At 47.1% G+C, this 72,089-nt stretch overlaps 1 pseudogene; it reads left to right on the plus strand.

Annotated features, from left to right (window-relative positions):
* Positions 1 to 30,053: 30,053 nt before the first annotated feature.
* Positions 30,054 to 50,160, plus strand: LOC109749754 (alcohol dehydrogenase-like 2; annotated as a pseudogene).
* The last annotated feature ends 21,929 nt before the right edge of the window (positions 50,161 to 72,089 follow it).

Raw genomic sequence — 72,089 nt, forward strand, 5'->3', positions numbered from 1 at the left:
TCTTTCACCAACCCATAATCAAGCCTCTCCCAGTATTGAGTTGAAGAGCTCGGTAGCATAGCCGTTGGTCTTTCATTGATGCTTTCCCACTCCTTGATCGGCCTCATAACCCTTTTCGCTGTGCTTCCCGGATCCTCAATTTCCTTGTCACCTCGAGTATTGTTTCTAGCTAGCCACAACTCAAAGCCCCGTGAGCTTCATGACTTTCTCATCCGCATGCGCCCGCGCGAGCCACTGGAGGAACCATCCTCGCAACATGCAGTGGGATTCCACATCAGCCAGAAGCTCTAATAGTGGTGCCGAAACCTTCTACAACATCTCTTTCCAGAAAGTTGGGAGTGAGGGCAACCCCAAAGCCTGTGAATGATTGACTCCCCCAGTCCACAAGCTGAACAAAAAACTCCCGCTTTGATTCTCCTGTGCGGCAACTCCATTCCGATGGTCGACCCATTCTATTTTTCTAAACTGAGGCAAAAGTCTTGCCTCATCTCTGTATTAAAGAAGAATATAATTGCCTAGTTAATTACACAAAACCGGCTGAAAACTGGTACAACCCACGAAGGGGCACCATCAGCCAGCCTGGCTGTCCACACAAGACTCACACATGACGCCGAGAGAGGAGCACCGTCGAGGCGGACTACAAGTGTCGTCGTCGTCACTCCTCTGCGAGCCAGCGACTCCGACTTCTGCAAACCCCCATCGACGTGGCACACACCGCAACAACCCGCACAAAGTCTGTATCAAGCTATGCCAAACAGTTGGCCACCGGGAGAAGCGACGAGATAACTCTGACTTTGAAGAGGGTCAAATGCAGAAGATATATGCAAGACTCGCGCCGACGAAGACCTCCTCCAAGACCACCAAACACCCGTCATCGTGGCTGCCTAGGCCCTTCAAAGGCAGCAGCTCCAACTCCTGTGTGACACCACAACGAGACCAAGGCAAAACTGGTCGGACACGCCGGAGAGAGCCGACTATCAAAGTCTTACCGTGACTCGCCACCAGCATTGTTGCCAATTCCCCTCTGCTCGCCTCCCTCCCTCGGTGCGAACGCGGCTCAAGATCGATATCGAATTTCTTAGTAGGAGAGAAAAAACAACACATACACGCATACATAGGTGGATCCCCTCTCTAGTAGTGCCCAACCTATATGCTATAGCTAGCGCAGCTCTGCTGCATCCGCAGTGTTTATTCTCGAGCACCAGGCCAAGCTGCTGGTCTCGGCAGAAGCCAGCAAGAAGGATCCAGGATTGCTGCTTTCTCGCTCCGATCCGAACAACCACTGGGCGGCACGGCAGCGAAGGAAGCTCTTTTGTAGTTGCTTGCTTCTTCTCAAGATCTGGTCATCCTCCTCTCCTCTAGTTGGCGTTGGCGAATCGGGATGCCGCAGTAATCCGCGGGAAGAGAAGTATACAAGTATACATACATGGAGTTTACTGCGACAAGCAGCAGGTTCACCCGGACAAGCAGTAGGCCGACGGCGGCTGCCGGCTCAGGCGGGTCGGTCAAGATTCAAGGCCCGAACGGAGCCAGTGGCGAGTGGAGTGGATGAAGCACCCGAGCGAGGAGAGGAGAGGGAGCGGGAGGGGGAGGAGGGAGGAAGGTGAGGGAGGGGAGGGGAGTGCGCTGCGGTGTGGAAGGGCCGGCTGGGGCTCCTTTTGACGAGGCCGGGTGGGTCGGGTCGCAGTGCGTGGGGAGAGGAGAGAGACGTACCCATGTAGCCATACCGTCCGTCGTGGGTCGACGGCTACGCTACGAAGTGGTCGCCGGCTCGCCTCGGCTTGCTCGATGGCGATATAATTTGCAGAATTCGGAACACTTCTCCCGGAATTCCCGTTTCAGCGGCTCGTGCGGCATTTTCTTCCTCCTTACAAGTGCGCCCTGTTATTATTTTTTTGCGAAAATATGGTAGGTTGATGGTAAATTTCAGTATCCCATAATCTTTTTCCAAATAATGGGTTCGTACATGTAGATGTTATTGGAGTATAATGTCCGGCCTTCTCTTATAGTTCGGACTTTTGGATGAGTTGGTTAGAGCATGAATTTAATATGGTATCTGAACCAAGAGGTTTTGAATTCAAGACCCTCTCCTCAACGAAGTGTTAGAGCATCTCTAGCAAACCCCTTAAAATTGCGACCCGTATAAGTGTTTTACAGGCCGAGAAAAACACATTATAAGGACCGATTTTAGCTGTGGCCGAACAGAGCCTGCGTAATCAACCTGTAAAAAAGAATATTCTGCGAACCAACCTGTGGTTGGATGGTTAGAGGGACTGAGGTATTCCAGCCCACCAGGGTTCAAGTCCTGATGCTCGCATTATTTCTGGATTTATTTCAGGATTTCCGCGCGATGTGCTTTCAATGGGAGGAGACGTTCCCGTCGACGACGAGGCGCCTACGGTGACTTCGTAAATTTCAAGATGACATGCCGGCTCAGTCTCTCGGAGGTGCTCATAGGGGTAGGGTGTGTGTGTGCGTTCGTAGGGGTGAGTGTATGTGCGTCTGTATGAGCGCTTGCGTCTGTACTGATATTAAAAAAAGAATATTCACTAAATATACTATCTTCTTCCTCACGCCCTTCCCATCTCGACCTCCGTCCCCACAACGTATGCGCGTCCTACCTCCGCGACCGCCTCCTCGTGCTCGCCACTGAGTGCGACCGAGCCGAGGCTAGCAGCAGTGCCGACTGCAGCAGCAGCCGCCGCCGCCGAGGCGTTCGCGGCCGACTCGCATGAAGCTAGCTAGCTAGCAATTCGAGTGGACGGAGAGCTAGCTAGCTAGCTGAATCGAACGGACGGAGAGCTAGCTAGCTAGCTTCATGCGACGGTTGGGCATGGCGACCGGCGTCCGAGGATGGGCGGGATGGCCGGCGGTCGCGGTGGTCGGCAGCCGGGGACGGGCGGACGGGAGCGATTCATGAAGGTTCCGATGGCAGTTGGATTCCCGCCAACGGTCTTTTGCGTATACAGGGCACCCTCGGGTCGTCTTCAAAATCCTTATTTTCATGGGTTTGGCCAGGATGTTTTCGGCACCCTTTAAAAAATTTTACGGGGTGGAGTTGTTTACGGGTTCTATTCCGGTCGCTTTTTTCGCCTAAAACTGTAAACCGACGGTTATATTACCATTTCGTGCGCTTTAAGGGATCTGCTAGAGGTGCTCTTACAAACCCGATTCTACGACCTACATCAAACCCACATCCAAGGACTAAAATAGCATAGACGTGATGGTGGTGTTGAAATATATTGCCCACCTCCCTCCATCAGTTCGGATTGATGGGTGAACTGGTTAGGCCCACGTCATATAGCTCCAAAGAAATATAGACGTGAGGAGGAGTGCCGGCGTATAATGTCCGACCCTCTCTTATAGTTCGGACTTTTGGATGAGTTGGCTGAAGCATGTTCAATAGATGTGAACCCTCTAATTTAAACATGTTTTTTATGTGGAGCGACTTGCTCGGATTATTGTAAATCGGAAGGTTTTCCCACGACTCAACCCACCCGAAGTTGTACCATGCATGTAAGCGATAAATAAAAAGCCTAGCCCCATTGGTGGAGCTACGTGCAAGCCCGACTGCAGGGGGCACAACCCCAACATTGCATAGGTTTGTAAAGAATTGACTGAGACTGAAAAAGAAACAATATTCATGCTAACAATAATCCACTGTTATTTAGCAGGCGCGTCAAATAGCATATGAATTCATTCTAAAAAACCATAAAAGAATGTGTTTGTATTTCCAATCCAATCCCATTATAGTAGCCTTTTCAAATTAAAATAAGTGAGGTAGGTGTTATGGTTTACGGGCATGTATGGTTTGCCGCCAAATTATTGGTTCACCAACATATTTTTTCTTCGAAAAGGAGGTTGAAACTTCTGGCCCCTGCATCATTGTGATGCACATAGGGTATCGAAAAAATGAACCATGGACGAACCATCAAGATACGAAATTCACACTTACGACTAAGTCGACTTGTTCCACAAAAACGCCTTCAATGGGATAAATGTCCTTACACCATTGTCTCTACGTCCGATCGGAGACGATGTGGACAAGGATTTTCGTCGTAATTGACGACTATCATAATAATAACAAAGTAGACAACGCCTCCAACAAAGTTGCAATACAAGTTCTTCGCCGTTGAACCCAATCAATAAAGATTAGGATACGAGTTCTCAACCCGAACATGATCTATTCCAACCAGTGGATCATTCGATAGTCGTATCCGTGAGTACTGCATACCAAGCCAAAAGGACACTAGCAAATTGGTGGAAAGTCTTCGTGCCTTAGAACACCACTATGGTCGTTAGGGGGACACCCATGTCTCGATGCGAATCTAGTCGTTGTCACTCCACACCGGCACGAGTGACACGAGTGCATCCATCATAACATCTAAGTCGCTACCCTGGTGCCAGATGCTGGCGAAAAACCGACAGTGTGCCCCAAATTCATCAGCTTGCGCCGCCAAAACAAAAATCTTGTTTGCGTCGCCGACGAGCACCCATGGTGCTGCAAGCGACCACGACCGCCGTGTCTATGGATACATCATCGCGCCCCTTCATCTCCTTGTGATCATCGATGGTGTCCACCCCTGCCACAATGACCAGCAACGGTGGCGGCCACCCCCGCCGCCATGACCAGCAATGGTGGCCGTCATCATGACTAGCCTTCACGGTCACATAATCGCGCCGCATCGGCCCTCCCGTGGCCACCTCGACGAGGCTCGCGAGGCCCCATCCTGGTGCTGCCGATAAGGTGGTGCCTGCTACCGTCTCTACACTACCAACTTGTCGAAACCACTCATCTTTGTTTGGTTTTGATAAATGATGTACTATCGTGTCTCTGACATGTGGGGTCTTGGGCCATGAAGGGGTCAAATATTCTAAACCTTTTTGCATGGAATCAATCGCACTCTACAAAATTTCCCTGCTACGTTACCGTGCTTTATGACCCACAAAGTCTAACTTCAGATTCAGAAGTCGGTGTCCAGTGAACAGCAGTAGTGCCGCGCTCACAAAAACTTCAGCTCGTGATGTAGAGTCGGCGGCCAATCAAAATCCACGAGGAGGGAAATTAGGTGTCGGTCCCCATGATCTCTCAAGCGTCCGGGCTTTTAATTTGCCATTTTCAATAGTCCTTGATTCGCTAAAGAATTTTCATCATTCTTCGAAGATGTCTTCTGCCTAAAGTTGCACGAAATTAAGGGGCACAAATAGAATCGAATGGTAGTACGAAAAGGCGCCGATGCTATCATCGGAGAAATCCTCGCTCGCGGCCTGAAAATCGCGAAACTCGGCGACGTGTTCAGATCACGCTCACTAGAAAAGCTGTGATTCGTGTGGGTTAAATCGTGTCACGGATGCGCTCGGAATTCCTCAGGCCTAAAGAATTCGGAATATCCATATGGCGTCGCCCTCGCCAGGAGAGGCAAAGATGGGATTGACTTACGTATGAGCTAACCAATGAGCAGGAAAAGATTCGGTCTGCTCAAATGATATGGCTGGATGAGCAGGAAAAGATGCTGCTACAGCTGACGCGTCACAATAGATTAAGGATGTGTGGCTGGATATCGTTTCGAGTTTCAACCCTGCTAAAAAAATGTCAGATCAATTCGAGCATCATATCTGGGTCATACCTTATTCAATCATCAAGCTGATTTAAACCCTTTTTCTTTCTAATTTTCTTTTTTTCTTGAGACATCACAAATAGCAGGAAAAGATGCTACTATAGCTGACGCATCACAAGAAATAGTTTAAGGATGTGTGGCTAGATATCGTTGATAGATGCTCTGGATCGTGTAGGCCAGGATTCCGGCAACAGTGGTGGTAGGCATTACCTTCTCCTTGTGGCTCGAGGAGCCACCGGTGCCGGCCATGGTGACGGTGGCCGGTGATGGCAGAGAGTAGTGGGCGAAGTGGTGGCGGCGCTTCCCATCAGCACTGCACTAACCCTAGATCGGTAGGGGATTAGGTGGGGTGTACGGCGTTGCGACGAACCTCGTGATGCGAGCCGTCGGCCCCCACCTCTTTATATAGTACAGGTGACAGGGGCCCGTCACCCATAGTGGGTTGAGCGCCCCCGATCAGGGCGCAGATCTAAGGGCCCGGTGGGCCGTTGGGCCCACACGGTGGAGATCATCCTAACATTCTCCCCCTTGATCTCAACTTTTACTTTTGACCTTATACTTATACTTTACTCGTTTCATAACAGATCAATACATAGAACATGTTTCATCGTCACAACACAATTGCCGATAGAATCAGACAGCCACAACGTACCTCTCCGTTTTGAAACAAATTCTTTAACCTTGGGCCCTTTTATTGTCCGAAATGTTAGACTATACCATAAAACCCATGTCGACTGTGTGTTCTTCGAACACACTGGGCGGTAAGCCTTTAATAAGCAGATATGCAAACACTTGTCTGTTGCTTTTATGCTTCAAGCATTTCTACATAATTCCGGACTTTCTCCTTTGCAACGCATAACTCTATGTCAATGTGTTTGGCATCAACACTTGACTCGTTGTCATAGGAGCGAAAAACTTAAAATGGTTATCGCTGTTGTCAACCATTATCAACACCGGGTACAGGCCTCCTTAACCATTTTGCCTGTCACTCAGCCTCATATCAAGCTATAAAATATCTTTGCATCATATTGATGATAATTGTTTCATTCTTTGGAGCTTTTCCACACAAAAACCTCCAAGTATGAAAGTTAGCGACAATTGTGGATTTCGCTACACATTTCACAAGTCCTGTCTTTGTACTCACAATCTTTTGAGAGCACTTATTTCTTTCAGCATGAGGCCGATATCTTTGACTCCATCCCAGTGATCTATATATGGACTGGACATTGCCAAAACAACCCGGATACGTGAACTGTGTCAGGGTAATATACTGAGCTTCCAACAGCTGAAGCATATGGTACCATAGCCGTTTTCAATCTTTTCTCATTAACTTTTGAAACACCATAGTTTCCAGTTCCATTACCCTTGACTATAAGAAGAGGCGTAGGTTTTCTCGCATGCATACTTTAGAGACCTTTGTTAGCATGTCCATGCGACATTCCTAATACCCCATTTTATTCTTTTCTTGGTGAATCTCGATATTTATAACGAGATACACTCCGAGAAATGCAATTTTGAACTTTGAGGACAAGAACTTCTTTTCTCCTCCTGAAGTAGATTGACATCACCACTAGCAAGTAGGACGTCATCCACATGCACAGGATTGGGAAATGAATTTCCCATTCTATAACTTTGCATGAATACAATTGTCCTTCCATTTTCTTTAACCCAAAATATCATCTGATTCTTTAAACTTTAAATGCAACTATCTAGAGACTTGCTCTAGTCCTTAAAAAAATTTCTTGAAGCAGTATCCCTTGTGTTCTTTACTTTTATCTGATGTAACTCAGATCATGATGTCGGTCATGATGTGCCACTAACACTCATTGTAATTTCTTCATTCTCTTTGCACAAAATCTTTCGATTGAAGTCGCGCTTTACACCTTTACATATTTCCTTTGGAGTCACATTGACCTTGTAGACCTTTTACAGCCTACTGTTTATGCTCCATTGGAAATTACTTATGAGTCCCAAACATTGTCGGGATTCACCAATTTTATTTCATCTCACATAGTCTCTTATCATTTAAACAAACAGACACTTCTCTAAGCTCGATTGAGCGCTTTAAATGAGGTGGGATCAACCTCGATTTGAATTTCACTAACATAGACTTTATAGTAATCAGAAGTATCTAATTTTCTCATTCCTTGAGACCATCTGTGTCTCAGGTACTGGCGCTTCTTTCATATGGGGTTGTTGTTACTCTGTCATTGCCAAGAGGCAATTAATTCTATAGTCTTTTATTTCCAAGAGGCAATAGGTTTTACAGGGACCTGTGTCACAAGATCCATGTGTACTCATTCATCCTTTATAGAGCTAACATCAGGTGGTGTATAGGTCATACAACATGCTCCCCTAGATTACTCCATCTTCACTAAAAATGGCGTATCTTTAAACTTTATAATTTGGGTTTATTTTGTTAAAACTTTCTTCTTTATGGCACTTTAAGCACCGTCTTAGTATTCCTTAGTCTGCTTTCGGAACTGTAAAAGATCCAGGAATACAACTATTTCTTTTCTTTAGGGGTATTATTGTGACCGTCGTACTCCCCCAGACGATCACATTCTTCATTAATGGATCACTTTAGATGCATAATGTGCATCACATTATTGAAAGTATAGAGGAGTTTCATCATTCTTAATTTATCTCATATTTCTTTCTCCCCCTCGAAATGTGGCAAGAACTTTTCTGCCACAATTTCAAAAATCATTCATAACTTTTGTGAATTGAGGAAACTTCAATTATCTATTTCATTCGTCTGATTACTTGAAGTTATCTGTTAACTGATATGGGAGTACTTTTTCCTCATTCCATTTCAGAAACTCAACAGAGTTCTTTATTATTAGTACTTTTGCAAGTCACACTTGCATATCAATCTTATCTTTAGGTTCGTCTCTCACTTTTATTCTCTTTGGATTTATTGAGTGGTTAATGACCGTTGCACATAAGGTGTACGGTCGATACTAGGAAAGCATAATAGCTACTCCATACTTTTCTCCCAGAGTGGGACACATTAAACGCACATGAGTCATCATATCTTTCTCCTGTCACACAGGATAAGTCTTAGCCAAAATTTCTCCTGACGTATAGGATTTTTGACATAATACTATGTCAACTTTACCCAGTTACGCAGGTATTTTCCCAGACTTTCCCCGCCATGCGGGTTTTATCATAATCCTCTTTTTCCCGCTATGTGAGTAATTCCCTGTAAGGAACATAAATGCCAGAATTGGCTCTTTTGACTGCATATGCAATCATGAAATTCAGAAATAAATTCGAAAGCTCTTTGACACACATGCTTAATCCGACGTTGGTCAAATTAAACACGCATGTTGCTTGTTTCATCTCAAATCGTGTTGACTGAAAAATCTTCTTCATATAGAATACATGAAAGACATTCGTCAACCATGACTCTCAATGATCTATTTGTTTTCTTTTCTTGGATTAATATCCAAGAATTCTTTTCTTTTGAAGCCATTCTTTAGAGAGAACATACTCCCTCACGTTATGACCTTTCTTGGTCATCTTTCGCGTAACAAGTACCCAGCCATTCGCTTTCACGAATGAAAGCATGGAAAACTTTTAGTCTGAGAAAATTTAGCCAATAATTAACAATAATGAGCATAAAAAATAACCCCATGTTGGTCTGGTTAAAAAAATATGCACATCAAAGTTTGAAAAGCTTTCTTTTATATTCTAAATCACCGTTGGGCAGAATTAGAATAAAATATCATCCTTCTACATTAATTCCATATCACCGTTGGGCGGAAATGGAAATAATGCATATAACTCGTAAATAATGTGATGATAAAATTTCTATTAAGCGACTTTGCTAAGAAAATAATCATCATTATCAACTTTATTGCAGCGGAAAACTTTTAATATACATCTCTCAATCTTTATCAAATGCTTTGAAAATTGGTCACTTTGATACAAAAATTATCAGAGATTTGAACTTTTAACTATAAGACTCATTGAATTATAATATTGTCATCATCAACGTTGGTCAGAAAATAACAATACCATAATTAAACTTTAATCAAATATCTTTCTACTGTCATAGCAGAAGCTATATGAATCTGATTTCACCCACAGGGGAAAAACATTGCTAAGAACCGTTCTTCCAATTAAATTTTCCCGTTGGTTCCAATTTAATTGGCGGATAAAATTGTTACTTTGCAGCGGAAACTTTACAATATTCTATTTAGAAACAATTTTGTACTCCTTTTCTCTCTAAGCAATTTTACCCGGTTGGTTCAAAAATGCATTAGAGAAGCAACAATTTAATCTTTTACTTTAATTCTATTCTCTTTTTTAAAAAGCACTTTATTTTTATTTGCAGCGGAAAACATGAATAAAAATTCATGAACTTTTTATTCTTTACATAAACTTTTCTTTGACTTTTCTATTTTCTAGAAAAATCTTCGTTGGATTAATTTGAATAAAAAATCTATATGAAATTTGCCCAAAACTGGAGAAAAAAAGAAAAAAGAAAACTGCAGCGCAGCTACAGCCTCGGCCTGACGCGCGAGGCCCGCAGCGGAAAAAGCCGGTCCACTGCCTGCTCCCCGCGCCGCGCCGTGCGAGCTGGCCTGGCCTCTTCTGCTTTCGGCCTAGAAGGCCCGCCAGGGCCAGCAGCCCAGCTCCTCTCTGGCCCAAGGCCTGCAGCAGGTTAGGGTTTCAATCCGGGCCATCGATCACGATCCGACGGTCACCCGCGATTTTCTCTCGAACAATACTGGGCGAGTTCCCCCGACCCCGATCCAGTTCCTCTCCTCGACCCCGCGTCTCCCCGGACTGCGTCGTGGCGTACCACGCCGGCCGCCGCCCGCCGGAGAGGGCTGATAGCCACCGTTCCCCCGAGCTCTTCTCCCTCCCCCATCATTTTCCTCTGTTCATGCTTCTGTGGCAGAGAGAGAGAGGGTCGCGCTTGCGCCCTCGTCTGCTCCCCTGAAGACGACCACGGGAGCTTTTCTATGCGGCGGGTTAGAGCCACACCGGCCGCCGGCCACGGCGTCAAGCCACGCCGCGCGAGCCCCCTTCCCTTTCTTCATTTCACCCATCCACCATCCTCCTGTACGCGAGACAGAGAGAGAGCAGAGAGGTGCCGCGGCCTTCCGATGCGGCGCCCCCGCTGACCCCTTTGCCGGCGTGCGCGAGCACCTCGAGGGTGAACGTGCCGCCGTCAAACGGCTTGGTGGTGGTGCCCTTTGCCCCGTGTGGGGTTGGTTCTTCGTCCCCGCACCTCGGCTTGCCGATGCGTGTGGGGATCGAGAGGAACAGGCGCGGCCGAGTGGCGGCGCACTTTGCCGGCGGCCCAAGGCCTTCTCCGGTGTACTTTGTGTTCTTTTGTTTGCTTTTCTCTGCCCTGTTAGGGTTCTTTGGGGAGGAGGGGATTTCCTTTTCTTTTCTGTACCAAAAATCCTAAACCAATCTCTGGCTGATACCATTGATAGATGCTCTGGATCGTGTAGGCTAGGATTCCGGCAACAGTGGTGGTAGGCATTACCTTCTCCTTGTGGCTCGACGAGCCACCGGTGCCGGCCATGGTGACGGTGGCCGGTGATGGCAGAGAGTAGTGGGCGAAGTGGTGGCGGCACTTCCCATCAGCACTGCACTAACCCTAAATCGGTAGGGGATTAGGTGGGGTGTACTGCGTTGCAACGAACCTCGTGATGCGAGCCGTCGGCCCCCACCTCTTTATATAGTGCAGGTGACAGGGGCCCGTCACCCATAGTGGGTTGAGCGCCCCCGATCAAGGCGCAGATCTAAGGACCCGGTGGGCCGTTGGGCCCACACGGTGGAGATCATCATAACAATCGTTTCAAGTTAAAACCTTGCTAAATTATAATGTCAGATCAATTCGATTCAGTGGGTATTATTGCGTCCTCGCTGGGTCATACCTTATTCAATCATCATGCAGATTTAAACCCTTTCTTTTTATTTTATTTTAATGCTACGGATCAAGCTGATTTAAACCTAAAAGCATAATAAAATAATTATTCGGTTTTTGCCACTTATAATGCAGAGATGATACCATACTGCAAATGATGCAACCCAGCATTATCGTCCAACCTTTCCTTTCGGAAAATAAAATTACCCTGTTTCGAAAAAAATAAAATAAAATTATCAACAGCAAAGCAGATGTGCATGTGCAGCAAAGCGGCAAATCGTGCCACTGGCAAGCGCTCTCTTCTGTTCTATCTTCTTCGGGCAACATACCGGAGTGCCGGATGGGCACATGACTCCACCCATGCACTTTTCTGAGCCCCATGTGATGCGTCAACTTGCCCCCCTGATCCGATCATCATCATCCGGGCATCCATCTGCCTTTGCCTTGGAAATCTGGTAGGTTCCATGCATGGCTACCTGTCATGTACTACCGCGCACGATGGTGCTAAGCTGGAATTGGAAAATTTGGAACCGCTGGGATGGAACATTCCATTGAAAATATAGCCAGAGAGGAAACTTCTGGAGGAGAATTCTTAAACGGAGGAGATGCTTCGAGACATCTGCTCAGGATATGCTAGTATATACACTGCGGCTGTCAGGCTCAGGCACCGAACTTCCAGCAATAAACAACGGCAGATGTAGATGCCGGCGAAATATTCGGAAGTGGAAGCCGACGCCGCTAGAATGCATGTACTCCACTCTGGTTCTGTCTCAACTGTTGCTTGCAATTGCAAAGAAGCGGCCAAATGCGCCGGCCTGATTGATCTAGGACGAGAATTTCTAAATCGCGTAGAAACAGACGAGCACGCAGCAGCAGCAATCATTGCTCAAGTTCGGTGTCGCGCTAGGTGCTATCTAGAGTAGAACCGTGACGCCGATCGATTCCCTTCGTTTTTACGATGATGATTGTCCTAGCTGACAGCTCTCTCGATCGTCTCTTCTAGAACAGTCTAGCGTTTCTCGTCGTGAACTAAGATGCTCAAATTCAAAAATAGTAGCTGCCATAAGAAAATGATGATGATCAAGCAGCGAATGATCAAGCAGCGAGCCTATCGTTGACCAGTTAGTTGTTAGTTCCGGGTGAAGAACACTTGTGCACCCGTAGTGCGACAGTTTTGTTTCTTCGCGGCGCATTTACAGCGCCGCCGGTGCCGGAGTCCAGAAACGGCAGACAGGGCGCCACATCAAACGGCCACAAAATATCACGTGTTTTCGCGTGTTTGTCCACGACACATGGGGCCGGGCCGGCGTGGTCTTGGTCACAGCACATGGCCTGCTTCTGCTTGCATCGACCAGCAAGGGCACGCCGATGCGCATACGTGTGTGTGTGTCTCTTCATTTCGAGCGGCGCCACGTTTACGGCACTGTTGAGTCGCTGCCGTCCGCGCCTATCGATCGACGAACGAACTAAAGTTAGGGCGTGTTTGGTTGTTTTCCCTGTCGGCCCTGGCTCAGATGAAAAAAACGAGCCAGACTGAGCAGGGCGTGGGTAAGAAAAACATGGTAAAAATATAGATGACCAGTTGATTGGTTGCCTGCATCGGGAGTCTTGTTATCAAGATGCAATTTTCACCAGACGTTTGGTTGCATACACGCATATGATTATCAACGTTAACATCAAAACTTAACAGCCATCAGGTTGGGCTTGACATTTCGTCAAACACTTTGAGCATGCCGGAGTTTCCACTGCCCATCGTGCCCAGCTCCCGGCGACCATGGACGCTTCCAACTCGCTGTCGTGGCCGTGGTCGGGCCCGGCTCGCCGCGGTCGAGGACGAGCTTGAGCTAGCCCCGTCTCCGAGCTGATGGCGCCCATCCGCAGGGCGCGGCTGACCCGGGAGCGGGACGAGGACCGCCGACGCATGGCGGGGCTGCTGGCGCGCCCCGAGGGGACGACCTGCCGGGAGCCGTACCTGCTCCGCTTCAGCCCGTTGTTGGCCTCTCCCTTCTTTACTTCATGATGAACCTGCAGCCGGAGGACCGCTCGCCCATTGCTGTTGCTTCTGTCCGGTGTTCTGCGTGCCACCACCGTTGCTCTCTGTAACATCCCCAGCATCACACTACAGTAATCCCTTATGATCAGTGCCAAGTCATCTTGTTTTACAAAGCTTAATCATGTTCGGATGATATCTCAACTCAAGTCCCTTCTCTAAGTTCTATTCAAATTCAAAGTGAAATTTGAAGTTGCACAAAACTTGCTAGAAAAATGTTCATCATTTAGCCAAAATTCCATAACATTTAATTGTTAAGGAAAACAACATCACCATTGAGCTAAGATGGACAGTAGCAATTATTTCACTTCAACTTCAGCATTTTTGAATGTCATTTTAATTGTAAAAAATGTAAATGACATTCCCTGGCCTCCAAACTTTTTGTGGCACTGGCTAAAAATGCCTTGGATTTTATGGGCCCATTTCCATAATTTATTTAAGATATTTGGATGCCCAATTAACTTCCTTTCTTTCTCTGTTTATTAAACAAAAAAAAGAGAAGGAAAAGTAGAGGGGAGAGAAAGCCCCTGCCCCACTTGGGCTTCGACCCACCCAGCCAACCGACCCAGCCCAGCCAGCCCAACTCCCCTTCCCCGGTCGTCTCCCCTGTTCCAGCGACCGCATCGCTACAGGGGCGAGACCCCGCCGGATCACCTCGCGGGCATCGCCGCGAGAGGATAAGGCCTCCACCTCCCGCGACGCCTCGGGCACCTCCCCTCCACTCCCCTCTCTCGCCTCCCAGATCCACGCACTCCTCCCGCTCTCTGTCTCGCTCGCCCGCCTCACCCGAGCGCCATCGCCGCCGTCCCACCTCGCATCACCGCGGCGACCGCCTCCCTCGTGCTCCTCTCACGTAACCAGCCGCTCCGCCGCGCTCCGCTACGTCGACTACGGCCACGAACGCGAGCTGGCAAGCCCCGCAACACCGGATCCCCGTCTTCTTCCTCCCGGGGTCGCCGGACGCAGCCGTCGTCGATTCGGCCTTCCCCTGCGCTCCTAACCTGTCGAGGGCCTTTCTTGCGCCGCGCGGTGAGCCCCTCTTCTTCTCCCCTCGTTCCCCTGGCCTCTTGCGCTACCATAGCCACCGCGCCGCCATGGCCGAGCTCGGCTCCGCCGAGCAGCTGGCCGCCGTCGTTGCCATGCTCGCCTCAGCACGGGAACGTGCTCAGTGCAGCCCGCCGAGGCCGCCCGTGCCGCTTGCCCACCTCGTCGACCCCCCTAGCGTGATCCCGACGAGGTCCCGAAAGCGACCACCGCCTCCACTTGTCGCCGACGCCGTTTCCGGCAGCTCCAGCTCCGGCCGGCCTCACCACGTGACGCGGCGGGATCTCCTCATTCGAACGCGCCAAGTCCCGGGCCAAAAGACCCCTGTGCGCGATTCCCGGCGAAGTCCGGCGAGCCCCGCCGCTGTTTTGGTCGCCGGCGGCGAAACCCCGACGCCGCCGATGTGGCACACCTGGGGCCCGCCTCTGGGTCACTCCCCGTGGGCCCCCTGGCCCCAGTTGACCACGTTGACCGTGGTCAACTATGCTGACTGGGCACATAGTGTCACTGACACGCGGGCCCCATCGCATATTTTGTTAAATAAACGTTTTTCTAAATAAAAATGATTAGTTAAGCTAAATAGTCACTGACATGTGGGGCCCAGCTGTTAATTAACCTCTTTTTAGTTAGTTTAAAGTTATGTTAATCCACTGTCTATGACAGGTGGGACCCATTGGTTAGTTTGACCAGTCAGCGGGTCTATTGACCTGCTGATGTCATGCTGACACTCTGCTGATGTCATAATTCCTTTTCTGTTAATATTAATAATTTCAGAAAATACTTTAATCTTAAAAAATTCATAGAAATAAACCGTACCTCGGATGAAAATGTTTTCTATATGAAAGTTGCTCAGAAAAATCCAACGAATCCGAATACGCGGTCCGTTCATCTGTCACATGCCCTTAGCATGCTGAACATGGAACATTCCCCCTCCGGTCATCTGTCTGACACAGGTCCAAAACCGGGAACACCTTCCCGGTTGAATTCCCCCTTCACCCATATCGTGTAGCCATACGTTAGGTCACACCCGGCACATCATATTGCCACGTTATGCTTTGTGATGCTATGTTTGCTTTATATTTACTGTTTCTTCCCCCTCTTCTCTCCGGTAGACCCCGAGACCGATGCTGCCCCTATGATCGACTACGTCGACGACGACCCCTCCTTGCCAGAGCAACCAGGCAAGCCCCCCCTTGATCATGCCGATATCGCCCATTCCATTCTCTCATGCTTGCATTAGATTTTGCTACTGTTATTGTTTGCTCCTATTATGATGCATAACCTCTTTTGTAACCTGTTCATTGTTACCTACCTGCTTATCCTAAACTGCTTAGTATAGGTTGGTTAGTGATCCACCAGTGACCCCCACCTTGTCCTTGTTGCCCCTGCTTCATCATCGAAGACCCGATCAACGGGATCGAAGACCAGGCCCCGACACCGCACATCACTTCCCCTTAGTTGCTCGACACTACTGGGATACTATCGTGTGCCGAGGGTGAGGACTCATCAGCACTTCTGATGTTAACCCGCTAGTGTAGTTATTCGGTCGTGGTCATCGAGGGTGATTCCGCCTTAACCACTTCCGATACGACTCTGTCGTGCAACCCCTCAAGCGTGAACCTCGAGGGTGGTCCCTCTTACGTTCACCTTGATGATTACATCGAGTGGAATTCACCGAGGGTGATTCCTCGGGTTTTCCCCTTGATGTTTGGACACACGGTTACTATGGTTACTATGATTTACACTGAACCATGTTACTAAAGACGGGTCGACCCTGAGGGGTACCCGCGCGAGCATAATTGCGAGTGATGTGGAGTCGGGACCTGGAAGGTGCCCGCGAGATAGTTACGAGGCGTGGCCGGGCATTCCTAGCCCTTGCCGCAAGTCCTCGAGACGGGGCGACGGGGTCACATCTTTCGTGAGTCTCTGCTTGTTACCGCGCGTTCCTAATCCACTACGATTTGGATATTTGATCCGAGGGGCCTCTGGCCTGATAGCACTAACCATCACGTGGGCATAGTATGGGCGTTCTGCGTCGTATGCATCAGCCGAAGCTTAATAGACGTCATGTGACTAAGCGGGGCGCGCCGGGTTGGACTGGTAAGCTCCCGCCTTTTTTTAAGGAGGTAGCTAGGTCTGCTCACCGGCCGCCCACGCAGCGTGCAGGAGTTCCCGGGGCGATGGCCCATGACCCCTGGGGGCATAGGTTTAGTCCGGCGTGCTTGACCTCTCTATTAAGCCTAGGTCGGGTTGCGACGTATTGTTTGGTCGAGGCCGGGCATGACCCAGGAAAGTGTGTCCGGCCGGAGTTAATCGAGCGTGGTGGGTAAGTTGGTGCACCCCTGCAGGGAAGAAAACATCTATCGATAGCCTGTCCTACGGTAACGGACACTTGGAGTTGTATCCCGATCGATACAACTAGAACTGGATACTTGAGATGAGACTTGGATATGAGATGATAACTGAATAGTATGGCTCTGGGATTGCTTTCTCGCAGGGAGTCGAGAAAGGATATCTGGCCGAGGTTGATAACACTACTACTACTTTAGTTATGCTACTCTACTCCCTCCTGTTGCTGCAACATGGTGGTTTCCAGAAGATGCTAGTCTTCGATAGGACTAGGCCTTCTCTCTATTCTGGCATTTCTGCAGCCCAGTCCACATATACAACCTTCTTTTGATAATGTTGCATATGTAGTGTAGATCCTTGCTTGCGAGTACTTTGGATGAGTACTCACGGTTGCTTTGCTCCCCCTTTGCCCCTTTCTTCTTCTTTCCGGTTGATGCAACCAGATGTCGGAGCCCAGGAGCCAGATGCCACCGCCGATGCCTACTACTACGTGGAGACTGTCGACGACCAGGAGTAGTTAGGAGGCTCCCAGGCAGGAGGCCGTGCCTCTTCTATCGTGTTGCTTTTGTGCTAGCCTTCTTAAGGCATCCCTGTTCAACTTATGTCTGTACTCAGATATTGTTGCTTCCGCTGACTCTTGTGTAATCGAGCTTATGTATTCGAGCCCTCGAGGCCCCTGGCTTGTAATATAAAGCTTGTATTATTTTATTTGTGTCTAGATTTGTGTTGTGATATCTTCCCGTGAGTCCTTGATCTTGATCGTACACATTTGCGTGTACGATTAGTGTACGATTGAATCGAGGGCGTCACAAGTTGGGCGTCGGCGACGAGTGGAGGCGGTGGTGGCGTTCGGGACCTCGTCGGGATCGCGCTAGGGGGGTCGACGAGGTGGGCAAGCGGCACGGGCGGCCTCGGCGGGCTGCACTGAGCACGTTCCCGTGCTCAGGCGAGCATGGCAACGGCGGCGGCCAGCTGCTCGGCGGAGCCGAGCTCGGACATGGCGGCGCGGTGGCTATGGTAGCGCAAGAGGCCAGGGGAGCGAGGGGAGAAGAAGAGAGGCTCACCGCGCGGCGCAAGAAAGGCCCTCGACAGGTTAGGAGCGCAGGGGAAGGCCGAATCGACGACGGCTGCGTCCGGTGACCCCGGGAGGAAGAAGACGGGGATCCGGTGTTGCGAGGCTTGCCAGCTCGCGTTCGTGGCCATAGTCGACGTAGCGGAGCGCGGCGGAGCGGCTGGTTACGTCGGAGGAGCACGAGGGAGGCGGTCGCCGCGGTGATGCGAGGTGGGACGGCGGCGATGGCGCTCGGGTGAGGCGGGCGAGCGAGACAGAGAGGGGGAGGAGCGCATGGATCTGGGAGGCGAGAGAGGGGAGTGGAGGGGAGGTGCCCGAGGCGTCGCGGGAGGTGGAGGCCTTATCCTCTCGCGGCGATGCCGGTGAGGTGATCCGGCGGGGTCTCGCCCCTATAGCGATGCGGTCGCTGGAACAGGGGAGACGACCGGGGAGGGGGAGTTGGGCTGGCTGGGCTGGGTGGGTTGGCTGGGTGGGTCGAAGCCCAAGTGGGGCAGGGGCTTTCTCTCCCCTCTACTTTTCCTTTTCTCTTTTTTTGTTTAATAAACAGAGAAAGAAAGGAAGTTAATTGGGCATCAAAATATCTTAAATAAATTATGGAACTCGGCCTATAAAATCCAAGGCATTTTTAGCCAGTGCCACAAAAAGTTTGGAGGCCAGGGAATGTCATTTACATTTTTCACAATTAAAATGACATTCAAAAATGGTGAAGTTGAAGTGAAATAATTGCTACTGTCCATCTTAGCTCAATGGTGATGTTGTTTTCCTTAACAATTAAATGTTATGGAATTTTGGCCAAATGATGAACATTTTTCTAGCAAGTTTTGTGCAACTTCAAATTTCACTTTGAATTTGAATAGAACTCAGAGAAGGGACTTGAGTTGAGATATCATCCCAACATGATTAAGCTTTGTAAAACAAGATGACTTGGCACTGATCATAAGGGATTACTGTAGTGTGATGCTGGGGATGTTACACTCTCTGTCGCTGCTGCTGGCTGCCGGCTGCACTAGCTGCTACTGCTGCTTACTACTCCGGCGCGGACAGGTTGCTCCGTGTCAGCTTCAACAGCCTCGGCGACCTGGAGCTCCGCCTCGCGGCCGTGCTCGACCAGGCCACCGCGGGCAACCTGCTCGCCTTCGCGCTCGATGGCGCCGGTGAGCGGCGGCTGCTTGAGCGGGAAGGACGGCGCGGACGAGGCGCCCCGGGAGGAGGAGAAGAGCTGCGAGCGGGAAGGACGGCGCGGCGGAGCGGACGCCTGTTGCTGGCGTGCTTGCTAGCAGCGGGCGGAGCGCGGCCGGCACGACCAACTGACGGGCGGCGCGGGGCCGGCCTGCGGGCGCGCGGGGAGGGGAGCGACGGAGCTGCAGGGGAGTAGAGGGAGAGAGAGAAGGGATTGAGGATTAGGAAGAGAGAGGGATTAACTCAGACACACGTCTCCAGAGAGCCACCCACGTGCGCCTCGCTGCATCGCTCAGGCTTGGCTCTCGGGAAACTGCCGATTCGGCCGTTCCCAACGGGCCAGGCCCAGGGGTGCTTTAAGAACCGTGCTATGCGGGCTCAACAATGTATGCGGTCAACCAAACAACCAAGGTCCAAAAAGATGCTGCATCGCGCGGGCCTGGTTGGATTCGATGCAGGCAACCAAACTCGCCCCTGGAGATGGCATCGCCGCTGAACCGGTCGCCGGTGGATCCATGGTGCACGGGCGGTCCCCTCGTGGGCGAAGCGAACAGAGGTCGGCGTCACGCCGGAATCAAGGGTGTGTTTGGTTCCAGTTTGGAACAGTAGTCGATTTGCATGCCCTTCTCAAGCCAGTCTGGTTGAGGAAAAACAGGCCCTAATACGCCATATGCAACTTGATTGGTTCCCTGCATCCCTAGCCCCTGCATTAGGTAATACGCAAGTGTACTTTATTTGGTTGGCTGCATTGGCCCTAGTGGCACATGAACACGACGTTTGGTTGCATACGGCGTACATGTTGTGCTTACCTTGTACCCTAGTTGGTGAGCTTACCCACAATGATCACACCTTGCACACCAACGCCACAACACAGCAATGGTGACGAACTGGGCGAAGATGATGAAGCTCTTCAGCTTCAGGCCGAACTGACGATCCACCTTAGCAGCTTCTACTTTGACAACTCCAACCTTGGTACTGTCGACACGGTTGCCTCCGTGCTTTCGCACCGAGGCGGAGTAAGCTTGTTCTGCTGCCTGCTTAGTCTTGAACCCTCTATAGTTGCTGTTGCTATACAATGCCACTTGTGCATTGGCTTCTTCCCATGAACTATAAACCCCTGGAACCTCACCAATGAACACGGCATACCACTTGTCCTAGCAATCCACAAGAGCAAGAGTTGAAACAGCAGATCAATGGAGCACAAGTAGCAAGCAAAGTAGCACACAAACAACAATGGAGCAGAAGAGAAGTAAAGCATGCATGATCATACGACATAGCAAGTTCTTCCTAGCACTACCTTGGTGTTAACCTACCACCATATCCAAAAGAGGGTGTCGTCCTACCACCGCAAGTTCACCGTCACCGTGAGGGGGTTAGTATATACCACCTCACCAAAATATACAGACCATCAAATAGTTTTTGAGCCCTAGCTACACAAAATGTACGTCGTCATCGTCATCGTCGTCGCCACCACCATCGTCGTCGGGGATCATGCACGCTCACATGCAGCACTACTCTAGTAGTAGTGCTTGCCCAGCCAGCTCCTGAGCCACAACACCCTGTGAGCGTCGGCCATGGCAACGAACCCAACACCCTGGGCCTTGTTGTCAAGCAGGTGGCTGAGAGATACCATGAGAGCCTCGTCGCTGAAGCCACCCTGGGTCATGACAGCGCCATACAGGTCAGGGTGGACGTCGAGGGGCTTGCACTCCCTGGTGGCTGTTGCCACCTCCTTCACCGCCTCAGTCATGCTGCAGAAGACATTGATCTCCTCCTCCATCAGGCCTCCTCTCTTCCTCTTCCTATCAACGGGGTCAAATGGCTTGTCGAAGGGCTTCGCAGCAGGATTGTCAGGGCCATCAAGGATCTCGACGTCCGGGGTCCCAGGAAAGTCAGGCATGGGAGAACCAAGAGGCTCCCCCGAGCCCATGGCATGCTTCCCAGTTGCCAGCCCGAAGGAGAAGATGTGCTGCATCTGGTTGTAGTTCTGGATGGGTGTGTTGAGGAACTCAGCGTCCCTTGGGTGGTCCTAAGAATGAAACACAAGTGTTGTTAGTTGCGATTAGGAGTAGGCAATGGTGGACAGTATGAAAAGGAAGAGGGCTGTGAGCTAACCGCGACATGGCCGGCGTAGTGCTCTGCCTCCAGAACTATGGAGCAAGTGTTCTCATCCCATGAGGCGCCGCTAAGGTCTCTCAGCTTGGACACTTGGATCCATCGACTTCTCCACTTCCTCAGGTGGTTGTACACCTGGCTGGCAGACACCTCTTGCCCACAGAACTCGAACACCTGCTTCGCAATGGTGTTCAAGTGCACCTCCTTGAAGTCCTTGTTAGTCCTAACTCCACTAGAGATGAGCTCACACATCTTGTTCAGCACGAACGTGGACATGAACGGCTGCCACTTCATGTTGTTCGACCTACTATCCTTCTTTGCCTTTGCTGCTGCTAACTTGAGTGCAGCGGCAGCAGCAGTAGTTGGCTCAACGAGCACTACTGGCACATAGAGGAAATCAGACTCGAACACCTCTGAATCAGGTGCCATTTCGGACATAGGCTGCGAGTCCTCGACAAACGATGGAGCAAACTGGCTGTCGGACACGACAAGGGCCTGACTAAGATCTTGCGTCTGCGTGGTCATGTCCTACAATCGTAGCACGCATTTACAGTGAGCATAGCACGCAACATACCAGACAATTCATGAAAGCAGGAGCATACGTGTACATGGTTCATCACTATCATAGCAAGCACATGCTTCATCACTATCATACTAAGCATACATGTACATGGTTCATCACTATCATAGCAAGCACATGACCACCAATAGTTACAAATCACAGATCTGAGCATGATTCAACACAAGCACAAGGTTCAACTTCAAACTCTACTACTAATCTAGCCTACCACATGCTTGAACATCTAGCCCTACCACAAATTGTAACCTCAGCATAGCAACCAACCATATCAGCTCACAGATCAGACCACTAATCAACCATGCATCTAGATCAAACCCTAGCTGCAGCTCAGATCTAGCTAGAAGGAACAGAGAGAAAGGGGGATTGAACTCACAGAGGCCATGACTGCAGCTTGAGGACGAGGGGGGACGGTGGTGGAAGATGAACGCCGGCCGGTGAAGGAGCTCCGACGCCGTGGACAGCCGGCCGATGAAGATGCGCCGCTTACCTGCTCGTCGGTGCCGATGCGCGTCGGCGGGAAAGCGCGAACGGAGGAAGAATGATGGCGGGAGTTGGAGCGGTGAGGGAGGGGCTAAATAGGGGGGTGAAGTGGCGGGAGGTGAGCCGAAATCCTCCCGCCGATTTTTCGGCGACGCGGGCGAGCTCGCGCCATCTCCCCTGCTCGCACGAGGGAGAAGCACGTCGCCCTCCCCTGCCTCGCCCTGGCCAGGCTCGCGAACTACTGCCGATTTGTGCGTTGCCCCTGGGCCTGGCCTGGACGTGCTTTAAACTTCGTGCGATGCGGGCCGCATAGTAAATTCAGGAAACCAAACGGACCAAATTCTTTCCGCCCGGACCAAGCTGGGCCTCATGCGGGCAACCAAACACGTCCCAAATCTCTGGGTGGGCAGACAGTACGTACGGTGCGCTACCCGACGTCGTGCTCGGTGCCCCCGTCGATGGACCACTCCACTGTCTCGTACCGCCGGTCTACCATACACTACTGTCTACGCGATGACAGTGAAAACCGCGGGAATAACATCGACGAGTCCACGTCCACGTCGTCGTTCCAGCTCGCAGGCTCCATTTCCAACCGAGCGCCAGCCAGCGGTGCGTGCGTCCACGCGGTTAGAAATATCCGACAACGTAGGCCGAACAAAAAATTACCACCGGCCAAAACCCCACGACGACTGCCGCGTCGGTCGATCGATCTGGGTCCAGGCAAGGCAACAGACGGACGTGCGTCATGCACGTATGTATCCATCGGCCCTGACAACGAAGTGGGTGGCGCGCGCACTGACCGGCACGACCACGACGGCGGCGGCATCAAATATCTGCCGCCACCGTCCAATCGCGCAAAAGGTAGCTCCTGCTTCGTCTTTCCGGCCGTCGTTTACCGGAAACAACACGGTTTCGACCGACCCCTTTCGCTGTAGCCCCCGACGTGCGTAGCAGCAGCGCTGCAGCGGCTGATAAAAGAAGCACGTTGCTATCTGCCTATCTCTCACCGGCGCCCGCGCCGCATGCGAGTCCCGTTCCGACGCCTGGTACGCGATCGCGTCGAGCTGCGAAGGTTCCGCTGGACCCCGGGCCGATACTGGGGCGGTTGGTCGCCGGTCCGCGGAAACGCCGCGCGCGGCGCACAAAAGCCAGCCCGGCCCTGGTCTGGTCAAGCGCGCGTTCGTTGGGTGCCGGGTCGCTCTCCGCCGCAGCGACGTCGCGCCGGGGACGAGCGACAGCGACGCAGCACGCACGCATGGTCCGTCCGTCCGGAGAAAAAAAAACCGTGTGCGTTTCATGCTAACTGAATTCTGAATTCCCTGGAGGAACGATGGTGCAGTGGAAGTCGCCATCGGCATCGGCTATGGCCTTATCATGTCTTTCCTTCTCGGCGTAGGTGAGGATAATACGTACATCTGGATAAGGCATGCATGCCCTCCTGCGTTCTGCACGTTGGACACGCTCACGCAGTCACGCGGATGAGGTATCGTATGTGGATAACGCTGCCAACGAGGTGGATATATAAAGACGATGCATTCCGGTTCGGTCCCAGGCGGCACGCAAGCGAGGCGACGTGCATGCTCCGTGCTCTTCCTCTGCGGCGCACGCATGCCGCTCGCCGGATGTTGGGTCATCGGGTGGTTTCATGGTTTGACCGTCTTGGTAACGCGAGGAGAACAAACGAGGAAGGAAATAGCATGCCTACACTAGTGTGTGGTACTATTGGCAATGAGATGAGAGTGGGTTCACCTTTTTCTTTTCTTTTGATCGAGTTGGAATAGTTACGTTTTTATTCATGTCACGGCAATCTCCGAAGCTACCACAGAGTCAATGCACTCTGGTGGCACCTGCAAACAAAGCCTTACAAAGCTTATTAATGCAGCCTTTTCTCGCTAAAACATGACTTGTGCTATTCGCAGAGCGACGCACCCAGGCCACCTTAAACTCATCCGGAGTTTGAAGATGTTTTTTGATCCCCTGGACCACATGCTCATACGACAACAGATATTTCTCTTGATTAGATCACTTGATTACCGCTACCTTCAGTACTAGTCTCCTCACATTGATCTCCATAGCTAGGTTGATAGCACGACGGCATGCTAGTAGTTCTGCAAGCTCTGAATCAGCAACCGAAGGGGGAAAATGCCATGCTCCCGCTAGGAAGATCCCATGTCTTCATTACTAGTCTCCTCACATTGCTCTCCATAGCTAGGTTGATAGCACGACGGCATGCTAGTAGTTCTGCAAGCTCTGGATCAGCAACTGAAGGGGGAAAATGCCATGCTCCCGCTAGGAAGATCCCCTGTCTTCATTACTAGTCTCCTCATATTGATCTCCATAGCTAGGTTGATAGCACGACGACATGCTAGTAGTTCTGCAAGCTTTGGATTGGCAACCGAAGGAAAAAAAATGCCATGCTCACGCTATATAGATCCCATTGGGTCCCTAAGAACGGTGCCTCCGCCGCCGAAGTCTGACGCTTTAGACATAGGCCCATCACAGTTTGCTTTAACCCAGCCATAATCAAGCCTCTCCCAGCATTGAGTTGAAGAGCTCGGTAGCATAGCCGTTGGTCTTTCATTGTTGCTTTCCCACTCCTTGATCAGCCCAAGAACCCTTTCCATTATGCTTCTCGGCTCCTCAATTTCCTTGTCATCTCGGGCATTGTTTCTAGCTAGCCACAACTCAAAGTCCTCCGAGCATCACGACTTTCTCATCCCGCATGCCCGCGCGAGCCACTGGAGCAACCACACCTGCAGCATGCAGTCAGATTCCACGGCGGCCAGAAGCTCTAACAGTGGTGCCGAAACCTTCTATAGCATCTCTTTCCAGAAAAGTTGGGAGTAAGAGCAGCCTCCAAATCCCATGAATGATTGACTCCCCCTGTCCACAAGCTGCACAAAAAATTCCCGCTTTGATTCTCCTGTGCAGCTAGTCCATTCCACCGGCTGGCCTATTTCTTTCTTCTTTTTCGAATCTGAAGCAAAAGTTTTGCCTCATTTCATTATTAAAGAAGATAATTGCCTAGTTAATTACAGAAAACCGCTAAAACCCACGAAGGGGCACCATTAGACAACCTGGCTATCCACACAAGACCCACACACGCCGCCGAGAGAGGAGCACCATCGAGGCAGACTGCAAGTGTCGTCGTCATCACTCCTCAGCGAGCCAGCGACTCTGACTTCCGCAAACCCCCATCGACGTGGCACACACCGCAACAACCTGCACGGAGTCTGTATTGAGCTATGCCAAACAGTTGGCCACTGGGAGCTGCGACGAGATAACTCTGACTTTGAAGAGGACCAAATGCAGAAGATATATGCAGGACTCGTGCCGACGAAGACCTCCTCAAAGACCACCAAACACCCGCCATCGTGGCCTCCTAAGCCCTTCCGAGGCAGCTCCAACTTTGTGACACCACAGCGAGACCAAGGCGAAATTAACACACCAATGAGAGCTGACTATCAAAGTCTTACCGTGACTCTACACCGCACATCACCAACATTGTTGCCAAACATGACACCACCCCGAACCTCCACATCGTCAATTGACCGCTAAAAACTACAATATCGTGTAAGTCCAGTCCCGAGAAAGCACATAGATAATCACCATATTCAAGATGACGCCCTAAGGAGGGGTAGCGACTTGGATTGACGCCATCGTCCGACCCTGCAATGCAGGGTCAAGGTCTTCACCCAAAGATGAGATCCGAGGCTGGGGAGAGAGAAGAGCTTGACAATGACCCCCAAGGAGGAAGGCGGCTTCCATGGAGGTCTGGAAAAAAGATTGATGTTGCAAAATACATTTTTTTGAAGAATCAATTTTGAATTTTTTTCCCCCATAGATTCACGAATGTCATCCCATCATGAAAAATTGCAAATAGGCGAAACCGTGAGCAGTACTTGTTGTAAAAAGATCATTTTTAAAAAATTGCACTATTCACCCGGGCGCATATGATCTCGGCATCATAAGAGGACTTTTGGCAAGAGAAGAGCGGATCGGCTGATATGAAACATGCGAGAAAAACGAGGCCCATGATAATTTTTTAGTGTGCCCGTGATGGATATTGTTATCGACGCACCATTGTTGGTGGTGGAGGTGGGGGGTTGATGTGTACCGCACGTGTGATACATCACGTTCGCATCGCTCAGCATGTACTCGCCTACACGTCTGCCTGGGTTGGCCGGCCCAGACATCCAAGCGATAGTTTATATTTACCAATACGTCTGCAGCGAACAGTGCAGGCACTGTAGCAAACCAAAAAGAACTATACGAACCGAAAAAACAATGTAGCGTACTAGACACTCTGCAGTGCTCAATTGTTTTTAGTCAAAAAAGATTCACGAGTTAAAAGAATCACGGCCTTTTCACGAAATTAAAAAAATTCGTGAAATCAAAAATTGTTCATGGACACATAAAATTGTTCACGTATTCAAAAAATGTTCACGAATTTTGAAAAAATGCGAAAACATTCATCAATTTGAAAAATTGGTCGCAAGAAAAAAAACCAATTCAAAAATTTCGTTATATATGAAATAATTCTCTACAATTTTTAGAAAAAAATGTGAGCATTTTTTGAAATAAATAATATTTTTGGGAAAATGAGAACTCTTTTTGAAATCCTGGTCAGTTTTTGAAATATGTAAACATTTCATACAATATTAAACAGAATTTGAATATTTGATCTTTCTGAAAACTTGTGTTTTATAAAAAATACACTAAAATAAAATAAAAAGGACAAGATCGCGAAAAAGATGAAATCGCAAAAAAATGGAAACAATAAAGAATGGAAAAAAACTAGCCAGCAACCATCTAGAAGGCTCCCAAGAAAACAGGTCTAATGGGCCTGCCCAACTCGTGCGCTAGTTGGCGATCAAGGTGATCTATCGCAAGAGAGCAATACATATCATTTGCTGTTACGGACTCGATCTATTTACGTTCCTCTTATTTGACGCTCATACCACATCTTCACCTATGTACAGCAGCCCAATATTTTTGTCTGAGATTTTTCTAAAAATACATTTCAGAAATATGTTGCCTCTCCGATCCATATTAATTGTCACATTAAATCAGTGATAATTAATATGGATTGGATGGAGTGTAAAAATTATTTTTAAAAAGTGTAATTTAAAAATTATATATACTACGAAAATTGGAAAAACATTACAGCATCACTATATAATTGGTCATATACATATACAGTTAGATATCTACCCACATTTAAATTTAATTTTTTATAAGAATATTTATGTATTAAAAATCCCATGCTTTAAAATAAGTGTTCATGCAAAATACATTTTCATTTGATTTGGAAAAAATGTCCACTTATTTGCCCAGAAAAGGAAAAGCATAAAGTCATAACTAATAAAAGGAAAACATAAAAACAAAATATATGAACAATAAAATAAAATGGTAAGCAAGAGGAAAAACAAAAGCAAAGTAAAATAAGAAAGATGAAAACAACAACAACTCAAAACGGACAACATAGGCTAGTCCACACGTGCGCAATTGCGTGTCAACCACTCCCTCCGTTCAAATATATTTGTCGGAGAAATGGATAAAAATGGATATATCTAAAAACTAAAATACGGCATATACATTCATTTCTTCTACAAATATTTCCAGACGGAGGGAACATGCTTTTACGATTATTAGTTCACTTGAACTTGAAGATGCGCTAAATGAGGAAGTAAGAAAGGCAACGACTATGTTCGCCTTGCCTAGTTTTTGTTTGTTTGTGTAAGTCGACTTTCCTAGCCATTGGATTTCAATCTTCTTCCTCCATACTTCTCTCTTTTTTAAACTGTGACCAGTTGCCCACCTCACATGCCTCCGGCTCGCCTCCATGCTTCATATTTGGCTGCGACACTCACCGCGGCGCCCCCTTCTTCGACCAGGTAGCTATCTAATCCTAGCAATGGTCGAAGCTATACTGACCTGCACAGTATCATGTTTCCTCACCTTTGTCAAACACGTATTTCCCTTCTCCGGTGAGGTCCTGGCTCGGTCTTACCTAGGTGTTGCGGTCAGTCATCTTTCCCCATCTCAGCCTAGGCCCTACCTTTGCCTTCTCCTCCTCCTCCTACCATAATCAACTTAGAGCATCTGCAACCGGACCTAGAAAATTCGACCCCCTAAATATCCCTAGACGCTGCCGGACGTGTTAGCAGACAGTGAGTGACCACCCCTCAAATGTCCGCGTCCACAATTGGCTACTTATTAGAAAATTCTCAAATCCATACAATGTCATGCATTGTAAAATAAACTCACATACTACATCTTATATAGCATACAACTACTTCATCATACATGCCGTTGGACACTAAAAGTTAGCACAGTCTAAATACTAGAATTATGGAGAAAGTTCACCCACGACATCCGCCACGGTCACGCATCTTGAGCTAACGGCGCGCCTGGTCCAAGCGCCTCTTGCACGAACACAATGGATTCCCTCTGGATCGACTCGGATGCGGTCAAGCATATTCCTCCTGGGAGCGGGAGCCAGGCGGACGACCATTCCTCTTCGTCCCTGTCCCAATCAATGGATTTAGACATCTCAAAGTCAGATCAGTTGTCTGCGATGCCGGAGGAGGCCAAAGATTATCGAAGAGGAGCCGGGAGAGGGCGGAGCTGCGTAGACTCGAAGTGGAGTGGAGTGACAAATGAGTAAGGTTTCGTTCGGATGTGGATAGGGTGAGGATATTTATGGGGTCGAGGTGGCCAGCGTGGGCAGGATCCGACTTGAAGAACGCGTCCGGGCATTCCCATATCTGCCATAGATATAGACGGGATATGAGCGTGCTGGTTAACCTGATCGTATAGGATGCTGGAAATATTAGCACTTTCCCGATTGATTTAATCCGTAGTAGAATCATGGACATGACATTAACAACATAAAGCTCATACCGATATCTAAACATGTGAGCATGTATTAAACATAGAGCCGAAACATCTATGAATACAGTAAATACGGCTAGCATACAAACGAGTAAATAAGGATTGAACAAATCATATCCTTGAGCAGGCCAGGCTAAAGCAGTGGCGATGATAGCAGCTTCATCGGCCATGGTGTGCCGAGGAAGCAGTGGCACATCCATTAACGACTCGTAATTAGTTTTGAATTAATTATTCATTTCTAACCGACAAAAATAAAGCACAAGTATGCCATAGTTTTGAGTTTGACGTTTCACGACGCGCGCCAGGCGGGCGGCGGGGGAGCGCATGTATCACTCCTACTCTGAACCTCCAATAACAAGTAGATGAGGATGCCTTGTAAATACTTCCTTCGTCCCATCGTCTCATAATATAAGAACGTTGGTACGGCGGGAGTAGATCTCAACTCTTTTTCACTAGTGATATGGCACTAAACTTCTCATTATGTCTTGACATCTTATATAGATCTTAGAGATTAACCATAAATTATTGTTTATATGGGTGAAGACCCATCTAATTTCTTGGCCGGCCACTTACATAGCCATCCGTCGAGATGTACAAGGAGGGTCCGACTGTAGCTGTTCTTACAGCAAATTTTTTTTGCAGGCAAGAACCTCTGGACACGCCTCCTCCGCTTCCCTTCCCGATCTGACACACGCTAGTGCGATTGTTGGGCCTATTCTTGGCAGTGGATAAGTTGTCGGACCACGGACACACTGCACTCTCTCGCTCAATTATAAAGCAGGACCTTGACACGCGGCACCTGTCCATTGCACACGTAGAGAGAGCGAGCGACGGACGACTTGCTGCTAGGAAGACGATGGAGCAGAACACGGCGACGAAACCCATCAGGTGCAAAGGTACTCGCCGTCGTCGCCGACGTACTTGGCTTCGTCTACCTCCATCCTTTGTCCAAATGCGTAGCTTCACGTGCAGCGGCGGTGAGCAAGGTGGCCGGGCAGCCGCTGGAGATGGAGGAGGTGGAGGTGGCGCCGCCGCGGGCGCACGAGGTCCGCATCAGGATACTCTGCACCTCGCTCTGCCACACCGACCTCACCTTCTGGCGCTTGAAGGTGGGTGGGTTCTTCGCCTTCGCCTATGCCCATATGATAATCAGGGCATGCTGACCTTTCTTTTCCTCTTTTGTGTAGGATTTCCCGGGCCAGCATCCGATAATCCTGCGCCATGAAGCAGCCGGGTAAATGCATAATCTATCTGCTGTTTTTTGCGTCCTACTACAAAGTCTACTTGATTTGCGCCACTAGTCCATGAACTCAACTTGATTGCATGCTTTAGTCCAAGAACTCGAGAAGTGATCAGATTTGGTCCGCAAACTCGTTGATTTGATCAAATAAGTTCAAAACCGGTCTGACCAGTAAAAAACCGGCCAGTGGATGCCATGTCATTGATCCTTTGAGTGCTTGTGAATTCACTATTTTTATAGGGTTTTTATTTGCAAATTGGTCGGGTTTTTTTTTTCCTCATAGACCATGCTAATTAAGGGCGTATGGAGCGAAAAAGTATTAAAAATTGTGTTGCCCAAGACTTGAACCTTGGCCATTCCGAACAGGCAACACATCACCAACCACTGGAATAACACAAAGTTCACAAACTAACTCGGTGCCGAGTATATATATTTACGCGGAATCAGGAGAAAATAAATAAATATTAAAACGTGTGTAACACAGGCAGTCTGGGTTAGAAGTTGGCTTCCAGACCAATACACCATGACGTGATTTATGTTCAAATAGGCAGGCTACTATATATATCTTCACATAATCATTGTTAAATATGTATATAAAATCAGTGGGTTTCAGAGAATATCAAAGTAATATGTTTAGATTTTGACGACAATACAAAACCTCACATTCAATATACACTCACACTACAGAAAATATATAGAACATGACTTCAATGACAATATCATTCGTAGTTTTTAAAAAATCCAAATGATCACATAGTTCTAAAACCATCCAACACATCATTCTGTAACCCGTTTGAAAAAGTATTACAAGCAAGTTGCACATACTTGCACTTATTCCATAGTTTTTAAACAGTGACAACACGTAGTTCTAAAAGCTTCCAAAACATAGTTCTAAAACCATTTGAAATTGCATTACAAGCAGGTTGCACATACTTGCACTTAAACATTCTACTTATTTCCGTAGAGCAACTGATACTATCTTGAGTGATCATAGGGATTACGTCACATTAAAACCATACAAAATATATAGATCAACTTATAAATAGTTAAAACTATTCTTACTTCCTCCTCCATGAGCTCAACTACAAAAGTCCTACTACATTGTGTGGGAATCAACTCAGGATTGCCCTCCTCGGATACAATGTTCTGCAAAACAGTATAAAGAAGAAACGATGACCAACAATAACAATAATAACAATAGTAACAAAAATATAATTATATAGTTTTCTTTACCTCTACCACAAAAGGATCACCAACATTGTCATCATCATTTGTCCTCCTTTGTGGTTCCAACTTGAGTTCGGGATGTAATTCAGGGCATGAAGGCCTCTTGTGATTAGGATCCCTACAAAAGCTGCAATGCATCTTCACACCATGCTTGCTAAGTCTCGTCCCTTCCTCCTTCTCCGATGGGTGCTCTCTCCTTTTGTTTGATTTCCTCCCAGCTTCCTTTTCATACAAAGGTGCTCCCACATCCCTACCATGTGTCTTTTCCCAGAAAGATTTATCCCTTACTGGCCAAACAGTATTTCCATATGCTTTCATGTACCTTTCTCTTGTATATAAACTAGCTATCTGGGTTTCTGGCTTTATTCTCTCTTTTCCCATGCAGGAAATGGCATGCGAACATGGAATGGCCGTTAGTTGCCATCTTCTGCAATCACAAGTTTTTTCATTCATCTTCACCTCATAGGTGTTATCTTTGCTCTTCACTTCGTATACTCTGTGGTCAGAAGGATAAGCAAAACAATCACTAGCATAGTCCTCATTTTTACGCATCTTGTCCATGATTTTGGGGCAAATGTTGCCAGTCCATTTGTTCTCACAAGTGTTTGCATAATCATACATCCTGTGCATAATCTGGCCCCTAATCTTTTCCCACATACTCATGATTGGAAGCTCTCTTGCATCTAGTATATATCTGCGTCAACATGTAATACAAAGCATGATCAAGAAGACTCCAAAAACTACACAAACATATACTCAGTAGCTAACATACAAGTTGCAGAAGAATCTGTCAAAACAAACCAGCATGCAAAGAATTAATTTTAAACATATTTTTGAAACTTATAAAAATCTGAAATTATTAGCAAAAATATTAGACATATGTGGTTCTGTTATCTATTTTTTCTCAAGATTTTATCATGCTCCAATAACTCTGGTGATTTGTACGACAACAACAACAACAACAAAACTACATTATTGAGAACACGTAATACAATCATTCGGTAACTTACTTGTTGAACACTTCACAATGATTATTGAGGAGTGTTTCACTCTTACAGAAACAATCAAAGAAAGCCCTACACCATTGGTTTGGTGGGTGCTTATCAAGCCATGCATATGCTTCAGGACTCAGAGCCTTCAATTTGTCCATGTTTCTTTCATATTGTGGCTTGTTACTAGATCTTGCACAAGCCCAAAGTTGATTCTTCAAAACTTCCCCCTTGTGAATCGTGTTAAAGTTTTGGTAGAGATGTCTTACACAGAACCTATGTTCACTGTCTGGAAATTCTTCCTGCACTGCAAGTATCAGCCCTTTCTGCTTATCTGACATAAGAGTAAAGGCTGCCGTGTGGTCGTGGATGTTCAGGTCATGCTTCAAAGTGTTCATGAACCATTTCCAACTGTTTTTGCACTCTACATCTACCACAGCCATGGCAATTGGGAAGATACAATCATTAGGGTCAATACCTATTGCTGTCAACATAACACCACCATGCCTTGTCTTCAAGTGACAACCATCAAAGAAAAGAATTGGCCTGCAACCATCCAGAAAGCCCCTCTTGCATGCATCAAGAGAAAAGTACATAGTTTCAAACAAACCATTTGCATCCAAATTAAGAAAGACACTGCTCCCAGGGTTTGATCTCCTAATCTCTTCCGCATAATCCCAAAGCAAATTATATTGCTTCTCCTCATCTCCTCTGATAATAGCCATTGCTCTCTTCTTTGCCCTTTGCAGCTTCATTCTGCCAGGAGCCAAATTGTAGTCCTTTTGCACCTTATTGCCAAATGACTTTGCATCAATGTTCTCATTGTCTCTTATTTCTTCCACATATTTTTTGGCAAGATAGGGAGCAGTCATTGCCTTGATAGCCCACTCTCTGCTACATGTGTGCTCATTAACATATCTCTTCACAAGCAAGCTCTTGGACCTGCTGTCTTCTGTCACATACAAATACCAGGGGCAACCTTCAGCACAGACCACCTCAACCCTGGTTCTACAATTTCTAGTCTTGTGCAAAGCCACTCTATTCTTTATGCTATACTCAGATATTGCTTCTCTCAACTGCTCAACTGTTGAAAAAGTCATTCCAATCTTGAACTCCGGGTCTGCCATGTCATGTTCAGCAAAAGAATTGAACTTAAAATTGAAGTTCTCGTCATCTGAATCTGGAAGAAGCAACTCCTCATCAGAATCTTCCTTTTTTACTTTTCTTCTTCTTCTTCTTCTTCCTCTTGTCCTTACCATCCTCATTTACTTCAACTACTTTTTTTTCCTTTGCTAGTAATCATTGCATCTATGACATCATGGTCCACAAATGCAGCAAAGATGTCATCATCCCCATCTAATGGGTCATTGTCACCATCAAAGAAATCTGCATCTGAATCCAACCGGTCGCTGTCATCAGACTCTTCATCCTTCAGTTTCTTAAATTTCTGCAATCTCTGCAACCCTTTCTCTTCTGTCCGCAACCTGCCCTGATCTGCCTGCAACATGTCCTCTCCTACAATGCTCTCAGGATTGACCCCCTCACCTACAATGGGCTGCAAAACAGTATAAAAAATGGTGACGAACTATAACAAGACAAACAACAGTAACACAATATCATTATAGAGTTTTCTTTACCTCTAAAACCTTTTCTTCTATGGCAACCTCATCACATATGTTAACAGGAATTTCAAACATTTGATCGACGTAAAGTATTATGCTGTTGCAGTTCTTCGGTACTGTATGTTGGAAATATGCCCTAGAGGCAACAATAAAATGGTTATTATTAGATTTCCTTGTTCATGATAATTGTCTATTGTTCATGCTGTAATTGTGTTATCCGGAAATCGTAATACATGTGTGAATACATAGACCACAACATGTCCCTAGTAAGCCTCTAGTTGACTAGCTCGTTGATCAACAGATAGTCATGGTTTCCTGACTATGGACATTGGATGTCATTGATAACGGGATCACATCATTAGAAGAATGATGTGATGGACAAGACCCAATCCTAAGCATAGCACAAAAGATCGTGTAGTTCGTTTGCTAGAGCTTTTCCAATGTCAAGTATCATTTCCTTAGACCATGAGATCGTGCAACTCCCGGATGCCGTAGGAGTGCTTTGGGTGTACCAAACATCACAACGTAACTGGGTGACTATAAAGGTGCACTACGGGTATCTCCGAAAGTGTCTGTTGGGTTGGCACGGATCGAGACTGGGATTTGTCACTCCGTATGACGGAGAGGTATCTCTGGGCCCACTCGGTAATGCATCATCATAATGAGCTCAATGTGACCAAGTGTTTGGTCACGGGATCATGCATTACGGTACGAGTAAAGTGACTTGCCGGTAACGAGATTGAACGAGGTATTGGGATACCGACGATCGAATCTCGGGCAAGTAACATACCGATTGACAAAGGGAATTGTATACGGGATTGATTGAATCCTCGACATCGTGGTTCATCCGATGAGATCATCGAGGAACATGTGGGAGCCAACATGGGTATCCAGATCCCGCTGTTGGTTATTGACCGGAGAGTCGTCTCGGTCATGTCTGCATGTCTCCCGAACTCGTAGGGTCTACACACTTAAGGTTCGGTGACGCTAGGGTTGTAGAGATATTAGTATGCGGTTACCCGAAAGTTGTTCGGAGTCCCGGATGAGTTCCCGGACGTCACGAGGAGTTCCGGAATGGTCCGGAGGTGAAGAATTATATATAGGAAGTCCAGTTTCGGCCATCGGGAAAGTTTCGGGGGTTACCGGTATTGTACCGGGACCACCGGAAGGGTCCCGGGGGTCCACCGGGTGGGGCCACCTATCCCGGAGGGCCCCATCGGCTGAAGTGCGAGGGGAACCAGCCCCTGGTGGGCTGGTGCGCCCCCCTGGGCCTCCCCCTGCGCCTAGGGTTAGAAACCCTAGGGGTGGGGCGCCCCCCACTTGGCTTGGGGGGAAGCCACCCCTTGGCCGCCGCCCCCCTGGAGATTGGATCTCCCAGGGGCCGGCGTCCCCCCCCGAGGGCCCCTATATATAGTGGAGGGGAGGGAGGGCAGCCGTACCACAGCCCCTGGCGCCTCCCTCTCCCTCCCGTGACACCTCTCCCTCTCGCTGTGCTTGGCGAAGCCCTGCCGAGATCCCCGCTACTTCCACCACCACGCCGTCGTGCTGCTGGATCTCCATCAACCTCTCCTTCCCCCTTGCTGGATCAAGAAGGGGGATACGTCTTCCCAACCGTACGTGTGTTGAACGCGGAGGTGCCGTCCGTTCGGCGCTCGGTCATCGGTGATTTGGATCACGACGAGTACGACTCCATCAACCCCGTTCACTTGAACGCTTCCGCTCGCGATCTACAAGGGTATGTAGATGCACTCCTTCCTTCTCGTTGCTAGTAAACTCCATAGATGGATCTTGGTGATGCGTAGAAAATTTTAAATTTCTGCAACGATCCCCAACAGTGGCATCATGAGCCAGGCCTATGCGTAGTTTCTATGCACGAGTAGAACACAAACTTGTTGTGGGCGTAGATGTTGTCAATTTTTCTTGCCAGTACTAGTCTTATCTTGTTTCGGCGGCATCGTGGGATGAAGCGGCCGGACCGACCTTACACGTACGCTTACGTGAGACAGGTTCCACCGACTGACATGCACTAGTTGCATAAGGTGGCTAGCGGGTGTCTGTCTCTCCCACTTTAGTCGGAACGGATTCGATGAAAAGGGTCCGTATGAAGGGTAAATAGAAATTGGCATATCACGTTGTGGTTTTACGTAGGTAAGAAACGTTCTTGCTAGAAACCTATAGAAGCCACGTAAAAACATGCAACAACAATTAGAGGACGTCTAACTTGTTTTTGCAGCATGTGCCTTGTGATGTGATATGGCCAAAAGGATGTGATGAATGAGATATATGTGATGTATGAGATTGATCATGTTCTTGTAATAGGAATCACGACTTGCATGTCGATGAGTATGACAACCGGCAGGAGCCATAGGAGTTGTCTTTATTTTTTGTATGACCTGCGTGTCATTGAATAACGCCATGTAAATTACTTTACTTTATTGCTAAACACGTTAGCCATAGAAGTAGAAGTAATCTTTGGCGTGACAACTTCATGAAGACATGATGATGGAGATCATGATGATGGAGATCATGGTGTCATGCCGGTGACGAAGATGATCATGGCGCCCCGAAGATGGAGATCAAAGGAGCAAAATGATATTGGCCATATCATGTCACTATTTGATTGCATGTGACGTTTATCATGTTTTACATCTTATTTGCTTAGAACGACGGTAGCTTAAATAAGATGATCCCTCGCAATAATTTCAAGAAGGTGTTCCCCCTAACTGTGCACCGTTGCGAAGGTTCGTTGTTTTGAAGCACCACGTGATGATCGGGTGTGATAGATTCTAACGTTCGAATACAACGGATGTAAGCCAGATTTACACATGCAATACACTTAGGTTGACTTGACGAGTCTAGCATGTACAGACATGGCCTCGGAACATGGAAGACCGAAAGGTCGAGCATGAGTCGTATAGAAGATACGATCAACATGAAGATGTTCACCGATGTTGACTAGTCCGTCTCACGTGATGATCGGACACGGCCTAGTTGACTCGGATCATGTTTCACTTAGATGACTAGAGGGATGTCTATCTGAGTGGGAGTTCATTGAATAATTTGATTAGATGAACTTAATTATCATGAACTTAGTCTAAGATCTTTACAATATGTCTTGTAGATCAAATGGCCCACGTTGCCCTCAACTTCAACGCGTTCCTAGAGAAAACCAAGCTGAAAGATGATGGCAGCAACTATACGGACTGGGTCCGGAACCTGAGGATCATCCTCATAGCTGCCAAGAAAGATTATGTCCTAGAAGCACCGCTAGGTGAAGCACCCATCCCAGAGAACCAAGACGTTATGAACGCTTGGCAGTCACGTGCTGATGATTACTCCCTCGTTTAGTGCAGCATGCTTTACAGCTTAGAACCGAGGCTCCAAAAGCGTTTTGAGCAACACGGAGCATATGAGACGTTCGAAGAGCTGAAAATGGTTTTCCAAGCTCATGCCTGGGTCGAGAGATATGAAGTCTCCGACAAGTTCTTCAGTTGTAAGATGGAGGAAAACAGTTCTGTCAGTGAGCACATACTCAAAATGTCTGGGTTGCACAACCGCTTGACTCAGCTGAGAGTTAATCTCCCGGATGACGCGGTCATTGACAGAATCCTTCAGTCGCTTCCACCGAGCTACAAGAGCTTTGTGATGAACTTCAATATGCAGGGGATGGAAAAGACCATTCCTGAGGTATATTCAATGCTGAAATCAGCGGAGGTGGAGATCAAAAAGGAACATCAAGTGTTGATGGTGAATAAAACCACTAAGTTCAAGAAAGGCAAGGGTAAGAAGAACTTCAAGAAGGATGGCAAGGGAGTTGCCGCGCCTGGTAAGCCAGTTGCCGGGAAGAAGTCAAAGAATGGACCCAAGCCTGAGACTGAGTGCTTTTATTGCAAGGGAAGTGGTCACTGGAAGCGGAACTGCCCCAAATACTTAGCGGACAAGAAGGCCGGCAACACCAAAGGTATATGTGATATACATGTAATTGATGTGTACCTTACCAGTACTCGTAGTAGCTCCTGGGTATTTGATACCGGTGCGGTTGCTCATATTTGTAACTCAAAACAGGAGCTACGGAATAAGCGGAGACTGGCGAAGGACGAGGTGACGATGCGCGTCGGGAATGGTTCCAAGGTCGATGTGACCGCCGTAGGCACGCTACCTCTACATTTACCTACGGGATTAGTTTTAAACCTCAATAATTGTTATTTAGTGCCACCTTTGAGCATGAACATTGTATCAGGATCTCGTTTAATGCGAGATGGCTACTCATTTAAATCCGAGAATAATGGTTGTTCTATTTATATGAGAGATATGTTTTATGGTCATGCCCCGCTGATCAATGGTTTATTCTTAATGAATCTCGAACGTGATGTTACACATATTCATAGTGTGAATACCAAAAGATGTAAAGTTGATAACGATAGTCCCACGTACTTGTGGCACTGCCGCCTTGGTCACATTGGTGTCAAGCGCATGAAGAAGCTCCATGCAGATGGACTTTTGGAGTCTCTTGATTACGAATCATTTGACACGTGCGAACCATGCCTCATGGGTAAGATGACCAAGACTCCGTTCTCCGGAACAATGGAGCGAGCAACCAACTTATTGGAAATCATACATACCGATGTGTGCGGTCCAATGAGTGTTGAGGCTCGCGGAGGCTATCGTTATGTTCTCACTCTCACTGATGACTTGAGTAGATATGGGTATGTCTACCTAATGAAACACAAGTCAGAGACCTTTGAAAAGTTCAAGGAATTTCAGAATGAGGTGGAGAATCAACGTGACCGAAAGATAAAGTTCTTACGATCAGATCATGGGGGAGAATATTTAAGTCACGAATTTGGTACACACTTAAGGGAATGTGGAATCGTTTCACAACTCACGCCGCCTGGAACACCTCAGCGTAACGGTGTGTCCGAACGTCGTAATCGCGCTCTATTGGACATGGTGCGATCTATGATGTCTCTTACCGATCTACCACTCTCATTTTGGGGCTATGCTTTAGAGACTGCCGCATTCACTTTAAATAGGGCTCCGTCGAAATCCGTTGAGACGACATCGTATGAATTATGGTTTGGGAAGAAACCTAAGCTGTCGTTTCTAAAAGTTTGGGGATGCGATGCTTATGTCAAGAAACTTCAACCTGAAAAGCTCGAACCCAAGTCGGAGAAATGCGTCTTCATAGGATACCCTAAGGAAACCATTGGGTATACCTTCTACCTCAGATCCGAAGGCAAAATCTTTGTTGCCAAGAATGGGTCCTTTCTGGAGAAAGAGTTTCTCTCGAAAGAAGTGAGTGGGGGGAAAGTGGAACTTGATGAGGTGATAGTCACCCCTTCCGAACTGGAAAGTAGCGCAGCGCGGAAAGATGTTCCTGTGGTGCCTGCACCGACTAGGGAGGAAGTTAATGATGATGATCATGAAGCTTCAGATCAAGTTACTACTAAACTTCGTAGGTCCACAAGGACACGTTCCGCACCAGAGTGGTACGGCAACCCTGTCATGGAAATCATGTTGTTAGACAACGGTGAACCTTCGAACTATGAAGAAGCGATGGCGGGCCCGGATTCCAACAAATGGTTTGAAGCCATGCAATCCGAGATAGGATCCATGTATGAAAACGAAGTATGGACTTTGACTGACTTGCCCGATGATCGGCGAGCCATAGAAAATAAATGGATCTTTAAGAAGAAGACAGACGCGGATGGTAACGTGACCATCTATAAGGCTCGACTTGTCGCTAAGGGTTATCGACAAGTTCAAGGGGTTGACTACGATGAGACTTTCTCACTCGTAGCGAAGCTGAAGTCCGTCCGAATCATGTTAGCAATTGCCGCATTCTATGATTATGAGATATGGCAAATGGACGTCAAAACGGCATTCCTTAACGGCTTTCTTAAGGAAGAATTGTATATGATGCAGCCGGAAGGTTTTGTCGATCCTAAGAATGCTAACAAGGTATGCAAGCTCCAGCGCTCCATCTATGGGCTGGTGCAAGCATCTCGGAGTTGGAACATTCGATTTGATGAGATGATCAAAGCGTTTGGGTTTACACAGACTTATGGAGAAGTCTGTGTTTACAAGAAAGTGAGTGGGAGCTCTGTAGCATTTCTCTTATTATATGTGGATGACATACTATTGATGGGAAATGATATAAATTCTTGGAAAGTATAAAGGCCTATTTGAATAATTTTTTTTCAATGAAGGACCTTGGAGAAGCTGCTTATATATTAGGCATCAAGATCTATAGAGATAGATCAAGACGCCTCATTGGTCTTTCACAGAGTACGTACCTTGACAAGATATTGAAGAAGTTCAATATGGATCAGTCCAAGAAGGGGTTCTTGCCTGTATTGCAAGGTGTGCAATTGAGCACGGCTCAATGCCCGACCACGGCAGAAGATAGAGAAAAGATGAGTGTCATCCCCTATGCCTCGGCCATAGGGTCTATTATGTATGCCATGCTGTTTACCAGACCTAATGTAAACCTTGCCGTAAGTTTGGTAGGAAGGTACCAAAGTAATCCCGGCATGGAACACTGGACAGCGGTCAAGAATATCCTGAAGTACCTGAAAAGGACTAAGGATATGTTTCTCGTTTATGGAGGTGACGAAGATCTCGTCGTAAAGGGTTACGTCGATGCTAGCTTCGACACAGATCTGGATGACTCTAAGTCACAGACCGGATACGTGTATATTTTGAATGAAGGGGCAGTAAGCTGGTGCAGTTGCAAGCAAAGCGTCGTGGCGGGATCTACATGTGAAGCGGAGTACATGGAGGCCTCAGAGGCAGCGCAAGAAGCAATCTGGATGAAAGAGTTCATTACCGACCTAGGGGTGATTCCCAATGCGTCGGGCCCGATGACTCTCTTCTGTGACAACACTGGAGCTATTGCCCTTGCCAAGGAGCCCAGGTTTCACAGGAAGACCAGGTATATCAAGCGTCGCTTCAACTCCATTCGTGAAAGTGTTCAAAATGGAGACATAGATATTTGTAAAGTACATACGGACCTGAATGTAGCAGATCCGTTGACTAAACCTCTCCCTAGAGCAAAACATGATCAACACCAGAACTCTATGGGTGTTCGATTCATCACAATGTAACTAGATTATTGACTCTAGTGCAAGTTGGAGACTGTTGGAAATATGCCCTAGAGGCAATAATAAAATGGTTATTATTATATTTCCTTGTTCATGATAATTGTCTATTGTTCATGCTATAATTGTATTATCCGAAAATCGTAATACATGTGTGAATACATAGACCACAACGTGTCCCTAGTAAGCCTCTAGTTGACTAGCTCGTTGATCAACAGATAGTCATGGTTTCCTGACTATGGACATTGGATGTCATTGATAACGGGATCACATCATTAGGAGAATGATGTGATGGACAAGACCCAATCCTAAGCATAGCACAAAAGATCGTGTAGTTCGTTTGCTAGAGCTTTTCCAATGTCAAGTATCATTTCCTTAGACCATGAGATCGTGCAACTCCCGGATGCCATAGGAGTGCTTTGGGTGTACCAAACGTCACAACGTAACTGGGTGACTATAAAGGTGCACTACGGGTATCTCCAAAAGTGTCTGTTGGGTTGGCATGGATCGAGACTGGGATTTGTCACTCCATATGACGGAGAGGTATTGGGATACCGACGATAATGCATCATCATAATGAGCTCAAAGTGACCAAGTGGTTGGTCACGGGATCATGCATTACGGTACGAGTAAAGTGACTTGCCGGTAACGAGATTGAACGAGGTATTGGGATACCGACGATCGAATCTCGGACAAGTAATGTACCGACTGGCAAAAGGAATTGTATACGGGATTGATTGAATCCTCGACATCGTGGTTCATCCGATGAGATCATCGTGGAACATGTGGGAGCCAATATGGGTATCCAGATCCCGTTGTTGGTTATTGACCGGAGAGTCGTCTCGGTCATGTCTGCATGTCTCCCGAACCCGTAGGGTCTACACACTTAAGGTTCGGTGACGCTAGGGTTGTAGAGATATTAGTATGCGGAAACCCAAAAGTTGTTCGGAGTCTCGGATGAGTTCCCGGACGTCACGAGGAGTTCCGGAATGGTCCGGAGGTGTAGAATTATATATAGGAAGTCCAGTTTCGGCCACCGGGAAAGTTTCGGGGGTTATCGGTATTGTACCGGGACCACCGGAAGGGTCCCGGGGGTCCACCGGGTGGGGCCACCTATCCCGGAGGGCCCCATGGGCTGACGTGGGAGGGGAACCAGCCCCTGGTGGGCTGGTGCGCCCCCCTTGGGCCTCCCCCTGCGCCTAGGGTTAGAAACCCTGGGGGTGGGGGGGCGCCCCCCACTTGGCTTGGGGGGGAGCCACCCCTTGGCCGCCGCCCCCCCTGGAGATTGGATCTCCCAGGGGCCGGCGCCCCCAGGCCCCTATATATAGTGGAGGGGAGGGAGGGCAGCCGTACCACAGCCCTGGCGCCTCCCTCTCCCTCTCGCTGTGCTTGGCGAAGCCCTGCCGAGATCCCCGCTATTTCCATCACCACGCCGTCGTGCTGCTGGATCTCCATCAACCTCTCCTTCCCCCTTGCTGGATCAAGAAGGGGGAGACGTCTTCCCAACCGTACGTGTGTTGAACGCGGAGGTGCCGTCCGTTCGGCGCTCGGTCATCGGTGATTTGGATCACGACGAGTACGACTCCATCAACCCCGTTCACTTGAACGCTTCCGCTCGCGATCTACAAGGGTATGTAGATGCACTCCTTCCTTCTCGTTGCTAGTAAACTCCATAGATGGATCTTGGTGATGTGTAGAAAATTTTAAATTTCTGCAACGATCCCCAACACTGTACTCATCATCTTCTGAAGATCATCATCACACCACACATAGAAAAGTCCTTCAGTAATACTTCTCCCAGGCATGAGCAAATATATCTTGTACTTTTCACTATCAGGGTAACCGAGTCGCTCTAACAAATCAACAAGCCACAAAATAGACATGTCCTCTGCCTCACAATAATCGAAAAAATCAACTCTGTCATCCAAATATGGCCTATTGCTTCCCGAGCCATAGAAAAAACCATTGTGATGTACCTCCAGGGTGAACAAAGCAAACCATAATCAATTTCTGCATTCCACGACAAACAAGAAAACATAGATCACATATTCAGTTCAAATAAAAATTCCACACTACAATTATATGCATCCTCTCTCTGATCTAACGTCCAGTCATCATGATTTCTCACATAGCTAGCATGATTTGCCCAGAAGCTAATAAACGTATTTGTGCAAAGCAAGCAAGCAAGCGGACAGCTTGACAGTGATCGCACGTCTAGCCGCGTATTGTTATACGTATTAAGTGACTCTCGCCTGCACTAGCTCTGATGGATTGGATCGATTCGGAGAGTTCCTGGCCAGAACACATACGAACTCTGTCTCTCTCTGGGACAACGGAAGAAGATACATACCATATGAGGGTGCGGGGGTGCTCCGTTCGCGCAGCCGCGGCGCCATCTGCGGCTAGACGGCGTCGAGAGGACGACCGCCGTGGTCGTTTGCGGAGGTGCGTCGTCCTAACCTGCTTGTCACAGAAGGCAGACGAAACCATGGAACGCTACGATCTAGCGACAAACAAGGCAACAGTCAAGCGGAACAGAAGGAAAGGGATCGCATGATTGAAAAACGATCTGGAGGGATCTTCTGTTTTTTTTCTCTCTCCTGATTCTACGTACATATGAAGTAGGCTGAAATTTATTGTGCGTGTGCGTTGTAGGTGCGGTGGTCACTGAGGCAATCAAAATTCCGGTCGACCCAAGTTCAAGTACTGGGCGATGCAAGGTTTTTTTTAATACTTTTTCAGTCTATATACACCCTTAGGATGGTTTGTAAAAAAAAACGGTCAATTTGCAGATACACCCCTGTAAAAATAGTGAACTCATGAGTGGTCAACAGAACGATGACATGGCATCCGCGTGGCCGGTTTTTTTACTCTCGGGCCGGTTTTGGCCTTATTTGATCAAATCAACGAGTTTGCGGACCAAATTCGATCACTTCTTGAGTTGTTGGTCTAAAGTGTGCAATCAGTTTGAGTTCATGGACTAATGACGCATTTCATTCGATGAGATAGGAAGTTATTTGCATTACGGCGAACTGTTTTTGCGTCCTTTGTTCCCAGCGTGGTGTAGAGCGTGGGGGAGCACGTGCACGAGGTGGCCGTCGGGGACACGGTGGTGCCGGTGTTCTCGGCGCAGTGCGGCGACTGCCCCGACTGGCGACTGCCTCTCCGGCCGCAGCTCCCCGCCCGGCCCGGCATGCCGCGCGACGGCACGGCCCGCTTCTCGTTCGCCGCCACCGGCGAGCCCATCCACAACTTCACCGGCGTGTCCAGCTTCACCGAGTACACGGTCGTCGATGTCGCGCACGTCGTCAGGCTTAAGCCTGGCGTCCCGCCGGAGAAGGCCTGCCTGCTCAGCTGCGGCGTCTCCACCGGTAACTAATCTTTGCCGACAACTAAAGGATTCAGCGCGCAAATTGGCTGATTGGCGGCCGGGTGCAGGTGTTGGCGCGGCGTGGAAGGTGGCGGCGGTGGAGCCCGGGTCCAGCGTCGCCGTGTTCGGGCTCGGCGTCGTCGGGTTAGCGGTAACGTCCGACGACGACACCTCCGAATCACTGTATCATATGCCGCCCTGCTAATAATGTGATGTCTGGTTCGAGTTGTCGGCTCGAAAGTTGGCCTGGTGTCCTAGTGGCTGTCAGTGTGTCACAGCACAATGTACACCGCACGTTTCCAACTAGTGCGATCTAACGTGTCGGCAGTCTGCAGGTAGCACAAGGGTGCAGGATGCGTGGGGCTAAGCAGATTGTTGGAGTGGATCTGAACCCGGAGAAGGGGAGAATATCAGGTGCTCCGGTAGCACCTGATCTTAGGTGCTCCGGTAGTATCTCGGTCATTGGATCATGATCCAACAGGCAACATTCACGGGATGTGGATTCAAGTGTCATTTTAAAAATGTTTTGGGGTTTTCTACAAAATTCGCATTGACCAAATGTTGTCCATTCGATTGATGATCCAACGGCCGAGATGCACTGGGAGCACCTTATCATCAGGTGCTATCGGAGCACCTGATATTCTCCCCCCGGAGAAGTGCGACATCAGTAATGTATCATAAGTTGATAGTAGTTATCTACGACTAATCGAATCACATCTGAAGAGAAAAAAGTCAGGATAGTAATGAATCAACAACGGAAATACTAACGCCCACACGTGTGGGCGTTTGCATCTCGTCCACACGCGTGGATCCACGTCCGTTTGTGGTTGCACGAATCTTGGCGTGTCTGTGATGCCACGTAGGACTGGACTGGTTTGTGGGCATTCATTCAGTCGCCCACACGTCTGTTTTCACCACACGGAGGGACCGGTGTGTGGTCGTTTAGCAGTTCGCCCACACGTCAGTTTTCACTCACGCATAGGGGCTGGTGTGTGGGCATTTATCAGTTCGCCCACACGCCCGTCTCCTCTCCCACACCCAAAGCTGCTAGTTGCCATGTGTTTTGCAGTGTACATGGCAACTGCCCTAGTGTGCTTGTAAGCAGATGGCAACTCTCTCTTTTACCCGAACATGTCACTTGCCATGTGTTTTGCAGGGTACATGGCAACGGCCCTAATGTGCTTGTAAGCACATGTCAACTCTCTCTTTACCCGAACATGTTATTTTGCCATGTCTCTTTGTAGCGCTACACGGCAACTGCCTAGTGTTAGTAGGTGGCAACTCCTAAAGTTTTCAAATCATGGCAACTGTAGTAAATCAGACCTTACATGGCAACTGCCTAGTGTTAGTATGTGGCAACCCCTAATGTTTTCAAATCATGGCAACAATAGTAAACCAGACCACTGGCGGAGCACCCCAGTGGGCAAGGGCTAGCGGCCGCCATACCTTGAATCGGTACAAATTTTCTTGTATACCTACGCTGCTACGCTACGCATAGTCGCAGCCATCGCTGAAAAAATCACTAGCACATTGGGCCACGATGCTGGCTGTCATTTACTAAGTCCAACACCGGACTGGATAATGGGCCGCGCCCCACGACAGACCCAGTTGGGCCAAGTCGCCATGTACATGACCCACACCGCAGTACAGCACACGCAGGACGGCAGGGTACACCCAGCTCCCCCATACTGTTTCCTTAAAAAAAACTCCCCCATGCTGAGATGCACACCACAATCAACACAGAGCAGCAATCTCAGCTGGCTAGCTAGAACGGTGGTGATTCTAAAAAAACAAAGCTAGAACGATGGTCGCGGCTGGCCAACCAGGGCGAGGTGGATGACCGTGGTTGTGGCCGTCGAACAAGCGGGCGGCGCCTACAGTCTAGCGGCTGCCGGCAGCGAGCGACGACATGGTGGTAGCCAGCTTTGCGTCCTTCATGGTCGGCACCACCGTGCGGCATCTTCGTCACCAACAGAATATGAAGAGGAAGGGAAAGGGGAGAGGTAAATTTCTCTGGATTTTAGTGACATTTTTTAACAACTTGTAATATGCAATTGTAGTAATTCTAATGACAATTTGAAATATGAATTGCAGATTTAACAAGATATTATGAAGTACTCCCTTCATCCCAAAATAAGTGTCTCAAGTTTAGCACAAATTTGTACTTAAGTTAGTACAAAATTAAGACAATTATTTTGGGATGAAGGGAGTACTTGGTACCGACACTAGGTCAAACCCAAGCACCAGTGAAAGTGTCCTTCACGGAGTATTATGGTTTTGCATAAAGAAAAATTCTTAAGAGTTCGCCCCACCTTAAAAAAATTTCGTCGTCCGCCTCTGAACCAGACCATACATGGCAATAACTGCAGTTGTCTAAAAATGGCATCTGACACTTGACCTGAGATGGCAACTGCGGTTGAGTAACCATGGCAACTGTAGTTGTCCGACATGGCAACTGTAGTTCAGCGACATGGCAATTGCAGTTAAACGAACACGGAAGTGGGTCCGAACCATGGTAACTGCAGGGCGCGTGGTGACTGTCACGCGGGGCGTGTGGTGTTGGAAATATGCCCTAGAGGCAACAATAAAATGGTTATTATTATATTTCCTTGTTCATGATAATTGTCTATTATTTATGCTATAATTGTGTTATCCTGAAATCGCAATACATGTGTGAATACATAGACCACAACATGTCCCTAGTAAGCCTCTAGTTGACTAGCTCGTTGATCAACAGATAGTCATGGTTTCCTGACTATGGACATTGGATGTCATTGATAACGGGATCACATCATTAGAAGAATGATGTGATGGACAAGACCCAATCCTAAGCATAGCACAAAAGATCGTGTAGTTCGTTTAATAGAGCTTTTCCAATGTCAAGTATCATTTCCTTAGACCATGAGATCGTGCAACTCCCGGATGCCGTAGGAATGCTTTGGGTGTATCAAACGTCTCAACGTAACTGGGTGACTATAAAGGTGCACTACGGCTATCTCCGAAAGTGTCTGTTGAGTTGGCACGGATCGAGACTGGGATTTGTCACTCCGTATGATGGAGAGGTATCTCTGGGCCCACTCGGTAATGCATCATCATAATGAGCTCAATGTGACTAAGGAGTTAGTCACGGGATCATGCATTACGGTACGAGTAAAGTGACTTGCCGGTAACGAGATTGAACAAGGTATTGGGATACCGACGATCGAATCTCGGGCAAGTAACGTACTGATTGACAAAGGGAATTGTATACGGGATTGATTGAATCCTCGACATCGTGGTTCATCCGATGAGATCATCGTGGAACATGTGGGAGCCAACATGGGTATCCAGATCCCGCTGTTGGTTATTGACCGGAGAGGCGTCTCGGTCATGTCTGCATGTCTCCCGAACCCGTAGGGTCTACACACTTAAGGTTCGGTGACGCTAGGGTTGTAGAGATATTAGTATGGGAAACCCGAAAGTTGTTCGGAGTCCTGGATGAGATCCCGGACGTCACGAGGAGTTCCGGAATGGTCCGGAGGTGAAGAATTATATATAGGAAGTCCAGTTTCGGCCACCGGGAAAGTTTCGGGGGTTATCGGTATTGTACCGAGACCACCGGAAGGGTCCCGGGGGTCCACCGGGTGGGGCCACCTATCCCGGAGGGACCCATGGGCTGAAGTGGGAGGGGAACCAGCCCCTGGTGGGCTGGTGCGCCCCCCATGGGCCTCCCCTTGCGCCTAGGGTTGGAAACCCTGGGGGTGGGGGGCGCCCCACCTGACTTGGGGGGGGGGGGGAGTTTCCCCCCTTGGCCGCTGCCCCCCTGTAGATGGGATCCCAGGGGCCGGCGCCCCCCCCGGGGGCCTATATAAAGGGGGGGGGGGAGGGAGGGCTGCTGTACCCTAGCCCCTGGCGCCTCCCTCTCCCTCCCGTGACACCTCTCTCTCCCGCTTGCGCTAGGCGAAGCCCTGCCGGGATCCCCGTTACTTCCACCACCGCGCCGTCGTGCTGCTGGATCTCCATCAACCTCTCCTTCCCCTTTACTGGATCAAGAAGGAGGAGACGTCGTTGCTCCGTACGTGTGTTGAACGCGGAGGTGCCGTCCGTTCGGCGCTCGGTCATCGGTGATTTGGATCACGACGAGTACGACTCCATCAACCCCGTTCACTTGAACGCTTCCGCTCGCGATCTACAAGGATATGTAGATGCACTCCTTTTCCCTCGTTGCTAGTAAACTCCATAGATGGATCTTGGTGATGCGTGAAATTTTTTAAAATTCTGCAACGATCCCCAACATGCGGGACCATTAGGTAGGAGGCCTGACGTACGGGCATATGGACGTTATCTATTTTGCCCACACGTAGGCGTGTGAGAGGGACCAGAAGAAAAAAAAAAGACGTGTGGACATTACTTATTTTACCCACACATAGGCGTATGAGCTGATTCTCTTAAACACCACACAAAACATGTGGACAGATCCTTTAACGCTCACACGTCGGCGTCCATCAACAATGGCAGGTAAGAGGCTGGGAATCACCGACTTCATCAATCCGAACGACACCGGGGAGAAGGCCGTGAGCGAGGTCCGATTCCGAATCGACCAACCTGCGCCACAAGTGCATTTTTTGGGTACTGTATTTACTACTACTAGTCGCTAATGAACTTTTCGTCTGTCGATCTCCGTCTAGGTCGTCAAGGAGATGACCGGCGGCGGCGCCGACTACTGCTTCGAGTGCATCGGCTCGACGTCGGTCATGGCGGAGGCGTTCCAAAGCTCCCGGAAGGTAGGCACGGCTCGTGCATGCGAATGCATGCCACATTTCTCATCTCACGAGTCTGAAGCTACTATGTTAGACAGACTAATGGACGGTTCATTTTTCGTGGCGATTGATCAAAACAGGGCTGGGGGAAGACGATCGCGCTCGGCGTCTCCAGCGGCGTTGCGCCGATCAGCATACCCCCGGAAGACATCCTCATGGGGAGGTCGCTCGTCGGCTCGCTCTTCGGCGGGCTCAAGCCCACGGCCGACATCCCGATCCTGGCGCAGAAGTACGTGGACAAGGAGCTGGAGCTGGACGAGTTCGTGACGCACGAGATGCGGTTCGACGACATCAACAGAGCGTTCGAGCTCCTCACGCAGTGCTTCATCTGGATGGGCGGGGACAGGGAGAACGGCGTCGGCGTGGAGGCCCTCGATAATGCGTGACTGATATCGCTGTCGTCCTCGGCAACCTCGTGATCAGCCACGATAGCCACTGCTCGTCTGTCGGAGCAGGACGACGTGTCGCTGGAGTGTGGTTGGTCATTTGGACGCGAGATCGACTAGTTTATTCTGAGCAGAAAATGCGCCCGATTCGACTGTGATGCGTCTGTTGTTGGTGGTGATGTTGATTTTGCTCTCGATGAGCTGCGAACGATGCGACCACAGTGCGGCGTTTGGGCATCTACCCTCAAATCACTCAACAACAGTGCGGTGGTGATGTTGATTTTGCTCTCGATGAGCTGCGAACGATGCGACCACGGTGCGGCGTTTGGGCATCTACCCTCAAATCACTCAACAACAGTGCGGTCCGGATGTGTTTTTGTCATATAAGGGCATCTTTAAGACGGACCTGCAAACCGCCCGCATCATAATTCGAACCGCGTTGTTCGGACCGCGGAAGTTATCCAACGCGGACCTATATCGATCCGCAGGGCGGTTCGACCATGATTTCTCCCATAAACCGGAGATGTAACATCCCAAAATTCTAAATTTTGGAATGTTATAATAAACAGATAGATTGGATTGATTGTTTGATTGATTGACTGAAAGTGAGTGAATTCGAAATCTTTTGAAAGTTAAATGAGAGGGAATAAAAGGACTTTCCCAAACTTTCATTTTGCTTTTATGATCTCCATGAATTCAAATTCTTTTCACCACAAAACCCTGGAGAGAAGATGACATGACTTCTTCCATTTATTTAAATGACAAGGGGTGTTGAAAATATTTAAATTTCATTTGAAAATATTTCCCATTTCTGAAACTTTATGCAACTCAATGATTTTCACGAGAGAAGATAAAATGACTTCTTCAAAACAAATGAAATATGAGTTGGGAGTTTCAAAGGATTAAAATCAGAGTCCCATTGAAATTATTTTTCAATATTGGAGTTATTGGAGTTTTATTCAAATTATTTTTCTTCAAAAATAAAATATATGGAAAATAGGGTAACATGATTCCCTACATCAGAAAATTGGAGAGAAATAAATTTGAAATCATTTTGGTATTTTTAAAATTATTTTTATTGGATTTTATTAAGGCAGTAGCACCGTTTGATTTATTTAAATTTGTGTGAATTTTATTTGGCATTGTAAAAATGTCCACGTTGTAGGAAATTTTTTTCTGAAAATTTTGATATATTATATGCCTATATAATATTATTTATTTATTTTTCCTTTATTCTTTTGGAAAAATGTTAAAAAAAACTTCTCCTCGGACCGACTGGGCCGAAGCCCAGCCGGCCCAACAGCGCCGCCGTCTCCCTCGCGCGTGCCCGAGCAGGACTCCCCGAGTCCGAGCCGCCGCCGCCGCTCGCCGTGGTCGCCCCGGCCTCCTCCTGTCCCCTTCTCCAAGCCTCGCGCAGCCCCCCCCTCATAAAGCCGCCGCCCGGGACCCCCTCTTCTTTTCGCATCTCCGCCGCCCTTGCGCCGCATCCCGCCGCCGCCGACGAGATCCACCACCGCCGCCCGCTCCACTCCGTCGCCCTTGGCCACTGCCGTCACCACCGCCGTCACCGCCGCATCGCGCCGCGCCTCCCCGTGCCTCCGCCCGTCGCAGCCGAGCCCCGGAGCCACCGCCCGCTCGAAGCCGCCGCCGTCGCCGGCGTTTTCGCTCGCCGCCAACGCCGCCCATTGCCGCGGTAAGCCGCCGCTGCCCCCGTCCGTCCGATCTGGATCCAACGGTCCAGATCGAGGTGTTTTTCTTTTCTTAAAAAAAACGTTTTGTTAATGAACGTTCGCTGGTTAGAGTTAGAGAGTGAGCGTTCGCTCAGTAGGTTTTTTTCTTTTATTTTTCTGTCCAGGGACCTAGTAGCAATTTGTTTTTCTTACAGAATAGCCCCTGGTTTTCAAACACTCACAACTTTTTGCTCATTTGTCCAAATCTAACGAACCAACGCCCACTTCTTCGTTATGATCCCCTCTATCCAGTAATCCAACTCAAACATGTTTTTGAAATTTTAAAATTTGAATTAGATCAGATTTGAATTTGAATCTTCTTTTGATCGTAACTTAAGTTCCATAACTCCGTTTGAGTTGATTCTTTTTGCAATTCGAAGTCTTGACCTAAACTTTCTGATAAGGCCAAATTCACGTAATTTTGGTGCTGTTAGAAATTGTTTTATGTCGCAAGAGTCATTTGCTTGGTTTTGAAGTTTTCCGAATTGTTTTCTTCGTTCTTCTCGATATTTTGAGTGATTGCTTATGTGTGGTTACCATTGCTTGCTTACGATAGATTGACCGGAGCGTGACGAGTAGATCTATCCAGAGTATTGAGTGCGAATCATCTTCATCAACATTGCAGGCAAGTTCACACTTTGATCATACCCCTTTCATACCCAGTTTTTTTTATGCATTAGATTCAACCCTCAAACAATTGCATGATTAGGATCTGATTAACATGTGGGTATTGGGAAGTAGTTGATGAGGTAGTACCTATTGCCCTGTTTACAATCAAACCCTTGGGAGTTACTTCTACGTTGCTATTATATTGCCATGCTATGCTCGTAGACGTGGATTGGGTTTGAGAGATATTCATGACATATGTGAGATTGTTAATAATAGTTTACTTAAGGTGGCAACTAAAACTCACATCTGGGTGGATTGAGGCACCTGGAGAACCCAGTGTTGTCTGTTTGTATAAGGACCACCACCCAGGCTCAAAGGGATCATAAGATTATTCATGCTAGAAACTTCCGTGTGCAGCCACAAGCTATTATGGGCTCTAGCATAGTTGAGTAGGTTACATGATCTCTTGAAGAGGTGGGCTAGCAGATGTAGGGGAAAGTAGGTGTAACTGTCCATCCGGAGTAAAGAGTGATTGTTTCTGAAAGACTGTGTCTCGGTCATCCGTTTCTCAAACATCATGTAGTGCGAGAATCAAGCGGAGGCGATCAAGTCTTGTGGGGAAAAGTGCGCAAACCTCTGCAGAGTGTACAAACTAATCATGATTAGCCGTGTCCCCGGTTATGGACATCTTGAGTATCTAGTTCTTGGATTATCCCGTTGATCTCATCATGTTACTTAATTTAAATTTGATTTGGGTTTAATCACGTTCTTAATTGGGATTGAGATGCTGTCAACCATCTCAATGTTTCACAACCACAATGGTAGTTAAATAAAATTTATTCCTTTGCAGTAGGGAAAAATTGGCTTTTCGCAAAAACATTATAACCATAGAGCTTTTCCACCAGCCATATATGCATGTAGTGATAGCCTTTGTTCATCATTTCTTTATGGTGTGAATTTGCCAGCATATTCCATGTGCTGACCCGTTTTCGGGCTGCAACGTTTCATGTTGCAGGATATCTTACGACGAGTAAGTGATACGTTAGGGTTACGATTTCTACACTCAACTTTGCCGTTGGTGTTGATGGGAATCCACAACCTTGTTACTTCCGCTATTTGGATTGAGGTAATAGTATTTACGTTACTTTATACATGTGATTTACCTCTGTTATAAATCCTCGAGTACTGTGTGTGTCAGCATACCGATCCAGGGATGACACTTAAGCACAGAGACTTGATCCATTTGGGTCGGGTCGCTACAAGACAAAAGTGAAGAGCTTCCCCTTCCCGTACCCCGCGACTCCATCCTCCTCATTTTCTCTCCTTCCTTTCTCTCTTCTCTTTGCCACCGCTCCACCACTCCGGCCACCACGCCACACCCCTGCCGAAACTCTATCTTGTTGTCACCTCCAGCGCTCCAGCAGGGCTCCACCGCGCTTCTCCTCTTTCTCCGTTCAACCCCTCTTCTCCGACCACCCCGCCACGTACCATCCGCTACTGCTATTCTCATCATGTCTGACAACTGTCGTTGAATCGTCAGAGGTAAAAACAGTTGTCCCTTCTTCTTTCTAGCAATGGATTCCGATTTGGAGTACATATATGAGCAGTATGTTGAGCCGTCCAATGGCTCGTCAGACGAGGAGGAGTACTTCGATGTGACAGCGATGATGCAAGCGGTCCTTGAAGACGCGGAGCATGCGGAGGAGCATGTTCTCAATTTGAAGGGCTCGATCAAGGGTCATCGAGTGCTCAACCGTAACAGGGCGCGCGGCCATTTGACACTCATGGCTGACTACCTTGCCCCCGATGCACTATTCGCTGACCATTTTCGCCGGAATTTTCGGATGCGCAAAACTGTCTTTGATCGTTTGTACCATGGCGTCCGATCCTAAGATGACTACTTCATCCTGAAGAAGGACGTCGTGGGAGCGATTGGCTTCTCTGGTTACCAGAAGTGCATCGCCGCACTTCGAATGCTTTCATATGGCATGACCGCTGATTCGTGGGACGAGTACCTACGGATGTCTGAGAGCACATGCGGAGAAGCCATGGCCAGGTTTGCAATTGTCATGGTTGAGGTGTTCGGATCTTATTACCTGAGAGGACCAACTGTGCAGACACCGAGAGGCTATCTCAGAAGCAAGATTGTGGCTAGGTTTGCTTGAATTTCTTGACTGCATGCATTGAAAATGGAAGAACAACCCGAAGGCTTTACAAGGGCATATCAGGGTCGTGTTAAGAAGCCCACCATCATTCTTGAAGCAATTGCATCACATGATATTTGGATTTGGCACACTTTCTTTGGCATGCCGGGGTCTCACAATGACATCAATGTGCTGCAATGATAGTCGTTGTTTGCGAGGCTGGCTAGAGGAAAAGCTCTTCCATACCACTATAGTGTCAATGGACATGAATACAACATGGGCTACTATCTGGTTGACGGTATCTATCCTCCATGGGCTACCTTTGTCAGCACCATCTCAAACCAAGTTGGACAGAAAAAGGCTCACTTTGCCTAAAGACAACAAGCAGCTAGAAAGGATGTCGAGAGGGCATTTGGAGTTCTGCAGGCTCGTTTCGTAGTTGTTCGTGGACCTGCTAAACAATGGGATCCAAAAACCTTGTGGGAGGTAATGACATGTTATGTGATCATGCACAACATGATCGTCGAGGATGTGGGTGATGATGTTGCCGCAGCTCTGGAATTTGAGAATATGAGTGATCCTATCGAACTTCTGGACCAGAATCTGGCCACATTTGAAGAGTTTATTCAAATGCATCAACTAATTTGGCATCGACCAACTCACGAGCAGCGGAAGGAAGACCATCCGAAGATCAAGGCTAAGGTAATGCACATCCAAAGATCTTTTTCTTTGTCTTGCTTTCCTTAAAGTGATATTGTTGTCCGGTGCCGCTCTTAGGCATTTCTATTATGTGGGAATTTTATGCATACTCTTTTTGTTGCTAGAAATGATGTATTTTGGCTTTAATTTATTTTCTTGCGATGAATTGCAAGTTCATATGAAATCCCATGGCATATTTGAAAGCATTGGCTACGCTAAATGTTCACGTATAATGTGCAATTTGAGCATGAGGTGATGTTTGCAACACAAACCATACATATTGGTCGTGGATAATAAATTTGAAATTGATCATATACAAATTTGTATCTTTCTGTACAATGAATTTGATGTATAAATCCATATCTCCCTGTATTAGTTCAGAGATTGCAGTGTAAATTTAGATTTACCATTATAGATATAGAAATTGTACTCACGATTCATCTATACAAATAACAACATCAATATGCACGCTAACAATGTGGACATGGTCTTAAATGAAACTAAGCTCGAAACATCAAGTTATACCTAATGGAGTGAGCATACACTATGTATCTATATTAGCATTTCGGTTTCTGCAGCATTGAGAAGTTTAAGTAGGTTAAGTTGTGTAGTGACAAAGTTGATCTTGCTTTCATATGATAAGCGTTTGTTTTCTCCAGCAGAAATGGGAAGACACATGGACAATCCCATGTATTTTAGTCTAACCGAACAATGTCGCCGGAGTATATATACATACTAAAATATATTTATTTTGTGGTAACTTTACCATTCACTTAGATATGATTGCTCCTCTTCCTTGTTTTTTGAGTGAAATTTTGTGAGACGATCAAAATAATGCTTACCTTCTATCTGTGTAATGATATAGAAAGACTAATTCTCCATACAGCAGGTCATATCATGAGGCCAGCTTGCATAAATTTGTTGGGGAACGTAGTAATTTAAAAAAAATCCTACGAACACGCAAGATCATGGTGATGCATAGCAACGAGAGGGGAGAGTGTGTTCACGTACCCTCATAGACCGAAAGCGGAAGCATTAGAACAACGCGGTTGATGTAGTCGTACGTTTTCACGATCTGACCGATCCAAGTACCGAACGCACGGCACCTCCGAGTTCAGCACACGTTCAGCTCGATGACGTCCCACGAACTCCGATCCAGCAGAGCTTCGAGGGAGAGTTCCGTCAGCACGACGGCGTGATGATGGTGATGATGATGCTACCGACGCAGGGCTTCGCCTAAGCACCGCTACGATATGACCGAGGTGGATTATGGTGGAGGGGGCACCGCACACGGCTAAAAGATCAATGATCAATTGTTGTGCCTTTGGGGTGCCCCCTGCCCCCGTATATAAAGGAGCTAGGGGGGAGGCGGCCAGCCAGGAGGAGGGCGTGCCAAGGGGAGGGGTCCTACCCTAGTAGGAGTAGGAGAAGGGAAGGAAGGGAGAGAGGAAGAGAAGGAAAAAGGGGGGCGCCGCCTCCCCTCCTTGTCCAATTCGGACTAGAGGGGGAGGGGGCGCGCGGCCGCCCTGACCGCCCCTCCTCTTCTCCCACTAGGGCCCATTAGGCCCAATATACTTCCCGGGGGGGTTCCGGTAACCCCCCGGTACTCCGGTAAATGTCCGAAACACTTCTGTGTCCGAACATAGTCGTCCAATATATCGATCTTTACGTCTCGACCATTTCGAGACTCCTCGGCATGTCCGTGATCATATCCGGGACTCCGAAGTACCTTCGGTACATCAAAACACAAAAACTCATAATACCGATCGTCACAGAACTTTAAGCGTGCGGACCCTACGGGTTCGAGAACTATGTAGACATAACCGAGACTCATCTCCGGTCAATAACCAATAGCGGAACCTGGATGCTCATATTGGTTCCTACATATTCTACGAAGATCTTTATCGGTCAAACCGCAAAACAACATACGTTGTTCCCTTTGTCATCGGTATGTTACTTGCCCGATATTCGATCGTCGGTATCCTCATACCTAGCTCAATCTCGTTACCGGCAATTTTCTTTACTCATTCCGTAATGCATCATCCCGCAACTAACTCATTAGTCACATTGCTTGCAAGGCTTATAGTGATGTGCATTACCGAGAGGGCCCAGAGATACCTCTCCGAAATTCGGAGTGACAAATCCTAGTCTCGATCTATACCAACTCAACAAGTACCATCGGAGACACCTGTAGAGCACCTTTATAGTCACATAGTTACGTTGTGACGTTTGATAGCACACAAAGTGTTCCTCCGGTAATCGGTAGTTGCATAATCTCATAGTCATAGGAACATGTATAAGTCATGAAGAAAGCAATAGCAGTAAACTAAAACGATCAAGTGCTAAGCTAACGGAATGGGTCAAGTCAATCACATCATTCTCCTAATAATGTGATCTCGTTTATCAAATGACAACTCATGTCTATGGTTAGGAAACTTAACCATCTTTGATAAACGAGCTAGTCAAGTAGAGGCATACTAGTGACACTCTGTTTGTCTATGTATTCACACATGTATTTGAAGGAAATATGCCCTAGAGGCAATAATAAAGTATTATATATTTCCTTATATCATGATAAATGTTTATTATTCATGCTAGAATTGTATTAACCGGAAACATAATACATGTGTGAATACATAGACAAACAGAGTGTCACTAGTATGCCTCTACTTGACTAGCTCGTTAATCAAAGATGGTTATGTTTCCTAGCCATAGACATGAGTTGTCATTTGATTAACGAGATCACCTCATTAGGAGAATGACGTGATTGACTTGACCTATTCCGTTAGCTTAGCAATCGATCGTTTAGTATGTTGCTATTGCTTTCTTCATGACTTATACATGTTCCTATGACTATGAAATTATGCAACTCCCGTTTACCGGAGGAACACTTTGTGTGCTACCAAACATCACAACCTAACTGGGTGATTATAAAGGTGCTCTACAGGTGTCTCCAAAGGTACTTGTTGGGTTGGCGTATTTCGAGATTAGGATTTGTCACTCCGATTGTCAGAGAGGTATCTCTGGGCCCACTCGGTAATGCACATCACTATAAGCCTTGCAAGCATTGTGACTAATGAGTTAGTTGCGGGATGATGTATTACGGAACGAGTAAAGAGACTTGCCGGTAACGAGATTGAACTAGGTATCGAGATACCGACGATCGAATCTCGGGCAAGTAACATACCAAAGACAAAGGGAACAACGTATGTTGTTATGCGGTCTGACCGATAAAGATCTTCGTAGAATATGTGGGAGCCAATATGGGCATCCAGGTCCCGCTATTGGTTATTGACCGGAGACGTGTCTCGGTCATGTCTACATAGTTCTCGAACCCGTAGGGTCCGCACGCTTAAAGTTACGATGACAGTTTTATTATGAGTTTATGTATGTTGATGTACCGAAGGAGTTCGGAGTCCCGGATGAGATCGGGGACATGACGAGGAGTCTCGAAATGGTCGAGACGTAAAGATCGATATATTGGACGACTATATTCGGACTTCGGAAATGTTCCGAGTGATTCGGGTATTTTTCGGAGTACCGGAGAGTTACGGGAATACGTATTGGGCCTTATTGGGCCATACGGGAAAGAAGAAAAAGGGCCTCAAGGGTGGCCGCACCCCTCCCCTTGGTCTGGTCCGAATTGGACTAGGGAAGGGGGGCACCCCCTTCCTTCCTTCTCTTTTTCCCTTCCTCTTTTCCTATTCCATATGGGAGGTGGAATCCTACTAGGACTAGGGAGTCCTAGTAGGACTCCACACTTGTGCGCCCCCTCCTAGGGCCGGCCTCCTCCTCCCTTGCTCCTTTATATACGGGGGCAGGGGGCACCCCAGAGAAACAACAATTGATCCTTGAGATCTCTTAGCCGTGTGCGGTGCCCCCTCCACCATATTACACCTCGATAATACTGTTGCGGAGCTTAGGCGAAGCCCTGCGCCGGTGGAACATCATCATCGTCACCACGCCGTCGTGCTGACGAAACTCTCCCTCAACACTCGGCTGGATCGGAGTTCGAGGGACGTCATCGAGCTGAACGTGTGTAGAACTCGGAGGTGCCGTGCGTTCGGTACTTGATCGGTCGGATCATGAAGACGTACGACTACATCAACCGCGTTGTGATAACGCTTCCGCTATCGGTCTACGAGGGTACGTGGACAACACTCTCCCCTCTCGTTGCTATGCATCACCATGATCTTGCTTGTGCGTAGGAATTTTTTTGAAATTACTACGTTCCCCAACAGTGGCATCAGAGCCTGGTTTTAGGCGTTGATGCTATGCACGAGTAGAACACAAGTGAGTTGTGGGCGATATAAGTCATACTGCTTACCAGCATGTCATACTTTGGTTCAGCGGTATTGTGAGATGAAGCGGCCCGGACCGACATTACGCGTACGCTTACGCGAGACTGGTTTCACCGTTCGGAGCACTCGTTGCTTAAAGGTGACTGGCAGGTGTCTGTCTCTCTCACTTTAGTTGAACCGAGTGTGGCTACGCCCGGTCCTTGCGAAGGTTAAAACAGCACCAACTTGACAAACTATCGTTGTGGTTTTGATGCGTAGGTAAGAACGGTTCTTGCTAAGCCCGTAGCAGCCACGTAAAACTTGCAACAACAAAGTAGAGGACGTCTAACTTGTTTTTGCAGGGCATGTTGTGATGTGATATGGTCAAGACATGATGTGATATAATGTGTTGTATGAGATGATCATGTTTTGTAACCGAGTTATCGGCAACTGGTAGGAGCCATATGGTTGTCGCTTTATTGTATGAGATGCAATCGTCATGTAATAGCTTTACTTTATCACTAAGCGGTAGCGATAGTCGTAAAAGCAATAAGTTGGCAAGACGACAACGATGCTACGATGGAGATCAAGGTGTCGCGCCGGTGACGATGGTGATCATGACGGTGCTTCGGAGATGGAGATCACAAGCACAAGATGATGATGGCCATATCATATCACTTATATTGATTGCATGTGATGTTAATCCTTTATGCATCTTATCTTGCTTTGATTGACGGTAGCATTATCAGATGATCTCGCACTAAAATTTCAAGATAAAAGTGTTCTCCCTGAGTATGCACTGTTGCAAAAGTTCTTCGTGCTGAGACACCACGTGTTAATCGGGTGTGATAGGCTCTACGTTCAAATACAACGGGTGCAAAACAGTTGCACACGCGGAATACTCAGGTTAAACTTGACGAGCCTAGCATATACATATATGGCCTCGGAACACAGAGACCGAAAGGTCGAGCGTGAATCATATAGTAGATATGATCAACATAGTGATGTTCACCATTGAAACTACTCCATCTCACGTGTTAATCGGACATGGTTTAGTTGCTTTGGATCACGTAATCACTTAGATGATTAGAGAGATGTCTATCTAAGTGGGAGTTCTTAAGTAATATGATTAATTGAACTTAAATTTATCATGAACTTAGTACCTGATAGTATCTTGCTTGTCTATGTTAATTGTAGATAAATGGCCCGTGCCGTTGTTCCGTTGAATTTTAATGCGTTCCTTGAGAAAGCAAAGTTGAAAGATGTTAGCAGCAAAAGATGCGGATTGGATCCGTGATCTGAGGATTATCCTCATTGCTGCACAGAAAAATTATGTCCTTGATGCACCGCTAGGTGACAGACCTATTGCAGGAGCAGATACAGACGTTATGAATGTTTGGCTAGCTCAATATGATGACTACTTGATAGTTTAGTGCACCATGCTTAACGGCTTAGAATCAGGACTTCAAAGACATTTTGAACGTCATGGACCATATGAGATGTTCCAGGAGTTGAAGTTAATATTTCAAGCAAATACCCGAGTTGACAGATATGAAGTCTCCAACAAGTTCTATAGCTAAAAGATGGAGGAGAATCGCTCAACTAGTGAGCATGTGCTCAGATTGTCTGGGTACTACAATCGCTTGAATCAAGTGGGAGTTTATCTTCCAGATAAAATAGTGATTGACAGAATTCTCTAGTCACCATCACCAAGTTAGTAGAACTTCGTGATGAACTATAGTATGCAAGGGATGACGAAAGTAATTCCCGAGCTCTTCGTGATGCTGAAATCGACGAAGGTAGAAATCAAGAAAAACATCAAGTGTTGATGGTTGACGAGACCACTAGTTTCAAGAAAAGGGCAAAGGGAAGAAAGGGAACTTCAAAAAGAACGGCAAGCAAGTTGCTACTCAAGTGAAGAAGCCCAAGTCTGTACCTAAGCCTGAGACTAAGTGATTCTACTGCAAAGGGACTGGTCACTGGAGGCGGAACTGCCCCAAGTATTTGGTGGATAAGAAGGATGGCAAAGTGAACAAAGGTATATTGGATATACATGTTATTGATGTGTACTTTACTAGTGTTTATAGCAACCCCTCGGTATTTGATACTGGTTCAGTTGCTAAAGAGTAGTAACTCGAAACGGGAGTTGCAGAATAAACAGAGACTAGTAAAAAGGCGAGGTGACGATGTGTGTTGGAAGTAGTTCCAAGATTGATATGATCATCATCGCACACTCCCTGTACTTTCGGGATTAGTGTTGAAACTAAATAAGTGTTATTTGGTGTTTGCGTTGAGCATGAATATGATTTGATCATGTTTATTGCAATACGGTTATTCATTTAAGTTAGAGAACAATTGTTGTTCTGTTTACATGAATAAAAACCTTCTATGGTCATACACTCCAACGAAAATGGTTTGTTGGATCTCGATCGTAGTGATACACATATTCATAATATTGAAGCCAAAAGATGCAAAGTTAATAATGATAGTGCAACTTATTTGTGGCATTGCCGTTTAGGTCATATTGGTGTAAAGCGCATGAAGAAACTCCATACTGATGGAATTTTGGAATCACTTGATTATGAATCACTTGATGCTTGCGAACCGTGCCTCATGGGCAAGATGACTAAAACGCCGTTCTCCAGAACTATAGAAAGAGCAATAGATTTGTGGGAAATCATACATACAGATGTATGTGGTCCGATGAATATTGAGGCTCGTAGCAGGTATCATTATTTTCTGACCTTCACAGATGATTTGAGCAGATATGGGTATATCTACTTGATGAAACACAAGTCTGAAACATTTGAAAAGTTCAAAGAATTTCAGAGTGAAGTGGAGAATCATCGTAACAAGAAAATAAAAGTTTCTACGATATGATCGCAGAGGTAAAATATTTGAGTTACGAGTTTGGCCTTCAGTTAAAACAATGTGAAATAGTTTCACTACTCACGCCACGTGGAACACCACAGTGTAATGGTGTGTCCGAACATCGTAACCGTACTTTATTAGATATAGTGCGATATATGATGTCTCTTACCGATCTATCACTATTGTTTTTGGGGTTATGCATTAGAGACAGCTACATTCATGTTAAATAGGGCACCATCAAAATCCGTTGAGACGACGCCTTATGAACTGTGGTTTGGCAAGAAACCAAAGTTGTCGTTTCTTAAAAGTTTGGGGTTGCGATGCTTATGTGAAAATGTTTCGTCCTGATAAGCTCAAACCCAAATCGGAGAAATGTGTCTTCATAGGATACCCAAAGGAGACAGTTGGGTACACCTTCTATCACAGATCCGAAGGCAAGACATTCGTTGCTAAGAATGGATCCTTTCTAGAGAAGGAGTTTCTCTCGAAAGAAGTGAGTGGGAGGAAAGTAGAACTTGATGAGGTAACTATACCTGCTCTCTTATTGGAAAGTAGTTCATCACAGAAATCTGTTTCTGCGACACCTACACCAAGTAGTGAGGAAGTTAATGATAATGATCATGAAACTTCAGATCAAGTTATTACTGAACTTCGTAGGTCAACTAGATCAAGATCCGCACTAGAGTGGTACGGTAATCCTGTTCTGGAGGTTATGTTACTTAGACCATGACGAACCTACGAAATATGAAGAAGCGATGGTGAGCCCAGATTCCGCAAAATGGCTTGAGGCCATGAAATCTGAGATGAGATCCATGTATGAGAACAAAGTGTGGACTTTGGTTGACTTTCCCGATGATCGGCAAGCAATTGAGAATAAATGGATCTTCAAGAGGAGACAGACGCTGATAGTAGTGTTACTATCTACAAAGCTAGAATTGTCAAAAAAAGGTTTTCGACAAGTTCAAAGTGTTGACTACGATGAGAGTTTCTCACTCGTATCTATGCTTAAGTCTCTCCGAATCATGTTAGCAATTGCCGTATTTTATGAAATATGGCAAATGGATAAACAAAACTGCATTCCTTAATGGATTTATTAAAGAAGAGTTGTATATGATGCAACCAGAAGGTTTTGTCAATCCTAAAGGTGCTAACAAAATATGCAAGCTCAAGCGATCCATCTATGGACTGGTGCAAGCATCTCGGAGTTGGAATATACACTTTGATAAGTTGATCAAAGAATATAGTGTTATACAGACTTGCGGTGAAGCCTGTATTTACAAGAAAGTGAGTGGGAGCACTACAGCATTTCTGATAAGTATATGTGAATGACATATTGTTGATCGGAAATAATGTAGAATTATTCTGCAAAGCATAAATGAGTGTTTGAAAGAAGTTTTTCAAAGATAGACCTCGGTAAAGCTGCTTACATATTGAGCATCAAGATCTATAGAGATAGATCAAGACGCTTGATAAGTTTTTTTCAATGAGTACATACCTTAACAAGATTTTGAAGTAGTTCAAAATAGAACAGTCAAAGAAAGAGTTCTTGCCTGTGTTACAAGGTGTGAAATTGAGTAAGACTCAAAGCCCGACCATGGCAGAAGATAGAAAGAGAATGAAAGTCATTCCCTATGCCTTGGCCATAGGTTCTATAAAGTATGCCATGCTGTGTACCAGATCTATTGTATACCCTACACTGATTTTGGCAAGGGAGTACAATAGTGATCTAGGAGTAGATCACTGGACAGCGGTCAAAATTATCCTTAGTGGAATAAGGAAATGTTTCTCGATTATGGAAGTGACAAAAGGTTCGTCGTAAAGGGTTACGTCGATGCAAGTTTTGACACTAAATCTAGATGACTCTAAGTCTCGGTCTACATACATATTGAAAGTGGGAGCAATTAGCTAGAGTAGCTCCGTGAAGAGCATTGTAGACATAGATATTTGCAAAATACTTACGGATCTGAATGTGACAGACCCGTTGACTAAAATTATCTCACAATCAAAACATGATCACACCTTAGTACTCTGTGGGTGTTAATCACATAGCGATGTGAACTAGATTATTGACTCTAGTAAACCCTTTGAGAGTTGGTCACATAAAGATGTGAACTATGGGTGTTAATCACATGGTGATGTGAATTATTGATGTTAAATCACATGGCGATGTGAACTAGATTATTGACTCTAGTGCAAGTGGCAGACTGAAGGAAATATGCCCTAGAGGCAATAATAAAGTATTATATATTTCCTTATATCATGATAAATGTTTATTATTCATGCTAGAATTGTATTAACCGGAAACATAATACATGTGTGAATACATAGACAAACAGAGTGTCACTAGTATGCCTCTACTTGACTAGCTCGTTAATCAAAGATGGTTATGTTTCCTAGCCATAGACATGAGTTGTCATTTGATTAACGAGATCACCTCATTAGGAGAATGACGTGATTGACTTGACCCATTCCGTTAGCTTAGCACCCGATCGTTTAGTATGTTGCTATTGCTTTCTTCATGACTTATACATGTTCCTATGACTATGAGATTATGCAACTCCCGGTTACCGGAGGAACACTTTGTGTGCTACCAAACGTCACAACGTAACTGGGTGATTATAAAGGTGCTCTACAGGTGTCTCCAAAGGTACTTGTTGGGTTGGCGTATTTCGAGATTAGGATTTGTCACTCCGATTGTCGGAGAGGTATCTCTGGGCCCACTCGGTAATGCACATCACTATAAGCCTTGCAAGCATTGTGACTAATGAGTTAGTTGCGGGATGATGTATTACGGAACGAGTAAAGAGACTTGCCGGTAACGAGATTGAACTAGGTATTGAGATACCGACGATCGAATCTCGGGCAAGTAACATACCAAAGACAAAGGGAACAACGTATGTTGTTATGCGGTCTGACCGATAAAGATCTTCGTAGAATATGTGGGAGCCAATATGGGCATCCAGGTCCCGCTATTGGTTATTGACCGGAGACGTGTCTCGGTCATGTCTACATAGTTCTCGAACCCGTAGGGTCCGCACGCTTAAAGTTACGATGACAGTTTTATTATGAGTTTATGTATGTTGATGTACCGAAGGAGTTCGGAGTCCCGGATGAGATCGGGGACATGACGAGGAGTCTCGAAATGGTCGAGACGTAAAGATCGATATATTGGACGACTATATTCGGACTTCGGAAAGGTTCCGAGTGATTCGGGTATTTTTCGGAGTACCGGAGAGTTACAGGAATACGTATTGGGCCTTATTGGGCCATACGGGAAAGAAGAAAAAGGGCCTCAAGGGTGGCCGCACCCCTCCCCTTGGTCTGGTCCGAATTGGACTAGGGAAGGGGGGCGCCCCCTTCCTTCCTTCTCTTTTTCCCTTCCTCTTTTCCTATTCCATATGGGAGGTGGAATCCTACTAGGACTAGGGAGTCCTAGTAGGACTCCACACTTGGTGCGCCCCCTCCTAGGGCCGGCCTCCTCCTCCCTTGCTCCTTTATATACGGGGGCAGGGGGCACCCGAGAGAAACAACAATTGATCCTTGAGATCTCTTAGCCGTGTGCGGTGCCCCCCTCCACCATATTACACCTCGATAATACCGTTGCGGAGCTTAGGTGAAGCCCTGCGCCGGTGGAACATCATCATCGTCACCACGCCGTCGTGCTGACGAAACTCTCCCTCAACACTCAGCTGGATCGGAGTTCGAGGGACGTCATCGAGCTGAACGTGTGTAGAACTCGGAGGTGCCGTGCGTTCGGTACTTGATCGGTCGGATCGTGAAGACGTACGACTACATCAACCGCGTTGTGATAACGCTTCCGCTATCGGTCTACGAGGGTACGTGGACAACACTCTCCCCTCTCGTTGCTATGCATCACCATGATCTTGCGTGTGCGTAGGAAATTTTTTGAATGGATCGCTGGAGCTTGCACATTTTGTTAGCACCTTTAGGATCGACAAAACCTTCTAGTTGTATCATATACAACTCTTCTTTAAGAAATCCATTAAGGAATGTAGTTTTGACATCCATTTGCCAGATTTCATAAAATGTGGCAATTTGCTAACATGATTCAGACAGACTTAAGCATCGCTACGAGTGAGAAAATCTCATCATAGTCAACACCTTGAACTTTGTCAAAACCTTTTTCGACAAGTCTAGCTTTGTAGATAGTAACACTACTATCAGCGTCCGTCTTCCTCTTGAAGATCCATTTATTTTCTATGGCTTGCCGATCATCGGGCAAGTCAACCAAAGTCCACACTTTGTTCTCATACATGGATCCCATCTCAGATTTCATGGCCTCAAGCCATCTCGCGGAATATGGGCTCATCATCGCTTCCTCATAGTTCGTAGGTTCGTCATGGTCAAGTAACATGACCTCCAGAACAGGATTACCGTACCACTCTGGTGCGGATCTCACTCTGGTTGACCTACGAGGTTCGGTAGTAACTTGATCTGAAGTTACATGATCATCATCATTAGCTTCCTCATTAATTGGTGTTATCTCATCAAGTTCTACTTTCCTCCCACTCACTTCTTTCAAGAGAAACTCCTTCTCTAGAAATGAACCATTCTTATCAACGAATGTCTTACCTTCGGATCTGTGATAGAAGGTGTACCCAATTGTCTCCTTTGAGTATCCTATGAAGACACATTTCTCCGATTTGGGTTTGAGCTTATCAGGATAAAACTTTTTCACATAAGCACTGCAACCCCAAACTTTAAGAAATGACAACTTTGGTTTCTTGCCAAACCACAGTTCATATGGAGTCGTCTCAACGGATTTAGATGGTGCCCTATTTAACGTGAATCCAGTTGTCTCTAATGCATAACCCAAAAACGATAGTGGCAAATCGGTAAGAGACATCATAGATTGCACCATATCTAATAAAGTACGGTTACGATGTTCGGACACACCATTACACTGTGGTGTTCCAGGTGGCGTGAGTTGCGAAACTATTCCGCATTGTTTCAAATGAAGACCAAACTCGTAACTCAAATAATCGTCTCAGCGATCAGATCGTAGAAACTTTATTTTCTTGTTACGATGATTTTCCACTTCACTCTGAAATTATTTGAACTTTTCAAATGTTTCAGACTTATGTTTCATCAAGTAGATATACCCATATCTTCTCAAATCATCTGTGAAGGTCAGAAAATAACGATACCCGCCGTGAGCCTTAACACTCATCCGACCGCATACATCAGTATGTATTATTTCCAACAAGTCTGTTGCTCGCTCCATTGTTCCGGAGAACGGAGTCTTAGTCATCTTTCCCATGAGGCATGGTTCGCAAGCATCAAGTGATTCATAATCAAGTGATTCCAAAAGCCCATCAGCATGGAGTTTCTTCATGCGCTTTACACCAATATGACCTAAACGGCAGTGCCACGAATAATTTGCACTATCATTATTAACTTTGCATCTTTTGGCTTCAATATTATGAATATGTGTATCACTACGATCGAGATTCAATAAACCATTCACCTTGGGTGTATGACCATTGAAGGTTTTATTCATGTAAACAGAACAACAATTATTCTCTAACTTTAAATGAATAACCGTATTGCAATAAACATGATCAAATCATATTCATGCTCAACGCAAACACCAAATAACACTTATTTTCAACACTAATCCCGAAAGTATAGGGGGTGTGCGATGATGATCATACCAATCTTGGAACCACTTCCAATACACACCGTCACTTCACCCTTAACTAGTCTCTGTTCATTCTGCAACTCCTGTTTCGAGATACTACTCTTAGCAACTGAACCAGTATCAAATACCGAGGGGTTGCTATAAACACTAGTAAAGTACACATCAATAACATGTATATCAAATATAGCTTTGTTCACTTTGCCATCCTTCTTATCCACCAAATATTTGGGGCAGTTCCGCTTCCAGTGACCAGTCCCTTTGTAGTAGAAGCACTCAGTTTCAGGCTTAGGTCCAGACTTGGGCTTTTTCACTTGAGCAGCAACTTGCTTGTCATTCTTCTTGAAGTTCCCCTTCTTCCCTTTGCCCCTTTACTTGAAACTAGTGGTCTTGTTAACCATCAACACTTGATGCTCTTTCTTGCTTTCTACCTTCGTCGATTTCAACATCGCGAAGAGCTCGGGAATTACTTTCGTCATCCCTTGCATGTTATAGTTCATCACGAAGTTTTAGTAACTTGGAGATAGTGAATAGAGAACTTTGTCAATTACTATCTTATCTGGAAGATTAATTCCCACTTGATTCAAGCAATTGTAGTACCCAGACAATCTGAGCACATGCTCACTGGTTGAGCTATTCTCCTCCATCTTATAGGCAAAGTACTATCAGAGGTCTTCTACCTCTCGACACGGGCATGAGTATGAAATACCAATTTCAACTCTTAGAACATCTTATATGCTCTGTGGCGTTCAAAACGTTTTTGAAGTCCCGGTTCTAAGCCGTAAAGCATGGTGCACTAAACTATCAAGTAGTCATCATACCGAGCTTTACCAAACGTTCATAACGTCTGTATCTGCTCCTACAATAGGCCCGTCACCTAGCGGTGCATCAAAGACATAATTCTTCTGTGCAGCAATGAGGATAATCCTCAGATCATGGAGCTAGTCCGCATCTTTGCTACTAACATCTTTTAACTTATTTTTCTCTAGGAACATACCAAAAATAAAACAGGGGAGCTAAACGCGAGCTATTGATCTATAACATAGATATGCTAATACTACCAGGACTAAGTTCATGATAAATTAAAATTCAATTAATCATATTACTTAAGAACTCCCACTTAGATAGACATCCCTCTAATCATCTAAGTGATCACGTGATCCAAATCAACTAAACCATAACCGATCATCACGTGAGATGGAGTAGTTTTCAATGGTGAACATCACTATGTCGATCATATCTACTATATGTGTCGGTGGAAAACGACACCTATGGGATCACAAGAATCCCTACTACGGTTGCTGGGGCGCGGGGTTGTGAGAAGAGCAGGATTAACAATCAGCACAAGGATCGTTTACCCAGGTTCGGGCCGCGAGGATGCGTAATACCCTAGTCCTGCTTTGGTGTGTATTTAAGAGAGTTCTTGAGCTCTCGAACTAGCTATGGTGGCTGCGTAGTTCAAAAGAGCCGAATCCCCCTTCAGTACGCCATGGGCCTCCTTTTATAGTCGAAAGGGGCTGCCACAGTGGCACACAGGAGGTGGAGAGGTCTACAGTGCGCGAGCTTATCGCCCGTGTTACAGGACAAGATGCATTTAATGCATCGCTTAGGTGTCCCTTAGCTTTATTGGGGGCGGGAACGAGGCCTGTCCCGTCCGTCGCCGCTCCTCCTCGCTCCGACACGCGCCCTGGCCAGCGATGCATGCGGCGCCACATAGGCAGGCAGGCAGCTGAGGTGGCGCGGTGGTAGGGTCTTCACAAAGATCTGCATGCCGCCACGTAGGAGCTTGCTGAGTTGGCCTGGAAGCTGCGCGTTGCCACGCAGGTGCTTGCCCAGCTGGTTGGGCTGGCAGCCGCATGCGAATGGCGTCAGAGTCTTGGTTGATGCGTGTGACGCCCCCAATTTGACCGTACACTAATTATGCACGCAAATGTGTACGACCAAGATCAGGGACTCACGGGAAGATATCACAACACAACTCTAAAACATAATTAAGTCATACAAGCATCATAATACAAGCCAGGGGCCTCGAGGGCTCGAATACAAGTGCTCGATCACAGACGAGTGAGCGGAAGCAACAATATCTGAGTACAGACATAAGTTAAACAAGTTTGCCTTAAGAAGGCTAGCACAAACTGGGATACAGATCGAACGAGGCGCGGGCCTCCTGCCTGGGATCCTCCTAACTACTCCTGGTCGTCGTCAGCGGCCTGCACGTAGTAGTAGGCACCTCCAGTGTCGTAGGTGTCGTCGTCGACGGTGGCGTCTGGCTCCTGGACTCCAACATCTGGTTGCGACAACCAGATAGGAAGGAAAAGGGGAAAAGAGGGAGAGAAGCAACCGTGAGTACTCATCCAAAGTACTCGCAAGCAAGGAGCTACACTACATATGCATGGGTATATGTGTAAAGGGGCATATCAGTGGATTGAACTGCAGAATGCCAGAATAAGAGGGGGATAGCTAGTCCTGTCGAAGACTACGCTTCTGGACATCTCCATCTTGCAGCATGTAGAAGAGAGTAGATTGAAGTCCTCCAAGTAGCATCACATAGCATAATCCTACCCGGCGATCCCCTCCTCGTCGCCCTGTTAGAGAGCGATCACCGGGTTGTATCTGGCACTTGGAAGGGTGTATTTTATTCAGTATCCGGTTCTAGTTGTCATAAGGTCAAGGTACAACTCCGGGTCGTCCTTTTACCGAGGGACACGGCTATTCGAATAGATAAACTTCCCTGCAGGGGTGCACCACATAACCCAACACGCTCGATCCCATTTGGCCGGACACACTTTTCTGGGTCATGCCCGGCCTCGTAAGATCAATGCGTCACAGCCCCACCTAAGCACAACAAAGAGGTCAGCACGCCGGTCTAATCCTATGCGCGCAGGGGTCTGGGCCCATCGCCCTATGCACACCTGCACGTTGCGTACGCGGCCGGAAGCAGACCTAGCCTAGTGGCGTTCCAGTCCAATCCGGCGCGCGCCACTCAGTCGCTGACGTCAAGAAGGCTTCGGCTGATACCACGACGCCGGGATACCCATAACTACTCCCGCGTAGATGGTTAGTGCGTATAGACCAAATGGCCAGACTCAGATCAAATACCAAGATCTCGTTAAGCGTGTTAAGTATCCGCGAACGCCGACCAGGGCCAGGCCCACCTCTCACCTAGGCGGTCTCAACCTGCCCTGTCGCTCCGCCACAAAGATCCACTTGCGGGTACTCCTACGAGCCGACCCGACTTTAGTCATCACATGTGACATGTATGTAGTATATAAGTATATACCCGTGATCACCGCCCAGGTGATCACGGCCCGATAGTATAGCACAGCAGACGGACAAGAATGTAGGGCCACTGATGGAAATCTAGCATCCTATACTAAGCATGTAGGATTGCAGGTAAAGGTATCAACAGTAGTAGCAAGGATAGGCTATGCATCAGGATAGGATATCGAAAAGCAGCAACATGCTACACTACTCTAATGCAAGCAGTATAGAGAAGAATAGGCGATATCTGGTGATCAAGGGGGGGGGGCTTGCCTGGTTGCTCTGGCAAGTAGGAGGGGTCGTCAACTCCGTAGTCGAACTGGGCAGCAGCAGTGTCGGTCTCGTAGTCTACCGGAGAGAAGAGGGGGGAAGAAACAGTAAATACAATGCAAACATAAGCATGACGATGCGTGACATGACAATGAACAGTGCGAGGTGTGTCCTAACGCGACAGTAGGTGGTACCGGCGAAGGGGGGGAACATCCGGGAAAGTATTCCCGATGTTTCGCGTTTTCGGACAGACGGACCAGAGGGGGAAAGTTGCTAGTTCGATAGGTTAGGGAGGTGTGGTGGACGAACGGACTGCGTATTCGGATTCGTCTCGTCGTTCTGAGCAACTTTCATGTTGAAAATATTTTAATCCGAGTTACGGATTAAAAGATATGATTTTCTAAAGATTTTATTAACTTCTAGAATTTAATTATTTATTTAATTTAATTCGAAATCTGGATTTATGACATCAGCATGATGTCATGCTGACATCAGCAGTCAACAGGGGTTGACTAAGTCAAACTGACATGTGGGTCCAGTGGGACCCACCTGTCAT

The sequence above is a fragment of the Aegilops tauschii genome, chromosome 2 (assembly GCF_002575655.3).
Source record: "Aegilops tauschii subsp. strangulata cultivar AL8/78 chromosome 2, Aet v6.0, whole genome shotgun sequence".
In the NCBI taxonomy this organism is placed as follows: Eukaryota; Viridiplantae; Streptophyta; class Magnoliopsida; order Poales; family Poaceae; genus Aegilops; species Aegilops tauschii.